Genomic DNA, 72,089 nt, shown 5'->3' with positions numbered 1-72,089 from the left:
TTAAAAAAAGAGAGAGAGAGAGAGAGAGAGAGAGAAACAGAGACAGAGAAAATTAAAACAAAACAGAAATAAGTACAACTTGAACCCTTCCTTCATCCTGTGCCGGAAACAGAAGAGGAAACAAGATCTGGCTCTTCCTGTATGGTCATGTTCTGCTGTTTTGTCTTGTTTTCACACTTGTTCTTCCCCTCTGCATGTGTATTCTCTGCTCAATCCACTGAATTAATTCGCACTCCTCAAAAACAAAACAAAACAAAAATGAGTGTTTACCTCAAGAGTTAGCTGGGAGGATTAAATGAGTGAATATATGTAAAGCTCTTAGGCCAGGTGCTTCATAAGAGCTCCACAAATGTCAACTATTAATTTGTGGGGGGGTTTTGTGTTAGTCTTATCCTTTGCTTTATTTGTTCCCTAGACTTGATCTTGCCTGTGCCCCCCGTGTCCTCATAATATTGACTCTTTATTCTGTCCTTCTGTATATATTTCATAGGCCGCTTTGAGTCTTTAACCATGTTACTCTTCCCTCAGGGAATTGGGATGATTGATTGTGGAACTGTAATTTTTATTAGTAATTTTCTCCAATATTTTTTATTGTGGTAAAATACCCACTGCATAAAATGTACTTAACCGGGGCGCCTGGGTGGCTCCGTGGGTTAAGCCGCTGCCTTCGGCTCGGGTCATGATCTCAGGGTCCTGGGATTGAGTCCCGCATCGGGCTCTCTGCTCGCCTGCTTCCCTCTCTCTCTCTGCCTGCCTCTCCATCTACTTGTGATTTCTCTCTGTCAAATAAATACATAAAATCTTTAAAGAAAAAAAAAAAAAGAAAAAAAATATACTTAACCACTTTCCAGTGGGCGTGAGAACATTCATCTCGCTGTGCAACCACCACTACCGCCCCTCTCTAGAAGGCTCTCATCTATAAAACTGAAACTCCATGCCTGATAAACAGTAACTCTTCCTTCTCTCCTCCTCCATGCCCCTGGCAACCACCATTCTACTTTCTGTCTCTGATTTTGAGTATGCTAAGTTCCTCAAGTACATAGAATCGTGCACTATTTGTCTTTTGTGACTGGCTTATCTCACCGGTTTACGTCCTCATACTTCAGTCCTGCGGTAGAAAATGTCAGCATTTTCTTACGTTCTGAGGTTGGTTAGAATTCCACTATACATACAACAACATTTCCTTCATCTGCTTTTCTGTCCATGGACCCTTGGAGGGCTTCCACATTTTAGCTGTTGTGAATAATGCTGCTGCAAACGTGGGTGTGCAGATGCATATGGTAATTCTGTTTTCAATTTTGGGGGGGAACTACCATACTGTTTTCTACAGCGACTCTACTGTTTTACTTTCCCACCAACAGTGAACAAGAGATCCAATTTCTCCACATCCTCACCAACACTTGTTATTTTCTGTTTTTTCTTTCTCTTACAGTAGCCATCTCAATGGCTATGAGATGGTATCTCATTGTAGTTCTGATTTGCTTTTCCCTAATGACGAGTCATGTGGAGCACCTTTTCCTGTGCTTTCTGGCCATTCGTGTGTCTTCTTTGGAGAAATATCTATTTACTCCTTGACTCATCTTTGAATTGGGTTGTTTATTTATTTTTTTTGTTGCTGCCTTTTAGGAGTTCTCTATATATTGATTGTTAATCCCTTATTAGATACATGACTTACAAACATTTTCTCTCACTCTGTGGGTCAACTTTTTCATCCGTTGATAGTATCTTTGATGCGCAAAACTTCTAAAATCTTACGAAGTCCAATCTGTCTTCTTTTTTCTCTTGTCGCCTTGGCTTTTTGTCTCATATCCAAAAAATCATTATCAAACTATTATTAGTATTTTTTAAAGATTTTATTTTTAAGTAACCTCTACACCCAACATGGAGCTGGAAGTCACAACCCTGAGATCAAGCGTCACATGCTCTACCAACTGAGCTATCCAGGTGCCTCTAATTTAGTAATTTTTGAAACACAAAAGTACAAATGTTATACATGTGGCTGGCATTAGGATACAGTTTTGTGCCCTGACATTTGGGACTGAATTTTAATATAATTTTAAAATGTGTTTCTGTGTACGTATTTTTTTTAAGAAAACTAAACCCAACTTTTGACTAAAATAGTTCATCTTGATCAAATTCAAAATCCCAACAAATACCACATCTGTTGGTTCAATAAACAAATTTAATCACAAAAGTCTCTAAGCAGGTGTACTAATTTTACTTTGTGTTAATGGATGTCAGAATTGGCTCAACATTAATCGTAGCAAAGTACTACCTCCTCTTGATGCTTTAGGTAAGATTTAGTTTTCATGGGGCCAAAGGACTAGTCCAGTTATTTTTTAAATATGAAAGGCTTCTACGCTGAATGGGAAGGTTGAGTTCATCATCTGAGAAGCCAAGTGCCATAGTAATGCTCCTTCAGAGAGTCAAGGCAGAATTTACTGAAAATAAAATTTTAAAAAATGGGCTTTGGAAAAGTGGGCCTGTTTTACAGTTCTGCATCTTTATTTTATTAGTGGCATAGCTGGTTCCAGCAGATATTCTAAAAATGTTCTCAGTATATTTAGCATACACAGAAATCTTATATCCATCTCTAATTTATTTAGTATAAGAACTGAGGTAGGGCATAAGCTTATTTCTTTCCCAGTGACCAGCCAATTATCTCAATACCAGTTATTGCATGAACAGTTTTCCCCACGGGTTCACCATGTTACCTTTATTTTACATTAAATTACTTTACGACTCTGAGTCTATCCCTGGACTTGATGTCTGCCTCACTGGTCTGTCGGCGTATTCCTGCAGCAGTTCTGATTTGATTACTGTCATTTCATAATACATTTTAAAATTTACATTTTCCATTACAGAAATTTGATTTAACATTTCTTAAGATTGGGATCCTTTGTGTACAACACTGGGAAGGGTTTAAAATGATGGAGATGGTTTGGAAGCACATTTTAAGCTTTTTATAGCACCAAGCTTCTCTTTAACAGGGTGGTTTTGTTCTTTTTTATCTAAGACAGTTGTGACTTGGTTGGGGGGGTGGTGAATGGGAAGAAATCACAAGTGTTCTGCCAGTGGATCATGTCTAAGTTGAACCAAAAACTCTTCATCATTTAGAGGAGATGGGCAACCATGCCCAGGGGTGGGGGTGGAACCTGCCATGGTTGTACACTTATTTGAATCTCCTCTTAATTGTACTCACAGCTCTGATTACTCAGAAACAAACAGAAAAGATCTCCCTATTCTATGGAATAAATTTTATTCTCTAGAAATATACATGAGTAGAAACAATACTGATGTTGCTTTTCTAAAAATAGGTCATCTATGTTACTGTTTTGTTTCTCTTTCCTCTCTTTTTCTTTTTCCTCCATCAGTTTTTAAGTCTTTTCATTGCTGCTAGTATCCTACCTAATTTATGCTTTCGTTTTTATGATCAATTTGTAGCTCTTTCACCTCAGTCAGTAAAAGGTAAATGACTTCCATGTCTGTCCATTTCCAACAGAGAAGAGGGAGAGGCAGAAATCATAGCATAGTTAATATGGGTTCTGAATGAAGGTACAGAGCCCAGAAAGAGGAAGAGATGGGAGGGAGGCAGGGATGGACAGACAGACGGTAGGAGGGAAGGGGGAAGGTATTTATGCCTTTCTGTTTAGTGGTTGCCATGAGGGGTGTCAAATCTTTCCAGGTGTCAGAGAATCTATGCTGCAGGAAGAAGATGAACTGTCCATCTGCCCTCTTCCTCCAGCTAGGAAAGGCCCCTGTGTCTTGCCTTGTAAGGACAGGATGACTTTCCAGTACACTGTGTGCTCCCAACTCTGATTCTAAGAAAGTGAAAAGTAGACCTGGCAAAGATGGAAACATCTCTGGGCTCCTGGAGTCAGAAGGTCTTCTCCTAAAAATGGTCAGGATGGACTGAGTGGCCCATGGGTACTTCCAGTGAGCCAGTCTTTGAGTAGGTGATGGTGACACCCCTTTCCTGTTTGGGAAACATGTTTCCATGTTGGTGCAACTGTTCTGCAGAGAAGAGGGTCTGACATCTGTGGGTGCCTGAAGGGAGTCAAACTGCAGTGCCAACACGCAGGTGTGGAAAAGCTGCCCCAGAGAGCCAGAAGAGCAGACCTAGAGTTTCTCCATCAGCTGGTAGTTCAGAGGCTACTTCCTACAGGAAGCCTCGTCCACCCCAATGTGGATCAGCTTCAGCAGGCACGTCTCTTCCATCACTCCTCTGTGTTTCATGTGGACAACTCGGTTTTTTCACCTCCAGAGCTTTGGAGACTAGTCTAGTCTCCATCCATTGCCAGGCCCAGAGGGGTCTCTTTCCTCCTAATTTTTGCTATGTCCATGTTGGCTGAGTACTAGCTGATTTTACCACTTTCAGTAAGAGAGGAGTAGTCAGCACGCAGTGTGAAATATAAAAGATCACAACAGTTAACAGTCTGTTGTTACCGCCATGCAGTCAAAAGACAAGATATATTCGAAAAAAAAACTGATAGAAGCTCTTTATTAGAATAGCCAATTAGACCTACAAGGTAATAGGAGACCAGAAGCTTGATGACAAGAAGTGAAGACTGGTGAATAAAAGGAAAATGGATAATTTAAAAGAAACACAATATCAGCTGTACTGAATATATTTTTTGCGAGAATAAGAAAGGAACCAGAGAATATTCAGGAGATATGCAATTGTTGAAAATCTTACTCAAACGTACTACTTCCAAAATGAATAGATAGAAATGGCAGCTTAAAAAACAGAATATAAGATCTGAGAAAATATAATCAAGCCCTTCTTTAAAGAGTGTCAACACTAAAGGAAGCTCTCTTGTCACACATGGGAAAAAAAAAAAAAAACTCCCTATATTGGGTTTTGGAGCATTTTCACGGAGTAAGATTTTGATTTTGAAGTTTCCCTGGATATGGTGCTATGAGTGCCACTGTTGACAGCAAGTTTTAAAAGAAAAAGAACACATTTATTCTACGAGATTCATGCAGGAGTAGACACACACAGCCTAGTGCTTGAGCTATACCCACACAGGGGCTTATATACTGCATGAAAAGGAATCAAGTTTTGCATAGTTGGGACCCACAGTCGGTGTCTGCAGCCTCTAATGCAGGGTTGGGCGGGCAGCACTCACTCACAAGGCCAGCAGCTCTCCATCCCACCTGGGCCACTGAAGATGTGGATCCTGCTCTGCAGCTCAGAGTTCCTCATTGTCCTGTTGGAACCATGAAGTTTGGGCCTGGGCCAAGCACACAATGTTCAAGAGGCACTGCAGCCTTCCCTAAGATGTCTCTTCTGAGAGAATGGACAGAGATGCCCAGCGCCTCATTACTCCTTTATCTGTGGGTACTAGGTAAGTCCAGAGACTCGTGTGCTGTTGGACCCAAAGGAACATGACTGCCACAGGGAAGAAAAGAGCTACCGTTGAGCTGAGATCAGCAGTGTTTAAAGACTTGAAGTGTTTAAAGGCTAGAAGCCACGAGAACAGCCGTCCCGGAGGATGCTTGAGCAAAGACTGCCCCGCTGTTGGTGCAGCCCTATATCCCTCTGCTGAATCCCCTGTTGTTATTCTGACTCGTTTCACTCGGTTTGGGATTCCTGCCGCAATTACAGTACCCTGCTCCTGGATTGTTGGTAAGATCAAGAGAGAACGCACGTAAAGCGCCATATACTAAACCCGGCATGTCATAAGCACCCAGGAAAGAGCGAAAAATCATGGAGCATTCTGCAGCAAGTAGAAGCAATAGGTTAGAAACCCACAGAGCAAAAAGGATAAATCTTAAAAACCTAGTTGAGGGAAGAAAGAAAGAGAAAGCTCTACAACGCAATACTGGTCTGTAGATTGATCATACAGGTCATGCGGTTTGCAAGAATATACACAAATAAGTAATACGCGTGCATTAGAACAATTACCCATGGGGGGCCCAGGGTGGCAGGGGAGCAGACAGAGAGAGAGCGAGAATGAGGAAGAAACACAAGCAAGCAGAACAGAGACTGGAAAACAGAACAATGCAAGTGTGCCAGGAACTGAGGAGTGTAATTAACGCAACTTCCTGCATCGGAGCTTAAAAATAAAAAGATAATAATAGTTATTATTAATACTCCTAGATCTTCCACATCCTTTCAACTGTAAAATGCTGGAATATCCTTCAGATGGCACCTTTCTTGAACTTGCTCAGGCAGGGGAGCGTTTTTCCCTCCGGCTTTCTGGGTGATTTAACACATCAGGGAACAAGTATATAAAAAGGCATGGTGCTCTCCCGTGTCGCCATTCTGGACTTCAGAGCGAAATTGCAAAGTCGGCTCTACACATGTGATTTCATCTATGAAATTAGGGCAAGGTGGGAAACTGACACAGAAAAAAAAAACGTGATTTATTTTGTTACTAACCCTCACAAGTAGAGGGTCAGATGGCTCTTTTTGCCCATTAGTTTAAGGCCAGCTCAATGTAACGTGGCTATTATCACATCCCTTCAAGAGCCCCGCTCTGGTCCAAAGTCTGCAGGAGCTGTGAGCATTCCCCACCTGCACGGACAGGGACACAGTGAGTAATTGTGGCATCTTGGTGGTGCAAACTCTCGCACTTAGCTTGATCAGTGCTGACACAGCAGAAAACAATGGATCGAAAAATGTTCGGATTACAAAGGTAACAGAAAGGAGTTGGAAAACGACTACTGGCCCAGCCTGAGAGGCTTGGCGGAGCCTTGCGCAGAACGGTATTTTTCCACTGACAGCTGAAAATGAGCCTGGCTTCAGGGGAGCTTTTTCCCTTCCTTCCTCAAGGCTACCTGCAATTCTAATGATCACTTCTCTTGGGAAGGCAAGAAAATGGATTTGGGGGTTGAGGTTTGGTGTTGCTCTCATCATCGGTTAGAGGACGGAAAATGTGCTTCCCCCACCAAGTGTTCTGCTTGTCACAATACTCTTCCTGACACGGCTGCATATGGTCTAGTGGGAGTAGTAAGGGAAGCACAGACATAGCAGCTCCCAAAGGAATCGTGTCCTACTGCAGCCAACAGTGCTGGCCACTCTCTCCTTTGATAAGACATCTCACCTCTGGCGCTTCGCTGACAAAGTCCTATCCTTGCTCTCCATTTGCCTCTCTCCATCTCCATCTGACCCTCTCTTTAATGGCTCATCCTGTTCAGCTCTCTGCTCCCACCGGCCGCATTAGAGATATTCGTGTGTGTGCGTGTGTGCGTGTGTATGTGTGTGTGTGTGTTGTCAGTCTCTGTGTACATTCATGTCAGAATCTGGAAATGGACATCGAATTTGAAACCAAAGCAGCACTTTGTCCCCTTGCCCTGGTTTTGGTCACAATATTTAATTTGACTTGGATTATAAATAAAATTCAAGGGAGGTTATGAAGTTTTGTGCTCATCAAAGGGGAGGTGAATTTTATTTAAGAGTCGAAGAAACCTATCTCTGTATGTAATTGTAAGGTTTAACCCCCAGCCAGTGAGGAGTTCACTGCTTCTGCTGTTGGTGGGTCTCAGTTTTCCTCACTCTTTCTGATTTCACCAGCTCTGACAGCTTGCACTTGGACTCCCATGTGGACCAGTCCTAATTCTCGAGGCCAGATGTGTGTGCACGCTCTGCCATTGTCTTCTGTGGGTCTCAGCATCACATTGAAGAGCTTGGGCTCTGGGGTCAGGCTGCCTGGGTTCAAATCCCAGCTCTTCACTAATCAGTTGGTGTGACCTTAGGTCAACTACTTAGTTTCTGGGACTCAGTGTCATCATCTGGAAGCTTGGGATGACAGTACTGAACTCACAGGGTTTCTGTGAAACTTCAATGGGAGTACTACACAGCCAGGCAAGGAGGAACCACTCAATAAGGACTCTGTTGGGGCACCTGGGTGGCTCAGTGGGTTAAAGCCTCTGCCTTCAGCTCAGGTCATGATCCCGGGGTCCTGGGATCGAGCCCCGCATCAGGCTCTCTGCTGAGCGGAGAGCCTGCTTCCTCCTCTCTCTCTGCCTGCCTCTCCGCCTACTTGTGATCTCTGTCAAGTAAATAAATAAAATCTTAAAAAAAAAAAAAATAAGGACTCTGTTGCACACATCCCACAAATCTTGCACATAATTTTAAGGGGTTTTCAAGATTACGAACAAACTCAAGTTCCTCAGGTCCAACAACTTCCTCTCTGCTTTGGTCTTAATAGTTCCGTCAGCAGCGCCGATCAGTCCCCCCTTAAAGAACCGTACCCCTCCTTTCTCAGGATTCCAGCGTTCCTGGGTTTTCCTCCTATTGCATTGGACTGACTTGGAATGACAAAGGACTCAGAAGCTGCTGAGCCTATCTGTGTGCTCCCGAGAACGATGACCTGACCCTATCCCATGGTTTTAAACACCTCTCATACACAAGAATCTCGGCTCTTCAGCCATCTCTCCCTTGAGACTCACCTGACTGCCAACTGGTGAATATCTAACACTTCTCAAGCCAGCATGTGCACAGCAGTCTTACTCTCCTCGGCATTTTCACACCTGTCCCCCCTCCAGGCCCCTCACATTGCCAAGAGTCCAGTCATGAGGTGTGTGTGTGGGTTGGGCCGAGGTGTGCAAAGGAAAGATGAGCAGTGCGCACATCCCCAGATCCTGCTGGCAAGTGCCGGAGTGAGGAGGAAGGCCTCAGGGAGCCAGGTGCCAAAGTACAATGCACATGACACAGGCAAGGTTAAGAGAGAAAGGCAGACGACATCAAGGGCTGTTAAGGACAAAACAACAGGGAATGTCCTGGGGTCCCCAAAGAACATGTGTTTGGCTATCTACGATTGAGCGCGTTTATGAGAAAGAAGTCTCTTTTCCTAAGAAAGGTTTTAAGAAAGTCAAGTGACAGGGAAGGTGGCCCAAAGGGGAAAGTCATCACAGATCCTTGAAATCAAATGTCACCTCCCAGTTCTCTAAATCTTCATGGTACTACGTAGATACATAAATCTCCCTTTTGAGTTTTTTTTTTAGTAGTTCCTAGAACCAACATGGGGCTCAAACTCATGACCCAGAGATTAAAAGTCCTGTGCCCTTCCAACTGAGCCAGCCAGGCCCCCCCCAAGATGTTTTAAAAGTATAAGATATTTCAAACATGCAGTTAATTGTTATAGACTAATGTTATAGGGATCTTTCTTCCTATACCTGGCTTTAATGTATGTTCCTTTTTAATGGTACCTGCTATGTGGTCCCACGCTTTTATTATTTCACTTTATTTCCTTGTATTACAGGAAGTGTCTTGAGGGCAGGGGTCACTCTCCCTTTGTATCTTGGAAACAACTTAGACAGTGACTTTCACACATTAGGTCCCCCCACATATTTGCTGAATTGACTTGTGTTCTTGAAAGACCCCAGAAACCTTCAGGAAAAAGGAATGTGTGCTAAGCAGCATACACCATTCCTACAGATTTGAGGCTCTGCAGCTATTTTAAGGTATATGAATTCAGAAGGAATTACTGTAAGTGAAAATAGGACAGTGGCTGCATCTCGTGGCATGTAACAGTGAAAATATATTTCATTTGCTGACATCCTTGCCTAATGTTTCTGATTCTGGAATCAAAGCCATAGGCAACCCAAATCCCAGCTCTCCCAGTAGGCAGTCAATTTCTGTGCCCTCCTCGATACTAAGCACATCTGATTTATTAAGAAAGATGGTTAGCCAATAACAATAATTTACTGTCAGCTCTAGCGGGTTTATTAGACAATGTTTACACCCTTTGTTGAGTCCCAGTTGCTTTGTCTTCTGCCCTAACGTGCCTCTTAACCCGCTACAAATCCAGAAAAGTGGTATATTGCCTGATGTATTAGGATTCCTACCATGTTACTCCTTGACACAGAGCTACGTCAATGACTCATCAGAACCCGCAGAATTCCCAGAAGAATGTGCTGTATATCATAGTAAACAAGACCTTTAATGGGAGTTTCAAGCTTCCCAGGTAGGGTGACAATGGTATTGGGATCGTCCTGGATGGACGAGTAGATCCAACTGTTGTAGATCAAGTGATGTTTTTAATCACTTAGCGTTCCCTTCTCACTCCCTGGGTTTAGATGATAAGTTATATGGTCGCCCTATTGATCCCCGTACCTCAACTTTTCACGTCACCTGACTGCCTTACGTGGCTGGACTTCCCTTTTTCTAATTTGTGCAGTGTCCTGACATATGGGTAACAGAACACTCTCTGCGTGGCGAAAGGGAACCACACTAGAAATCACAAACAAGGCTCCATTTCTGGCAAGCTTTACCAACATAACACCAACTAAAATAAATCCGTTCACCCAGATGTTACCATCCCAAGTTGTGATGAAAACACCACTGCCTTTCCCCGGGGAAAGAGTAAGCCACCACAAACAGTAGGAACTAAAACTTCAAAAATGTAGTATAAATGTTCACCACTGAAAGGACAGGATTCCGCTGGCTGAATTTAAGTCAAAACCAGCTTAAATTTTTAAAACCACAAAATCTACGGGGGCTTTTTATTAGACACAGAATTTCTCCCTCTTTTATTTCATCTGCATCAGCTCCAAAACAGAAAAATAATACAGCATTAGAATAACATGGAGTTATAACTATATTTTCAGCCCGGCAATTTCAGTCCAATTTCCAGCAGTAACGTTCATTAGAATCAAACATTTCCTAGATGGTTTAAAAACACAATGAAAATCTGGCACTTTGGGAGCTTATGTGAATACAGCTTTAACTTCTTATTTTCGGAGAAAAATGAGATTTAACATTAAAAAACTAAAGCAATATCCCCAAAGCTTCTTAAAAAAAAAAAAAAAAAAAAGGAAACTCAACTTGCTGTACACATTAAATAATTCAAATCGGTGATCCTTTGAAGCCCTTAGCAATGCATGAACCAATGGGGGCAAGCAATCTAATACTTCGTGCATTTAGGGGACTGCATTAGAAAGACTTTAAGTCTGTTTCTGCTTTTATAAATGCAAATGTATGCAGAGCAGACAGATTGGGATCTGTACAATTTAGCAATGATCAAAACTTGTAATTTTTGAAAATGGGACAGATGTCCAGACTAGTTTTATTAAGATGCTTCTTATTGAGGAAGAAACCAAACAAACAGTCCGATTCTACCTCCTCCTTAAAAAGGAAACACATAAACAATGCTACCACCAATTAGGATAAGTTACATATCATCTTGTTTCTTTCATAGACTCCTAAAGTTGAGAGGCAGCTTAGGGTAGTAGAATAAATATCTCTAGAATGTTATCACTGCATTACTCATCCTTCTGTCCCTAAGACACAGAAATGGGAGGGGGGAGATATTTCCTCATTCAAGGACCAGCAATAGACTCAAGGTTAACGTAGAGGTCAGCTAGATCTCTGGTTCTGTGTATCATGCTCTCCTTGAACTACAGACAAGAGAGCGACCTAGATGAAAAGCGAGCAGTAAATATGTGCCGCATCAATGTCCCTCACTTTATTCACTCAAAACCTGCTGAGTGCCCGTCATCTTCCCATCCTTGGAACACCATAGCTCCCAAGGTTTATCTGATGATGATGAGGGCCTACAACGTACCAGGCAGTGGGGAAATAGAGGTGAAAACATAGTTATTTGCCCTCAAAGGGCCCATAGTTCTGGTGGGAAAAACAGTTATTAAAACAGGGTGCTAAGCTACTGAGTATTTACCCTAAAGATACATAGTGATCCAAAGGGGCACGTGCACCCCAATGTTTATGGCAGCGATGTCCACAATAGCCAAACTATGGAAAGAGCCTAGATGTTCATCCACAGTTGAATGGATCAAGAAGATATGATACACACAGACACACAGATACACGCATACAAATGGAATATTATGCAGCCATCAAAAAGAAAACTAAATCTTACCATCTGCAATAACGTAGATAGAACGAGAAGGTATTATGCTAAACAAAATAAGTCAATCAGAGAGGGACAATTGTCATATGATCTCACTGATTTGAGGAATATTGAGAAACAAGACAGAGGATCAAAGAGGAAGGGAGGGAAAAATGAAACAAGATGAAACCAGAGAGGGAGACAAACCTTAAGAGACTCTTGGTCTCAGGAAACAAACTGAGGGCTGCTGGCGTGGAGGGGGTTGGGAGGGATGGGGGATGGACATGAGGGAGGGTATGTGCTATGGTGACCGCTGTGAATTGTTTTTTGTTTTTTTTTAAGATTTTATTTATTTATTTGACAAACAGAGATCATAAGTAGGCAGAGGCAGGCAGAGAGAGAGGAAGGGAAGCAGGCTCCCGGCCGAGCAGAGAGCCCGATGCGGGTCTCAATCCCAGGACCCCAGGATTATGACCTGGGCCGAAGGTAGAGGCTTTAACCCACTGAGCCACCCAGGCGCCCCATGCTATGAATTGTTTAAGACAGATGAATCACAGGACCTGTACTCCTGAAAGAAATAATATATTATATGTTAATAAAAAATAAAAATAAATAAAATGGGGTATAAGTATGGTAATTAACGTATACATGAAGTACCATGACAACTAAGACAAGGATGGATTCGCTCTGACGGGGCCATCAAAAAAGACTTCATTATTAAAAACTTTGAGTCTTAAAAATTGCTGGGTGGGGGTGCCTGGGTGGCTCAGTGGGTTAAACCGCTGCCTTTGGCTCAGGTCATGATCTCAGAGTCCCGCATCAGGCTCTCTGCTCAGCAGGGAGCCTGCTTCCTCCTCTCTCTCTCTCTCTGCCTGCCTCTCTGCCTACTTGTGATCTCTCTCTGTCAAATAAATAAATAAATAAATAATCTTTAAAAATAGAATTGCTGGGTGGACACAGGAAATAGCCACCTTCTGGGCAGAGATCAAGTACAAAGGAACAAAGAGGCAACTGGGAGAGGAGAGGCATTGAGCTCGTGTGCGTTGGATCAGACCACCACTGAAGAATGTCTACATGCCAGGCAAGGTGTGAGCACCAGGGAAATAGTAAAAACTAAGATGGTCCTGATCATACTTTATCCTGTAGGTGCTATAAAGAGTTTAAACAGAGCAGTGACACAATCAGCTATATTTCAGAATAGCTACTCTGGTTGGAAGGTGGAGAATAAAGGCTTAAGAAGGGACTGGAGGCGAGGAAGCCCAGGTATGGCGACTGCAATAGCCGTGGTAAGAGATGATAAGGGCCAGGGATACGCCAGTGACCCTAGGCTGGAGAAAGGACGTCTGGTCATGGGATGGACTCGACTAAGCAAGTCCACCGTTCAGCCTCTGCGTTTTCAGACAGCCCCGGTGGCTACAGGGTCCATCTTTACCCTGAGCTGGAATCAGAGTCATTCCAATTGCCATGTGCTGGCCTAGTTGTGCACTCTGGAAAAATTCAGACATGACAGGTCCTCAAATAGTGGGTCTGTGTTCATGCTTGATTGCTACCAGTGAAATTCAGATAAAATATTTATATTCCTCTACAAACAAAAGAGCAGACTGAGGGCATACATTCCAAAAGCTTGTTAAGTCCCCTGCCTGGAGAAGCTAAGGGAGAGAAGATGGTTTTTTAAAATCTATTTTTTTTTTTTTTACACACTTCAGCTTCATAGATGATTGCTAGATTTTAAAATCTTTCACTTTACTAATTACCCCTCTTCTTATCTTTCAAACTCAACAAACAAAAGGGAAAAGTGTTTCTTCATTGAAGAGAACAAGATTTGGCCATTCCAAGGCACCCAGACGTCTGGTCAATGGCTAGTATTTTCCATGAACTAGGGACCGGAGAGGTCAGTTATTAATAGTTTGACAAACCTACTCTCTGTTCTTGCACCTTAGAAATCCTACCTTTTGAAGCTACCACTAGAGGCCTACAGACCAAATAATTTTCTTGAATTTCTATCTAAAGCTGTAGAGTCCTTCAGCCCAGTTCCATCTCCAATGCCAGACCAAGATGGTGAACAGAGACATATACCCCTACACTGCAGGTCTTGGTCAACCAGAAGTCTGTCTATGACGCAGGAAGGCTTTTCTATTCAGGGAGGCCAGGGATTAATATACTACTGAGTTTTGTTCAGGAAAATATAACTTAAATTTTTTTTATTATGGAAGTTTTCAAACATACAAAAAAGCAAAGAAAAAAGTAAAATGAAAGTAAAATGAACTCACATGTTGCTTTCTTTCACATTCAACATATCAGCACTTGAACCCACTTGCTTCCTTCTCCTCTTTTTCTTCCATCTTTTCTTCTCCCTCCCTCTCTTCTTTCCTCCCTCTTTTCCTTGCTGTAGTATTTTTAAGCAAATATCTTACATCATGCGATTCTACACTTATATTTCAGAGTAATTCTAAAAAGCGACATGTTCTTGTACAACCACAATACTATTATTTTTTTCTTTTTTTAAGATTTTATTTATTTATTTGACAGACAGAGGTCAGAAGTAGGCAAAGAGAGAGAGAGAGGGGAGGAAGCAGGCTCTCCGCAGAGTGGACAGCCCGATGCGGGGCTCAATCCCAGGACCCTGAGATCATGACCTGAGCCGAAGGCAGAGGCTTTAACCCACTGAGCCATCCAGGCGCCCCACAATACTATTATTAAACCTGACCAAATGAATAATAATCCTCTCACATCATCTAATTCCCAGTTTCCAGGAAAGTTTTAGAAGTCATAAGGCTAGAGATGTCTATGCCACAGATTGCCTTCATCGATTATCAAGCAATTTTTCTTTATACTCAGCTTAAATGTTCATCCTATTACTGCATATTATACTCATGTATCACGCTAAATAATTAATCTTCCTTTTTAATGTTTACACATTTCAGATATTTGCATACATTTAGCTTGTTTTTCCTTAGTCTTTGCTTAGCTGAGCTATACATATTTAATTCTTTTAATCTTTCCTTATTAATCAATGCCATCAGCCTCTTAATCATTTTGGAGCTTTGCTTTGAACTTCGTCCAGCTGGTTTCCATGAGCCTGGTAATGAGTAGCCCAGAACCAGATGCAGCATTCCAAGAGCAGTGTCGCCCAAATCAAACGGCTCCCCGTTTCTTCTGTGAATGCTCAATCCCAAGCCGCAAGAGCCTTATTTTCTGTCCTATTATAACAGAAACAAATGTCTTGTTTTCTGCTTTTATGCCCAGTTATTTTTTGGCATTGCAGCACGTGTTTCATTCCTCCCACGAAACATCTGTGCTTCAGATCACTTTTCTCCAGATGTAATACAAACAGTATTTGGGAAGCAGAAGAGGACAGAGACACAGCTCTGCCAAGCTGGCTGGCTATGCGACCCTCCGTGAGTCACGTCATCCTCACGCCACTGAAAGCTCTTCACCTAAATGACAAGTGAAGACTGATCCCTCCGACATCACGGGATTGCTGGAGGGTCAAATAAGATGATAGGAATGCAAAAGGTTTACTAACCTGCGACATGTGTGTTTGTGTTTGTGGGTGTGTAAATATAGAGATTTAATACACCTTAGTACACTTAATATACAAAAGGCAAGCATCGGCGTTCTCTAAAGGCTTCTACTTACATCAGTAGCCTAGTGCACCATTTAATTATCTGTACTGTCAGGAGTTCTTTGTTTTAGCTCAAGTCTTCCTACCAAAACAGTATCTTATATAGCATTGTTTGAAATGTATTCTATGAATTCATAAACTATGAGAATTTCAGGTTTATTCTTCTCCTACATATAAACCAGATATATGGCATTTGCTTCTGTTTACTAAGTTCTAAGTCATGCTAAATGCTTTACTTAAATACTTACTAATTTAGACTTCAGAATTCTATGAAGTAGATGCTATTAATATCCCCACTTGACACTTGACAGATGAGGAAACTGGGGCTCAGAAAAGCTAATTAACTTGCCTAAAGTTAATTGTGGGTGAAAAGCAGTAGAGCTTGGATAAACCTACAGCCACGAGCATGATTTAATATTTAATATTTCACATGATTGCTGCGAATCCTCAACTATAGATGAAATTCCGTAAACCTACTATGCGGCAGACACTGGAGAGAAGCGAGAAGGCATGGCTCCTTCCATGAGGTTGTTTGCTCACAACAGATTAAAAAGGAACAAGGCATAATGGTTGTTGTTAGCACAGGCAATTACACCAGTTACCCAACACCCAAGAAAATACTACTCTTATACCAAATTTCAGATTCATTCCCTTTAGATAAACTATCTGATGGCTATTGCTAATCATTTTGCCCTCCAATTTTCTGGCCCTCAACTCTCTAATAAATAAATTGAATAATGTCAATTTTCCTTTAAACTGTTCACTCAAACATCCCTTATCTGATGATACTCTGGCTTGGAGATCTTTATTATCTCAGCCCTGGATGAGTGCACCAGACTCAGTTCTAGCTGGGCTCTCTGCCTCCTGTTTCAACCTCTTCAGTTCCTGCCACACATCACTGCCAGATTAATCTCCTTAAAATAAAGCTTCCATATAAACCAGTCCCTCCCCTGAAGCTTTATTCATTTCTGGCTTTTAAGGTTCCAAACGACGTAATGCCAACCACAGAGTCATTTTTCCTTTCCTCACTGCATACGCCTTGTACACTGCCCTCTTTGCTGGAACTACTCTACTGCCCTGAACTCCTCCCCTTAACTCTTTGAAAATTATCTCTTCTTCAAGGTTCCCGTCTTCTTGCACCTATCCTGATCACTAGACATCCTCTGTTCTCGCTCCTCTGTTCTTATTAGGAGCTTAACAGATGTTTGCAGAATTATTTATTGCTCCATTAAACATCACTAGCAATTTTTGGGAATACTATTCATTGATACTCATGTATTGTTTTGAACCATATTTTTTTATATGTAGTCAGTAAGCAAAGTAATTAAGTGAAACTTCTTAAAGGCCTGGATTATGTCTTCAAGACTTCTGTATGCTATACATTGTTTCCCCAGGCAAAGGTACTCATATCTGACAAGTAACATATTTATCTATTTTAATATTTTATTTATTTATTTGACAGACAGAGATCACAAGTAGGCAGAGAGAGCGAGGAGGAAGCAGGCTTCCCGCTGAGCAGAGAGTGCGATGTGGGGCTTGATCCCAGGACCAATATGGGATCATGACCTGAGCCAAAGGCAGAGGCTTTAACCCACTGAGCCACCCAGGTGCCCTGACAAGTAACATATTTAAATTATATAAGGCAGAACACCTATTCATCACCTTTAATTTTTTTTTAAATTTATTTTGACAGAGAGAGATCACAAGTAGGCAGAAAGAGAGGGGAAGCAGGCTCCCCACTGAGCAGAGAGCCTGATGTGGGGCTCGATCCCAGGACCCTGAGACCATGACCTGAGCTGAAGGTAGAGGCTTTAACCCACTGAGCCATCCAGGCACCCCATCATCTTTAATTTTTAAAAATATTTTATTTATTTATTTGAGAGAGAGGATGAGAGAGAGCACACAAGCAAGGAGAGGAGGTAAGGGAAGAGAAGAAGTCGACACTCTATTGAGCAGGGAGCCTGACACGAGGCTCGATCCCAGGACCCCAGGATCATGACCTGAGCTGAAGGCAGACTCCTAACTGACTGAGCCACCAAGACGTCTCTATTTGCCATCTTTGGATCATATGGGCAATTCCATGAGCCAAAAGATTATTAATGACAAGATATCTGGCCTCTAAGTTACTAAGGCATTAATTTGGAGTTAGAAAGCTGGAGAAAATATAAAAGCATCACTTAAGGTTCTGCTTGCACTTAAGATACAGCAAGCTTCAAAGGGGTGTCAGTCCCATCCTAATAGCGAGAAAAAGCTGGATAACTTTTTGAGCCTAACAGAGAAGTAAATGAATTCAAGTGGGAGACAAGCTCCTCTGACAAGCAATGGGAAACTGAATTGTTTCACTCCTGGCACAGTACAGAAGAGGCAGTCATCAGAAAAGCAGGTTAAGATGAAAACAAATGAAACTGTAATAAATTCTTAAAGGCCAAGAGTGATAGCTTAGGAATTTGGAGAGTCTCAGACACAAAGGAAGGCACTTCTTAGTTTTACCATGGGTCTCCATCTATAAGCAAGACTTGGGCTGGGCAGGAGACCTGAAAGAGACCCTGTGGGTGGCACAAAGTAATGAAACCCACCCCCTACATGACCCCTTCCCTCACGTGAAGCAAAAGCCATAAATTTTGCAGGGAGAGACGAGGCCCAGGCAAAGATACATTTGCCTTTGGCGGCAGAGCAGAAACAAAAGCTGCCTGCCACTGTGGGAAGGGGCAAAAATGAACTTGGTTCAGGATGCTGTGCTGATCCTAAGCAGAGATCTGTGACCCTTGGTGAAGGGGCAGAATTGTTGAAAAACTCCACCCCCCAAAGTCCAGGAGCACAAGGCCCAAGATTGTGAGGCTGGTGTGAGAGAACCAAGAAACACTTCCTTGAAGTAACAGCAATTTCCCTCTGAGAGAGGTGAAAAAGCATGGGTCAGATTCCTTCTGTGGCACAGGTAGAAAGGAATTGTTGAAATGTGAGCATGCAGGGGAAAACAGAAAAACCCTTCCACAATCCATGTGACCACTAAACAAAGCAGCAGCAGCAATTAGAAGGCTGGTGTGTGGATAGTCAGATTAACAACAAACCCAAACCTATCCTGACTACTGACTACAGTGCCCCAACACCCAATCTAATGGTTGAAGAGGAGATGTGTGTCCATTTCCAGATGTAAATACTATGTAGCTCAGTCTGTTTTATGCACAATATTTGGCATTCAATCAAGAAATATGAAACACACACACACAAGTAAGGAAAGACAATTGACAAAGTAATTAAGAGAACTAGACCAAGATATGGCCCAGATGTTAGAACTATCAGACAAAGACTTTAAAATAACTTTAATATGTTAATGGACCTAGTGGAAATGCACAACATGCATGAACAGATAGGGAATTTCAGTAGAAGGATAAAAACCAGAAAAAAAATCATTAAATGAAAATGCTAGAATTAAAAACATATCAGTGATGAAGAATTTCTTCAACAGGTGTATCACCACACCGCACTAACAAAAGAATTGGTGAAACTGAAATATAACTGTATTGGCACACATATTATGGCATACAAATATAAATACTGGCACACAGGTATCAGATGCCTGAAAGAGCAGGGCATCCAATACCTGTGTGCCAATATCAAATGGTTGAATATAATAGTAATTTGAGTCCCAGGAGAAAAAAGAAAGCATGGAGTAGAATAAATATCTGAAAAGATAATGGCTGAGAATTTTCCAGAACTGACGAAAGAAAACAAACTGAAAATGTAAGAAATTCAGAGTCCCAAAGAGTAAATACAAAGAAAACCACACATAGACATATCAGAGTCAAACTGCTAAACACCAAAAATAAAACCTTGTAGGCAGACAGAGAAACTACGCAAGTCAGAAGATAATTAAATGACATCATTAAAGTGCTGACTGAAAAAAAATAAAAGGTTAACCAGCCCAGATTTATATGCCCAGCAAAAATAGCTTTCAAAAATGTAGGTGAAATAAACATTGTTCAGTCAAAAGCTGAGAGAATTTACTGCTGTCATATCTGTGTTAAAAGAGATATTAGGAGCATCTGGGTGGCTCAGTCAGTTAAGTGTCCGACTCTTGATATTAGTTCAGGTCATGATCTCAGGGTCCTGAGATCGAACCCTGCACTGGGCTCCACACTCAGTGGGGAATCTGCTTGGGATTCTTTCTCCTGCTCCCTTTGCCCCACCCCCTGCTCACATGCTCTTTCTCTCAATAAATAAAGTCTTCAAAAAAAATAAAAGATATTAAAGGAAGTTACTCAGGAGGAAGAAGTATGATAGCAGTAAAAATTTGGTTCTACATAAGAAAAATGAAGAACATTAGGATATAGAGAAATAGGAAAGATTTTTTTTTAATCTCTTAAAGATGGCTGTAAGTCTAAAGCAGGGGTCAGTAAGCTACAGCATCAGGGTAAATGTTATTTTATTGGAACATAACCACACCCGTGCATTTATATGTATTGTCTATGGTTGCTTTCACGCTACAGTGGCAAAAGTGAGTAGCTGTAAGAGGAACCATATACCTGCCAACTCTGAAATATTTATAATCGCATTTTTTGCAGAAAAATTTGCTGAACCACAGTTTAAAGTAATAAAGTAAAAGCAAAAAACAACAAAAATAAAAGCCCAATATATTATAGGGTTTATGTCATATGTTTAAGTAAGATGTATGAAAAAGGCACAAAAGATAGGAGATAGGAAATGGAAAGTTGTATTGCAAAGTTTCTACATATGAGGTGGTATAATGAAGATAATTTGTGATAAACTGAAGATGTATCTCACAAATCCTCCAGCAAACACTAAGACATTTTTAAAAGGGGTAGAATAAGCAAAAAATGAGACAGAATGAAATATAATGGAATACAAAAAAAAAAAATTCAAAGCTGAAAGCTTATCAAATGCCCATCATTCAGTAGAATCAATAAAGGGTGGTCTATTCACCTAATGGAATACTGAACAATAATGAGAATGAGTAACTTACAACCATAGGCAACAAGATGGCAGAATCTCCTAACTGTAATCTTGAGCAAAAGAAGTCAGACATCAAAGAGTATATATTACACGCTGTTTATATAAATCATGAAAGCAAATTAATAAGCTATGTTCGAAATGATTACCTTGGTGGTAGGGTGAGGGTCAGTGGCAGTGACTGAAAGAAAACTTTGGAGGGCTTTTGGCGGACTAGAAACATCCTGTTTCTTGATTTGGTTGCTGGTTACACATGTGTCTGCTTTTTGAAAATTCATCAGTCTATACATTTATGGTATATGCAGTTTACCATATAGATATTATCAGTTAAAGTAAAAAAACATATTGAAACTATATTTAAATATATATATATATATACATATATATATAAATAAACTAAAATCTGATGAAAGAACAAGATAACACACAAGAGGCATTTTGGGAAAAAGGTGATATTCTGGAACTTTTCTAAAAACACAATAATCATTAAAATGAATATATAGGTAAAGAGTAAACTAAAATGGCAGAAGGAATTCATTATCTGGAAAAAATTCCAGGAAATCCCCCAAGCTCTAGCACAGAGGGACAGAGATAGAAAATATAAGAGTAATTAGATACATAAAACAAAATGAGAAGATAAGACATAATCTAATCTGACAACTGGGTGGAAGAGATGCAGTATTCAAAGAGATGAAGAGTGAGAATTTGATGAACAACATGAAAATTCAGGTTACAAGGAATGAGTTTCTGAACATAATAAATACACATTTATTTTAGACTCAGTTCTTAGACAAGTCCATCCCTTTGTTTCAAAGATAAGAAAATGGAAGCCCCAAAAGATTGAAGTGATTTTCCTGGATTAAAAAGCTGATTAATAACAGATAAAGAAGTGATCTTAATATATTTTAAGAGTCATAGATAAGAAGGTATAGTTATTTCTGACTTTAACTTTCCTGCTGGTATCACCATTTACAACAGCAATCCGAAATATTCCTGTTCATAGAATTTAACTCAAACTGAAAATACAAAGGCATTACTGATTCAAACACCACATAATAAGTATTTAATGAATGATACTTAATAATTAGGCCAGACCAGGGCTGCCCACATATAGTATAAAGAAATGGTTTTAAGACAAGTCTTCTACAGATTTGACTACAAGGCCATCACAATGATTTCAATACATAAACTATCTATTATAGCCTCATATTTAAATTTTTCAACATTTTAGAGTGCTTTTTGAATTACATTTTCTCTATTATATACATAATGACAGAAGGTAAATTACTTTCTTCCTTTGAAATAGAACAACTCACTATCGAAATGAACCTCTAAGTGCCACTGTAAGTCTGATACAAATTTCAAACTGGTCAGGAGTATAAAATGTACTGAAGACCTGATATAAAGCACTCTTTATTTTATTTTACAAAATTAATCATTTCTGATGATGGATTAATAGCTTGTATTAATTCAAGTATTTAAGAAGAAAAGATTTAGTCAGTATAGGAAAATGTGAGTTTAGCCCTTATTCAAATTTTATCACTTTGAATTAGCAGAGAGTAAAATCTGTATTATTCTAAAGTTCAAAAACTTTAAAATCATAAGTAAAATAATCCTAGGACCACCTTCTAAGACAAAAGTTTTCAGAAATAAAAAAATCTAAAGTGTAAAAATTAAGTACTTTGGTATATTCTAGGCTGAAACATTTTCAGGAAGTCCTTTTACTTAAAAGCAAAACAACTTTATCATATCACTAAACTTTAGGCCTAGAACTACATAATGAAAAAAACAAAACAGTTGGTACGTAAATGCTAGACTTTCAGAAGAAAATGAATTTATTGATGAGTCTTGAACCTTTCAGAGCATCTTGATCAGTTTCAGCTGTTTATGACAATTAAGAATATTTTAAAGTTAAAAAATTTTAACTATTCATATCATAAATCTGACAACTATATAAGGGGAATAGTTACTAAAATTAATTAGCAAATATAGCAAAAATGAAAAATGAAATGAAAATTAAAAAGACAACAGGCCATGAAAATACTTCTACCGAGTATTTACTACATAAATAACCCATACAAATGTATAAAGAAACCATGAAGACATTTATTTCTAAAATGAAGAGAGCATACGAAAAAGTAACAAAAAAGCAAATAAGAGCAATTTTTTATACTTACTAAATTAGCAACAATATATATAAAACCCCTATCCAAAGCTGTAAACTTTTAATCAACTGATAAACTCAAATGGTGCCACTGTAAAATGTTGTAACTCACTGGGAAAGTAATAAGGCAAACATATTAAGAGCCATAAAACTGTTCTTATTATTCCACTTAATAATCCCATTCCCAGGAATTGATCCTAATAAAATTGAAAGTAAGTGTTCAGCAATAAGGAAATGGCTTAAATAAATTCAATACGAAGTAATATGATTAATAAAAACTAAATACAAATAGAGTCTGATGATCATGAAATGAAAAAATAGTCCATTAGAAAATCTAGGTGTCAAGACGGTGATCACATCAACAAAAAACCAGGGAAACAGGAATACAAAATTAAAGCTCTCAGGTCACTGCATCAGGATGGTGAGGACCCGTGGGTCATTTTTCCATTTGGCAAAACTTCCTTCAGTATTTTCAATATTAAAAAAAAAAAGATAAAATCTCTACTCTTCACTAGTAAATGACATGTCAGTTTTTAAGTCGAGAAAGAGGACACAAACCCCCATCGTTCTCTAAAACCGGAATTGTCCTCTATTTGACCTTAGTGGGCACTGCAGAAAGAAATTCTGGAAGCCACGCCGTTCCAGCAGGCCGGAGGCCAACACCGCCACCTGCAGTTGATACGGACGGCAGGGCACAAGATGTGAATAAGTAAAACTGTAAACTTTCAACTTATAACCCTTGAGTGTTTGGTATCTTATGTTACTGTATCAGGAGAGCAAACTCTTTTCCTTATAGTTTTGTGTGTTGTACATACTTAGAATTAGTTTTAATATTTTCATTTGAAATACATTGCTGCGGGGTACCTGGGTGGCTCAGTCAGTGAAGTGTCTGACTCTCGACCTCAGCTCAGGTCTTGACCTCAGGGTTGTGAGTTCAAGCCCCGTATTGGAGCCTATCCCGCTCCCAGCATGGAGCCTACTTTAAAAAAATAAATAAATAAAATACCAATTGCCAATATGATGAAAATGCTCTGCTGAAGCATATAACTTTTTATATTGAATTTATATTAGACTAACTACAAATAAAATCACATTAGTTTACATGTTTAAATTTTTAAGTTAGCAGTTGAGACACCTTTAAAAAGAAAAGCCTTCCATAAAAACCTAGAAACTCCTATTTATGAAATTTCCAACTATTCTTCCTTTAGAAACTATATTTATCTGAATCAGTGAAGCAGGATTTGGACAGCTCTAAAGACTGGCCACATAATATATTGCTTTCCCATAATAAAAATATAAAGCACTCATTATATATGAAATTTGCATTTTTATAACATGACTATGTTTTCAAAATTATGTTAAAAACGGACCTGGAACTTTCAGTAAGCTATTTGAAGGAAAGTGTCTGAGAGACGCCTAGGTGGCTCAGTTGGTTGAGCATCTACCTTCGGATCAGGTCATGGTCCCAGGGTCCTGGGATGGAGCCCCGCATCACATCGGGGATGAACAGGGAGACTGCTTCTCCCTCTGTCTCCCCCGTCCTGTGCTTGAGCTTTCTCTCTCCCTCTCATTTCTTTTTAAATGATCTTTAAAAAGAAAATGAGAATAGCTGCTTTTAAAATATTTAGAGCAGAAGAGAGTAAATGGAAATTCAGAGCAGCTACCTCAATATCTACAAATGTAATTTGAAACAGCAAACTAAAAAAAAAAAAAAAAGAAAGAAAGAAAGTAAAGAAAAACCAAAAACCAGTGTCATGGGGATTAATGCCCCGTATAGGTGTAAATACTAAAAAATAGAGAAAAGAAATTCTAAACTGAAGACACATTCTTTAGCTTACTTTTAAAAAATTATGCTACTTAATAACTTGGTACAGGGTGGTTTACTATCTTGATGAAATCATCAGGAAAGATCACACAAATCCAAAATATAAGCCACAGGGCTGTCCTTTGCACTCATAGTAGAGGTGAATCTAATTAAATCTTTAGTCTCCTATTTATATTTACATTCTGTTAGTGGTAGCAGCAATAATCTAGTTACAAATATTTATTATAAAAGTTTATTAGTTTCTGAGATCTAAACAAACATACCTATTACCAGGGTAGTACAGCCTTATCAAATAAATGTTCTCAATAACTGTAAACTTCAAAACATGAGTTAAATAATGGCCTTTTCAAACATAAGGAATTCAATACAACAGAACCACTAGAAAGCCAAAATAAAGTCAAAGTAACACTAATTTACATTCACTTTTGTGACACCAAAGAAACACGTAGCTTGAGTTTCCTTTTTCTTTGATTAGAGTATGTGCTCAACTTTTTCCGGGAAAAGACTTTGAAGAAAGATCAAAATCAGAAGATCTGATTTTCCTGAATCCAATCTAACAACATAATAACATCCTAAAAGAACACTTCGTAGTAAAGCAAAGAACCGAACGAACCGCAAGCTTATTTATAATGAGCAGATAAAGTGTACACGACAGAAACTGTAAATGATGGACGTTTCTCTTCACACACAAAAAAATCATGCGGGGGAGAGGGGGAGACATAGTTGTCTTTTGCACGTAGCTTGTCATTCTGCACACAGGATTCAAATGTCAATCAAGAAATGATGACAATCCCAAACCAATCTTAAGATGTCTTAATGACATCATCTTCTCCCTTTGTCTCACTCAGAGTTATATATTCACAGCTCAAAACTTGTTCATTAGAATCCTCAGGTTTTGATTTCTTAAGTGCCAGCTCTGCTGGGAGAAGTGATGAGCAATGTTCCAGAGACTGTGCAATGTCATCAATCGTCCATTTGTCTTCGGGAAGGGCATGCTCTTCTAGTGTAAATGGTCCCTGTTTGGTTCGGGTCAGCTCTAGGACATTGGCACAGGAAGAGAGTTCTACAGCAACAAAAGGGGAAAAGAAAATCCACAGGGGAAATGATTCAGTATTTCATAGTCATGATGAGGTTCAAATGACAGAAGATCTTGATTCAAACCTCTCCAAACCATCCCACATGTAAAACTGTAATAATCTAATCTAAGAACCAAGAGCTTTGAGATTAACAAATGATAAAGTAGCAAAATAATATTTATTAACTCACCTTAGCACTGCTTTACAGTCTACGAGGAACTGGCACATACTTTTCTTATTTAGCCATGAAGCAAGCCCATGAGGTAACCATTACTCTCATCTGCAGATGACGTCATCTGGCCTGTCCAGTGCCACAGCTGCCAGCAAAGGGCAGAGCTGGAATTGCAGCCTTCTAGCTGTTTGCAAGACAGTGGCTTCCAGTTTTATTTATTTATTTTTTTTTTACTTCTATCAATGAAAGTACCTTTTAGAAGGATAAATCTTTTCATCTTATCCCTTTGCGTTAAAATATATCTGAAATAATGTTGGTTCTTACACTGATTATTCCCATCTTCATTTCCTGCTCCTCGCTTTCTCTTTCTCTTCTACTACAAGCATTTCATGGCAGCTGGTGAGGCTGATAATTGTATGCCATAAACCTTCAATGCTTCTGAAGCTGAAGGCAGCAAGAGTACAGTTCCCTAAGGCCAGCACTCAGATATGAAAAATAGAAAATTCCCTCTTCCCATCAAAAAAGAATATTACTCTCTAAATGATAATTCATAATTCATCTTTATGCTTACCTTTGCCAATGTCACTGACCAAGCTTCTGATATAAAAACCTCCTCCACATTCAACATCTGGAATGTTAACAGTGACATGGTAAATTGCTAACCTCCTATGAAATCCACTTTACATAGAAATGATGCCCTAAACAAATGTAAAAATGCACTATGCAAACAATCGAGTGATAAAATATTTATGTGCTGAAACATAAATTATTCATCCAATAGCATATGTGTTTGTGAGATTGAAAAGTCAGAGTGTAGAGAAAGCAAACAGCAGAAACTCATGAACACATTTGAAATGAACTGGCAAGTCACACCAACGTTAATACTACAGCCTTGTTCATTTAATAGGTTTTAAATAGTTTAGAAATCTCAGCTTTGCTATTATGAGCTGTACATATAAAAAATATTTTCAGATTTGTATACCTTGTTCACTTAATTGGTTTTAAACAGTTGGACATCTCAGCTTTGCTATCAAGAGCTGTAGATTTTTATGATATTTTCAGATTTACACGCTCAACAAATACATCAAACCAAATCCCTTATCAGGGACAGTAATTATGTTTGGGAAAATACACTACATTGAGAGCTCATTCGATTTAAATGTTCTCTTGGAAATATTCCTAAAGAAATCATAAAATAACTAAAATTACACAATGTTCCAGAATGAATGCATATCTAAACATCTTCACACAGAATATTACACATTTACTGGTTAAGAGCAAGACTCTGGATTATTTTTATTCATCCACAAGATATCCTGAATTTCCACAGAAAAGAACTATACTGCTTATAGTCTTATCATACAAAAAAAGCTACTTGAGGAAATTAACCAGAACTCACTACCTGAGATTTTAATTCATTTTTTCCCCCATCAGCTCAAGGCTGGGGGCCATGGATGAGATAAAAAATGACCACTGGGATCAAAGCAGGTATATAAACATTCTTGCACTGTATTTGACTTTGGTGAAAAGATAGCTCTTTTGGGCCTACCATAACCTCCAAGTGAAAAAATAGGTATTTACAACTTAAATGCAATCAGAAAAATTCAAATTTTTCTTCCTTTCAGAGATAATATCTACTGTGCCAACACAGCTGCTGCATTTTCATGGAATGAAATATTTTTTAGTATATTTTTCTCATTATTTGTTAAACATTTTAGAGTCAGGACACTAAAGGAAAGAAGTGACTTAATTTTTTGACTGTACAAAGACCACATTCTATAGGAACTTTATATACATTAAGTAGAATGTCAAAGCAATGGAAGTTAGGGGAAAAAATGTTTTAGGAAATTATTTCTAAAGGGAATTCTATTTAGTAGGCATTGTGAAATTAAGAGCAGGATCAATTTAAGGAAGCCTAATTTAGAAAAACTACAGCTTTTAATTCTTCACAGTTCATATCCATGCTCATGACCTGAGCTACTACTTTCTGCAACTAGGAGATAAAATTTCCAAACCACAGAAACAAACTTTTTGGTTTTTAAATTTATTTCAATATAGATTTGTAGATAAATTCAAATTAATAACCTGAATTAAAGTTTACTGCATGTCCAAGAATACATTTTTGCCTTACCCATTATTTCCATATTGTCAGGATCCTTAGCAGTAACTTGCAGGTAAAATAGAAAGGGAAGAAATAATCACTCCGCTCCTAGAATGTCTTGTCCAAAAACTGAAAATGCTTTGTTTTATAAGGGCAATTTAAATTTTAAAACTGAATGTAAACTACGAGGTACTAGCCAAAATGGGGGAACAAGCACCCATAAGATAATAAAACATAAAATATAAAATTTTGAAAGCATATACCCCGTTAGAGATCAAAGGTATGTTACTTCCAACTTCAGAAGACAGTATGATATATAAAAAACTCAGCCTATTTAGAAAAGTATTTCTAAACTTCCATGTAGCTATCAATTTTTTCATTAAATAGAAAGGTATTAATAAATCCTAACCTTACTTAAATTTGAATTTTAAAAATCTCCAATATCCTAGGATTAAATTAAATTAAATTACCCAAAAGTGGCCAAATGCAGAATAAAGGTACACGTTAACGACAAATGATTTCAAATTTCCCACCTTACCTAATGTGAAAAATGGTGGCTGGAATTTTTGAAGGGAGAGACTGTATACGGTAACAGGCCTGGCGGGTTTTGCTTCTACTACTTCGCCTCTCTTCATTAAGGTTGAAAGTCTCTGTCCATCTTTCTTTAATGCAGAATAGCTTGCAAGATAAGAGAGGAAGAGAGGGAGTGAAGGAGAGAGAAAAGATTAAGATAGAATGACAGAGAATAACTCCACATTAGAGCATGGAAAGAGAGGAGGACCAGAAGTCCTTAAATTGAATCTTTCTAGGACATGAACTATTTTTTTCTTCTAATCTACTCCATGATGGCACCAGAGATGGAGTTCCTAAATAGCTTTAAAGCTAAAGCTCGGTCTGCTCCCAATGAACAGTACTGTCAATTTTACACTTTAACCTTCTCTCTGGAGATGGTCTGTTCCTGTGTTCACTGGTCCTGGTTCTGGGTTAAGGGCACAAGGACTCTGGTCACAGTAGTCTCTACTGTATTTTCTTTAAACAACTTCCATTATAATAATATTCATTTTCACATAAAATTTAATAAAGTATTTCTAAAATGCAAATCTACTTAATAGATCTTAAGTTTTGTGTGATAAGATTTTATTAGATCACAAAATACTTGGAATAATCACCAGAGAAAAAATTTCTAAAACTGCTCTTATAAATAGATATAAACGTGCATGTTAACAATAATGATCAAAAAAGTAACATTTATTCATAGCTTGCAAAATTTTTAAAACCTTCATTTGAGGCAAAATTATGAAGACACATTTCCCTATAGATATTTTAGCGTTCTTGATAAAAAATCAAGATATTAAAGACAAAACATAAATACTAAACTCTAGGGTTGCTTGGGTGGGTCAGTCAGTTAAGTATTCAGCTCAGGTCTTGATCTCAGGGTCGTGAAGTTCAAGCCCCACATTGGGCTCCATGCTGGGCACAGAGCCTACTATATTAATTAATCAATTAATTAATATATATATAAATAAAATATTAAATTCTAAAAGAACTGTCAGTCACCTCCAGACATATGATTCAGCCATTTTTTTTAAATAAAAAGCAATTTGCTTGAAATGGTAATGTGCACAAAAAATATGGTTAAGTGGTACTCAATATTCTTATACATTTATTTTTTTTTAAAGATTTATTTATTTATTTGACAGGGATCTCAAGTAGGTGGAGAGGCAGGCAAAGAGAGAGAGAGAGAGAGGAAGAAGCAGGCTCCCTGATGAGCAGAGAGCCTGATGCGAGGCTCAATCTCAGGACCCTGGGATCGTGACCTGAGCCAAAAGCAGAGGCTTAACCCACTGAGCCACCCCTGTGACCCTATTCTTATACTTTTAATATATTATTACTCTCATCTGTTTCATCTGTTGCAGAGATTTGTGAAGCAGATTCTGCCTAAAAGAATGGTCCCCACCCCTGAAAAAAAGGACTAACTGGACTATGAACCACAGTTCTGACACCAGTACTCCCCTGGACTCGCCCCTTCACGGCCACTCCGGGAAAACCGGCATCTCTGCACTCCAGAACTGCCTTGAGGTATACAGATGGAGTCAGAAAGATCGATAAACTCTGGAATAGCATTGATGTCAGGCTGTGGCAACATCCAGAGACAGAGGAAACCACATGCCACTACCTCAGAGAGTGCAGGCAGCTCTGTAACTTGTCTAAATCAGGCTCACCTTTACAGACTCACCTTTACTTGATCATATGTTATGTCAGATTAAAAGGTGCCTCATAATAAATAAAAGGAAGCCTCCCTTTTTTCCTCACTAAAGTGATATTAAACACTGAAAAATAAACATTAAACATTTATCCAAATTCAATAACTGAACTTACAGGGGAGGTACTTGCATTATATTCCCAGTAAATTTCTGTAGAATGCCTTCAATATCTTCTTGTGTTATTTTATCTGCCAAAAATGAATAAAAAAATGGAATACTATAACAACCACAGAAATATACATGCTGTTTTCACAGCACTGAAAGTTCTGAATATTCAATTAAAAATTGAATTTGTATGCCAAATTCTACCTTTTTGAGATGAATAAAATACATATAAATGAGATAAAAGGAGAAAGTCTTGTATTGTGTAATAGTAAGACTAAATTTCTTTCGCTTCAATTTTTTCTCCAAGTCTTCTCCAGTCACCTTGTTACATTTAGTTGGTTCTTACTATGGCCTTTAGAAGACCTGAGAAAATGTTGCATTAGCTATAGAAACAATACTGCCATATTAAAAAATGAGATCGGAAATTAAGTAGAGAAATACAGGTAAGTCCTTTTTATTTTTCTTAAATTGAAGTATAATTCAGATGTACAACGTGGTGATCTAAAAAATATACATTACCTAGTGCCCATCATGGTAAGTGGTGATGGGCAAAATAGGTGATTGGGATTAAGAGGTACACACTGCCAGTTGTAAAATAAGTAAATTATGAGAATGAAAAGTACAGCATAGAGAATATAGCCAATAATATTGTGGTAACTTTGTATGGTGACAGACGGTAAGCAGTGAATATCTGTTTTCCACCTGAAATTAATATAATACTGAATGTCAGCTATACTTCAATTAAAAAATAAATCAATTAGGGGCGCCTGGGTGGCTCAGTGGGTTAAAGCCTCTGCCTTCGGCTTGGGTCATGATCCTAGGGTCCCACGTTGGGACTCTCTGCTGGGCGGGGAGTCTGCTTCCTACTCTCTCTCTGCCTGCCTCTCTGCCTACTTGTGATCTCTGTCTGTCAAATAAATAAATAGTAATTAAAAATCTTTTTAAAAAATCAATTAAACTTTTTAGTTAAAAGAAATTTTTTTTAAAGGAGTTGTGCCTGGCTAGCTCAGTTGGTGGAGCGTGTGACTCTTGATCTTGGGGTTGAATTCAAGGCCACCCTGGGTGTAGGGATTACTTAAAAATAACATCTTATATAAGTTGCTTACGTTTCTCCAGGCATCAAATATGATAAACAACTTAATGCAGTATTAAAAAAGATTATTAAGTATTAACCACATTAAAAATTTCACCGGCTAGATTTTAAAACTGCTCTGTGGTATGGCATAAGACTGACACATTCACATTCGATTCTGTCCCCAAGTAAAGTTGTATTTACTTGTCTCCTTCTGTCCCTTCACTGCTTAGAATTTCTCTGTTCTTTTAAACAAACACTCCCAGGAGTTTGATTTTAAAAATAAGCCAGTGCAAAAAAAGAATGTACATAGCAAAGATATGATTACTAAGCATTTTTAAAACAATGATTTTAGAAAATCTGAATGGAGACATAAAGCTTTCAGTTTCTGTTAGTCACATCTTCAGCTTCTATTTAATACTCTTTCCAACAGACTGTTATTAACTATATTAATTATAAAATACCATCACTATAATATTAAAGTACAGTTCTATGATTTTAACAAGTGAAAACTATAACACACTGAAATTCAGTATTTGGGATTTTCATACATATAGATGACTATGTACATATTTCATACTCAATAATTATAGAAATATTCTATAACTTGTTTAGGTTATAGTCAATGGAAAAAAATTATACTTTTTTAAAAAGATTTTATTTATTTATTTGAGACAGCACTAGTTGGGAGGAAGATCAGAGGGCAAGGGAAAGGCAGACTAGCCACTGAGCAGAGAGCCCTGACATGGAGCTCTATCCCAGGACCCTGAGATCATAATCTGAGGGCAGATGCATAACAGACTGAGCCACCCAGGTGCCCCTATAGAGCTTCTTTCTCACTTTGTAGGAAATTTATTCAAACTTTTTTAGTCTAATACATACATGCTACATTTTATTTTATTAAAAAATATTTTCAAAAATAATGTGCTTTGAGTTATCATTGTAAAACCAGAATAGAGATTAAAAGTCAGCATGGAATATTGGATTCTGATTTCAATATCAACACAAGAATCTTTACCTCAGGGTGACCTGGATCCTCAAGTTAAACATAAACAAAAGACTAAAATCTACTAGACTCAAACAGAGAAGATCTACAGAACTCAAAGAGAATTTCTCCAACATCTAGTGGTCTACAAAGACAGATCTCAGATGGGTGTTCTCTTCATACTGTTTTTCAAACAGATGTAGCTCATGATATGATGAGTTTTTTCCATGAGAAATTTTCACTCTACTGCAACATTATAACAATTACTGGTGGCACCTTAGTGATGCAAAACTTCCAATTCCGACAGCCAATGCTACCTCCCAGGGGACCACTGCTAAAGATATGTCATTGCTGAGAACACTGCAAAACTTCGTAACTTAGCAATACATTTTCAAAACAAGACCAAAAGCTTTCTACTTCTGCTAGGCTGGTCTCTTTACTAACATTCCTGCCAACGTATACTCCTTTTCCTGCTTGGGTGGCTCTCCTTTACTGACACTCCCCAACACAAGATGATAAGATGTGCTCTTTGTCATTTTACTTCTGCCAAGATCTTTCTCCGACTTAACATCTCGGGCATTTCTGCTTTGTGCTGTTCATTCTGTAATTATTCATATACAATGTTTTTTTATTAAAGATTTTGTTTATTTATTTGTCAGAGAGAGAGAGAGCAGCTGGCAGAGGGAGAAGCAGGCTCCCTGCTGAGCAGGGAGCTTGAAGTGGGACCCTGGGATCGTGACCTGAGCAGAAGACAGATGCTTAACAAACTGAGCCACCCAGGTGTCTCAATCATACTCAATTTTTAATTATTACCTACTATATGTATGCAGGTATTATCTTGCCAATGAAACTCTAAGCTCCTTAAAAGCAAAGGCAGTTCTTCTTATGTAATGTACACAATTATGGCGGCACTCAAGACATTGCTGCTGAATTAGCTGAGCAGTGACAGAATGTCAAAGTCAAAGGGCAAGGCCAATCATTCATCTGATGTTTGAATCACCATACAGAAAGCCTATGTAGCAAGTTGTTTTGCAATAAAAGTGAACATGATACAGTAGAATAAAACATGATTATCTTTTAACATATGATTGTTATATTCACTATATGAGTATGTATGAAACATGCTGGCTATCTCTAAAACTGGTATTAGTACAATCCAAGTAATAATTAATAATAAGAATAAAGACTCAAGGCACACCTGGGTGAGCTCAATCGGTTAAGCGCCCACGACTCAGGTCGTGATCTCACAGTTGTGAGATCAAGCTCCATATTGTGCCCTATCCTATGCTCAGTGAGGAGCCTGTCGAGATTCTCTCTCACTGTGGCCCTCCCCACACTTGTGTTTTCTCTCTCTCTCAATAAATAAATAATCTTAAAAAAAATACAGATTTTACCTACAAAGAATTTAAAAGAAATGGAGAATAAAATCTCTAAAGTGATTATATCCAATAACAATCAAAAAAATTATATTTGATAAAAGAAGATGGGTATGATAAAAATGCCATAGGACTTGGGTAAGTATTCTTTTCTTAGGAACTAATAATTCATCAGTGTGCCAGTAGTCATTTGAAATTAATTTTAAAAAGTCATTCTCATAAAATTAATATATGTAAGATCACGCCACACATTATTATTTGCTTAAAATGTGTTGACTCTACTTATATCATGATAGCTGGTACTTAAATGAACTATGCAGTTAAAAGCAATATTCAACCATGGTAGAGTTAAATGGTACCGGACAAGCATTACCACTATAAGCAACTACTTAACTGGAAAAAATAGATAACACACAACTGTTTTCGAACATTAGACAACAGACAGCAAAGACTATAATCCCTAAGAGAAGGGAAAGAAACAGGCAAGGCCCTTCTGAGGTTCACTTGCTTTCACCTGGAGCACGGAGGGGAGTAAGAGAACTGTGATCTGGCTCGAGTAGGGAGACAGACAGACATGCGCAGTGGGGGAGAAAAGAGGGTGTGGACCCCCCCAGTCTCCACCCAGAGACCAGCCTATCTGCCTTAGAGCAACCCTTTTTGCTACATTCCTGGAGTATACTTCCCCTTTGCTAAATAAAACCTTTGCTGCTTTCATTCTCTCTCAAGTCTCTCAACAGAATTCTTCCCTTCAAGAAGACAAAAACCGAGATATTTAGCAATCTCACTGAATAAAAATCAAGAGTTTGGGGAAGAAGCAGCAGCTGGAACTTGAGAGAACCACACAGAGAAAGAGATGTCTACAGGGGTCCACTAGATACTGACTACATTCCAAGCTGCACATAATACAGTGAGTTGCCACAAAATTAACCAAAGAACCACTATCACAGCTCTTACAAGGTGGGCTCTTACAACCATCCAGAATGAAGAAACTTGGCTGAATACCCAGGGCATTTGACTGAGACCTCAGAGAAGTCAAGTCTGAGAAGTAGGGCTCATGCAGACCCGGAAAAATGTCTACTTTAGATGTCCCCCTAACAAGGAATCTACACAAAAGTGACTCAAATTAGTGAGTCTAGCAAAGCTGAAAGACATATGACCAATATTGAAAAGTTAACTCCTTTTCTCTACACTAGCAATAAATTATTAGAAACTGAAATTTTTAAAATTCAACTTATGATAGCATCAAAAAATATGAAGGACTTAGGGTTTCCACATACAAAAGACGTGAAAGATCTACATACTGAAAACTACAAAAATAGGTTTGATGTTATTTCAAAATAAAAAGAACGGTCATAAAGAAATAGTATAAACAACTTTATACTAATAAGTTTGAAAATTTAGATGAACCAATTCCTAGGATAAAAATTACCTAAAATGACACAAGAAATAAAAAAATTGTTTGATATTTAATAAAGAAGGCCAATCCTTCCTAACAAAGAAAACTCAAGATGTCTACCAGTAAATTCTACCAAGTATTAGAAAAAGAAATACTGCCAATCTACACAAATTCTAGATATTAAAAAAAGAGATGAGAATACTCCCCATCCCATTTTTTTTTTATATCCCATTTTATGAAGTCAGCATAACTTTGATATCAAAACCAGTCAAGGACATTAATAGGAAGAAAAATAGAGGGTAATCTTCACTCAGAGACAAAGATGCAAAAATCCTACATTAAATATTGACAAACTAAATCCAATAATTTATATAAAGGATAACATATCGTGATCAATTTGGGCTTATTCTAGAAATGTAAAGTTAGTTTAATATTTGAATAAAGAGAAAAATCAACAGATACAGAAAAAGTATTTGATAAAATTCAATGTCTACTCATGATTTTTTAAAAAATACAACAGTTGGGAGTGCCCCGCTGGCTTAGTCAGCAGAGAACGCAACTTTTGATCTCAGGGTTTTGAGTTCAGGCCACACGTTGCGGGTAAAGCTTATTTATTTATTTATTTATTTATTTATTTTTAAGATTTTATTTATTTATTTGACAGACAGAGATCACAAGTAGGCAGAGAGGCAGGCAGAGAGAGAGCGAGATAGGAGGAAGCAGGCTCTCTGCTCAGCAGAGAGCCCGATGTGGGGCTCGATCCCAGGACCCTGGGATCATGACCTGAGCGGAAGGCAGAGGCTTTAACCCACTGAGCCACCCAGGCGCCCCGGGGGTTAAAGCTTATTTAAAACAAAGTAAGTAACAAAAAAGCAGCAAATTAGGTACAGAAAGCAACTTCCTTACTCTGACAAGAAAGCTATAAAAAAACCAATAGAGAAAATCTTTAAAAAAAAAAAAAACCAGAAAGACTTGCTCTTTCAGATACCAAGATCTATTCTAAAACTATAGCAATTAAGATAGTTTGGTGTTTGGTGTTACCATAAGAAGAGAGAGAACAGTGTGACAAAATAAATTCCAAACAAACCCGTATCTATAAGGTGCTTGATTCGTGACCAAGGAGACAATGCAACAGGGAAAAGTGCTGGGTCATACAGGATACCCATATAGGACGGGGCTAGAAAAAAGGGTGGATTGCAGAAGCACCAAAACTTCTAGAATACAGGAAAATATCTTCATACTTTTGGGGTAGGAAATTATTTTTAAGATTTTTATTTATTTATTTGACACACAGAGAGAGATCACAAGTAGGCAGAGAAGCAGGCAGAGAGAGAAGGGGAAGCAGGCTCCCCACTGAGCACAGAGCCCAATGTGGGGCTCAATCCCAGGACCCTAAGATCATGACCTGAGCCAAAGGCAGAGGCTTTAACCCACTGAGCTACCCAGGCACCCCAGGCGCCCCATATTTTTTAACTAGACACCAAAACAACTGGACTGATTACATAGGAAAAGACTTGATAAAGTGGACTAAATTAAAACTAAAAACTTCTGTTTTCCAAGACACAGTTAAGAGAGGTAAAAGATAGGGGTGGTTGAGTGGCTCAGTGGGTTAAGGAGAGGTAAAAGATAAGCCACAGAGTAGGAGAAAATATCCATAAGACATATAACAAAAGAGCATATACCCAGAGTATACAAAGATCTTGTACAAATCATTATTTTTAAAAAGGCAACTCAATACAGAAAGAAAAAAATAAAAGAAGAGGCAAGAGACCTGGACAATACAGAAAAGAATATGACTAAGAAGCCAAAGCACTGATGAGAAAGTGCTGAATCTCATTAGTAATCAAATGAGAATCACAATGAAATACCACTACACACATCAGAACGGCCAACATTATTAACACTGTTAATACGATGTGTTGTCCAGGCAAGGGAAAGTCATTTACTGGTGGTAAAAACGCAGTTATACAATTACTTTGAAAACCTGACAATTCCCAGTACAGCAGGATTATCCTGTGACCCAGCAATTCCACCTGGGGGCATATCCAAGAGAAATGAGTACATGTGTCTACCAAAAACAGGTACAAAACACACATAGCAGCTTTATTCATAAAGCCTCAAACCAGGGTCAGCCCAAATGTGTATCGACAGAAGAATGTTATAGATGGAATGGGGCCTGAAAGACGTCTCTAGGAATTTTCTATTTGATGACTAGACTGGGAGCTGCAGGGAGCTTTGCTTTGTGATAGTTCACTGAGCTGCAAATTTAAGCTTCATTCACTTGTCTTTATTTGTGTAACATTTCATAAAAAAAAGGTTTAAACACAAACAAAAGGCACCATAAGATGACTGATGCTGAGGTACACAGCAGCCCTACTAGAGTGTGTGCCCTATTTGTTTAAATCACAATCCGAGACCCAATCCAACTCATCAGCTTCCTCTGAGAAGTGTGGGCAGCCAAAGCACAGTCCAAGAGGAGCCTCTCCCATTAGACAGATCAGCTACATCCACTAGAGAAGACCCTGCTAAATCCTATCTTGGGATCAAGGAGTTGCAGGGTTTAGACCAGAGGATTAGCACGAGATACCACTTTCCTTCCACATTTCTGGCCTCCCAATAAAAAAGCCACAAAAGAGATAGAAAAACCTATTCTTATCGCAGACGCAGTCCGGCCTTCCCAGAAGCTTGGCCCACATCTGAGACAGCCTGGGACGCCACCTCGGCCCTCGTGTCCTGAGCTCAGCGAAGGGCAGATGAGCACAACAAAGCCAAGTGCCCTCAGAGACACCAACAACTGTGCCTGAGACTTAACACCCAGACGTGGGTGAGGAAAGAGCCGCAGAAGGTAGGAAGAATATTTGCCTTTTGTGTGACTTAGCTGCAGTCATCTCTGCCATGCTTATCTACTGCCTGCTTATTTAATCATGCTCTATGCTTTATTCTATACGCCACACATGGTCCTGGACACCAAGAAGACAGTGAGGACCGAAAGAGACATGGTCTCAGCCGCACAGCTTAGGGATTAACATGCAAATGTGTATTTATAAATGGTGAAAAGCTATTTAGGGATAAAGGAAGGTTCCATGAAAGAGAATAAAAGGAAGCGTCTTATTACTATGGTTTGAGTTTTCAGTCTACTGAGTCAGACTTGTCTTCTTACTCTTCTAAGCTTTCAGGTATCTGAAACAATGGTTAAAAACAGTATTTGTCCAGAGAGAACAAAAATGACTGAAAAGCAGCCATTTGCCACTTACTGCATCCTGCCTTAGTTGCCTTCCCCCTATGTCAGTTGTCCTCAACGGGTCAATTAAGAACTGCTTTTTTTTTCATCGTTACAGTGATGGGGCGGGGTGGCAGCATCAGCAGCATCTCATAGCTGAGGGCCAGGAATGCTGGATGTCCTACAATATGCAGATGGGACAGCACGATCCAGTGTTCTGCGCACCACGTAACTTCTGGATGTCTGCCAGATACTTATGTGGGTGAAAGCCTGTTTATAATCACCTGAGGCTAGAATCTAAGTCTGTTTTGCACTTAAATACGAAGTATATTTTGTACTGTTTTTCATATACTGAATTTTCCATTACTGAGTCATCAATACAACATACCTATATCAGTCTGCCTTTATACTTATGGCATTCATATTTGTGTCAACATCTGACTAGTTCATTCCAATTCTTAGTGCAGTAATAGCTGTGCATTTACATGGCAACATACCTAGCTTATTATAAATTACTTTTATTTCTTCTTTATATTCTGTTAATTGTATTATATTGACTTCTTTCCTAACATGTAGGTAGGGGAGAGTATCTCTGAATTTTAGTTCAAGAGAGTAAGGAAGGCATTATAAAGTATTGGTTACAGTCTCAGTACTGAGTCTCAGAGGGTTGAGAACATGGGTCCTAGATTTTCATTAAACAGAAGCTCCTTAAGGACACAGGTTAGGTCTCATACTTATTTATTTTCCCCTTGGTACCTGCTTTGGCAGATTAAATCGATGACAGACATTTGTTAACTTACTTAAACCACACAGAAAACTCATGTCAATAAGCAAAATTCTCTGAGCTTTCATTTTCTGGGACTATAAATACTATTCGAAAAACTATAGGGAAGTTTCCCTTTCCAGTCTGAAGAAAGTTACTTGGTTTCTCCATGACTTATTTCAACATACAGTGAGATGATTTTTAACAACGTAATTTTCCTTTAAAGTAAGGAAGGAAGGTTACAAATTGCACAATACAAAATAGAGTTTTTTAAAATTCCAAAATGCTTAAGGGCAGGCAGGAAGGGAATGTTTCAGTACAGCTGACTCTTCAACAACACAGGAGTTAAGGGGCATGGAACCCCCATGAAGTAAAAAATCCATATGTAACTTTTGACTCCCCCCAAATTTAACTACTAATAGCCTGTTGCTGACTGAATGCCTTCCCAACAACATACACAGCAGACTAACGCATGTTTTGTATATTACATAGATTATATACAATATTCTTAGCATAAAGTCAGCTAGATAAAGATGTTACTAAGAAAATTATAAGGAAGGGGCACTTGGGAGGCTCAGTCAGTTAAGCAACTGACTCTTGATTTCACCTCAGGTCATGATCTCAGAGTCATGAGATCGAGCCCTGTGTGGGGCTCCACACCCAGCATGGAGTCTACATGAGATTCTCTTTCTCCTTCTGCTCCTCCCCTCTGTTCACAAGCACTCTCTCTCTAAATAAAATCTTTAAAAAAAAAAAAAAGGAAAACACATTTACAGTACTGTACTGCATTTAAGACTCCCCATGTATAAGTGGACCCACACAAGACAAACTTGTCCTGTTCAAGGGTCGACTGCATTTTCATCACCTAGGTCTTCTTCAAGTATCCCCTACTCAATGAAATGCATCATCATGTAACCAACTTTAAAACCTAGAAACCTAGATCATGTTTGACAATGCCCTTACCACCCATCCCATCGAGAAGTCTTACCAATTTTACTTCCTCACCATTCTTCTGATTATGTAGGTACTGGCATATACTTTAGTATACTCTGGAAATCTCAGACATCCTCTTATTGTCCTATGCCTCTTTAATCCCTTAAAAGCTTCCTGCTGAAAATTATGGTTGGGTTTCTATTAAGTGAGGATCTGCTATTATTTCCTAATAACAATAATTTCAAAGATAATTCAACCTCTATTTCTTTTTAACTCAACATAAATCGGTGATTTATCTTTTGATTATATTGTTTGATTAATCAAGTAAGATACTAACTTACATATAAATGTTAACAAGACAAGTGAAGCAAACAAGGCCAAGAAGAAGGTTGGTATGTAATATATATTAAGGATGCTCAACACAAAAGCAGGAAAGCCAGATGCTGGACTGGCTAAATTAAAAAGAGGTAACATTAAACACAGGCAAAAACAAACAAACAACAACAACCAGAAAGCCTACAAATAATTCACAATTGACGACATAATAACATAGGTGAGCCAACAGAATGGCAACCACTGTATTTGGAAGAGCCTCACACCCTAAGAGTTGCTAGGAAACCATTTAACTTACCTATCCTCACTCAAAGTAGTAAAAGGAATGGCAGGGAAATGAAGGTGGGCCCCAGTGAGTTCTGTTTTACTTCTAGAGAAACAGCTTTCCCTCTGTCATATTTTTTAATATACTCCAAAAGCAGAGGAAATGATTAGTTGTAAAGTACTAAACCTGGTATGTTTCAAAAGCTAAGAAATAGTTGTAAAAAAGTAAGTCAATAAACAATGACAAGACACTGGTAAAACCCCTAATTCTTAGCTATAAATGTTTGTTTGGCGAGAGAATTATCTAGAAGAACTCTGAAAACGTTAAAAAAAAAAACCTGATTATAGGAAAAGAGGCAATTATGATAAATCTTTATGAACAAACTCATATGAAATAAGCAAAAATGTGATCAACAACTTTCAATCCTATTAACCCAAGGAAATGTACTAATAACTGTAATAATCACTGGTAATATCCAGTAAGACATTTATTTTAAAAGTCTGAATTCACAGAAACTTTCTCTAAATCTTAAAAAAGCTGATCACATTAGATGAACATCATACCATAAGGTTTTTCTTCTGTTACTTTCCCAGTAGAATCTAGTGTGTCGGTAGCTTTCCCCAGTTCTCCAATGGCAATATACCTCTAGAGGAAGAGAAGCAAGGGAGAAAAATACATCATAAGGTAAAGAAAAATTGTTATGTATGTCTTAAAGTTTTATACAGAATTTCACCAATACTACCAACTTGACACTAAATTAAAAGCAAAAATAAATTTTTTTTTTTTGATATGTGGGAAGCACTTGTATAAATTGAGGAGCATTCACAAACTTCCCACACCAGCCAACATGACAAGGAAAAGCCTTATTTTATTGACAATTATGGCTTATAAACACAGTTATTACAAACGTATTTCTAAAACCAGTTTTATACTAGGCAGTTTTGATTCTGAAGGAAAAATTTCCAAATATACTTATGAGTGGAGCGAATGGTACAATAAATCCCTACATGGCCATCACAAGACTCAACAATTTTACCATGCATATAATTAAAATTAATTTAAAAATAAAATAAGTTTACTACTTCTCATATGAAATACTAAAACCAAGCTCAGGGACGCCTGGGTGGCTCAGTTGGTTGGGCAGCTGCCTTCGGCTCGGGTCATGATCCCGGCGTCCTGGGATCGAGTCCCGCATCGGGCTCCTTGCTCCGCGGGGAGCCTGCTTCTCCCTCTGACTCTGCCTTCCACTCTGTCTGCCTGTGCTCGATCTCGCTCGCTTTCTCTCTGACAAATAAATAAATAAAATCTTTAAAAAAAAAAAAAATAAAATAAAAAAAAATAAAACCAAGCTCAGTAACTTGATTAGATATATAAACAAAAGCTAAATATGTAGAAAATGGGCCAAACTAGTACAGCAAGGGCAGTATACTTAATATTACATGAGTTTTCTTAATGAAGAGAAATAGCTACTTCTCGAGCTCTCTGAAAGGAAAAAAATCACTTCTAAGAACTGATCATTTATTCATACGTGAAGAATTACAGCATTCATAGTTAACTGAGGCCTATTTACTTCTCCCCTCAGGGCACACTTGTATTACATATTCTTTTTTTTTTTTTTTTTTTTAAGATTTATTTATTTGAGAGAGAGAGCACACAAGTGGGGAGATGGCCAAGGGAGAGAAGCATACTCCCCAGTGCTGAGTGTGGAGCTTGATGTGGGGGCTCAGTCTTAGGACTCTGAGATCACAACCTGAGCTTAAATCAAGAGTCTGACGCTTAACTGACTAAGCAGGTGCCGTGTATTACATATTCTTTATACTGCCCTCTTTGGGTCAAATTCAAGTTTTACTTGGAACATTTCATGAAACAGTGAGAAAAATGCAAGGAATATAATCCCCACTGAAAATAATCTGTAGTTATGTGGGCAATTTGTTAAAGAGGAAGCTCAAAATACTTTGCAGAAACTTAAGTTTATTAATGACAAGCTCATTAGGCTATTGAAGGAACCAGAGACAAAAATGAGAAAAATATTAAAACTTCAAATTCCCATAAACAAGCATTTTATACCAGCTTACATGCCCATTGATGAAATCATCTTCTATTATATAGCTCAAAATAGCTTGTTTATGATTTTTCATTAGAAAGAGAGAGAGAGAGAAAGAACAAGCAGGAGGAGGAACAAAGGGAGAGAGACTCTCCAGCAGGTTCCGTGCTGGGCGCAGAGCCCAACATGGGGCTTGATCCCACGACCCTGAAATCATGACCTCAGCCAAAATCAATAGTCGCACACTCAAGCAACTAAGCAACCCAGACAGCCCTCAAAATAATTTTTCTAAACAATGAACTACAGGAGGTAATGTTCCAATGTATTTGAATTAACTTTTAAAAATTTCATTAGTATTGTCAGAGAAGACATATACCATATGATTTCACTCATACCTGGAATTTAAGAAAAAACAAAGGAACAAAGGAAAAAAGAGACAAACCAAGAAACAGACCTTTCATTAGAGAGAACAAATGGAAGGTAACCAGAAGGGAGGTGGCTGGGGGTATGGGGGAAACAGGTGGTGGGGTTAAAAGAGTGCACTTGTTGTGATGAGCACTGAGTAATGTACAGAATTGCTGAATCTCTATACTGTACACCCCAAACATATAACACTGTATGTGAACCATACTGGAATTAAAATTTTAAAAGTCCCCCAAAAAACTCCATTAGTATTGATAAAAATTAGTTTCTTGTAACTAAACATTCAGTCTCATCTCTTAATTGATGAGATGCTCCATTCCTGCTTCCATATTTTGGAACAATTAACCTGGATTAAGCATAATCATGGAGAAAAGTACATATAGCAGGGTGAATGGGAAGAGCGTGGACTCAAACGTTTGAATCCTGACTGCATCACATGAGTAAAGTAGGTCAAGGAAGTCTTTCCTCCTGGAGCCTTATTGTCCTTAAGACGGAGATGATAATAGTACCTTGGGAGGGCAGAGCTGAGAACAATACCTGGCCATGGTGAGCACCACTGAACAACACTATTATCATCATTATTATTTAAAAAAAAAAAAAAAGAAGAAGAAGAAGAAGATGATGATGAAGATACAGAATGATTTACAATAACAGTGGTAGAGTACCTCATCTAGCTACAGTGACTTCCCATAAGAAACAGTAAAGCAAGAATATGCTCTAATTTCTGCCTTAATTATCTATCTTATTGCATGAGAAAAACCCTGCAATCATGTATACTATGCCTTGAAAATGCTGAAAATGTCTGCGCTATTCTATGCAACAAGTTTTAACCAGGAACCTTTTAATCTTGGAACATGCTTTCAAGTATGCAATATTCATTCTCCTCTTCTTGTCTCCAGACTCCAGGGGTTCTTGCATAAGCTACTTCCCTAGCCTTGAGCTTTTTCTCTTTTCTAAGACTCAAATCCTACCTCCTGTTCATCTTTCAAAGCCACCCTATTAATTCTTCTCAACTTCCAATCACCTACCTGGGAACAAAGCTAAGAGTAAACGCTCAATACCTAGAAGAAAGGCCTATATCACACCCACATCATGTATTCATTCATTCATTCATTCATTCATTCATTCATTCGTATGTGCTTTCATTCAGTCATGTTTCTTAAGGGCTGTGAATGTACAAATTAATTTCCTAGGAGCTTGTGAGAAATACAAAGATATATATTGATCCTTATCTTCTCCAATTACAAACTGTTAGCTTGGATTTTGCATTGCTGTTCTATTGTGTTTCTTACTAAATGGAAACATGGTAGCCACTTAATTAAAAATTTGTTGACAGAATTATATACATGTTGGATAAGTTCTTATCTGTGAAATTCTTCACATTTCACCATAGTTTGGGACATCCAGATTGTATCTGCCAAGTTTCAAATCCTTCCAGGTTCTGTGCTTACACTTAATCTGGCTACATGCTGCATTTTTTAAAAAGGGAAATAAAATACCTAAATCAGCAATTCTCAAACATTATGATTTAAACCCCTATATACACTTGAAAGTTATTTAGAAACCCTGGCACAACTTTTTTTCATGTGAGTTCTATCTGTTGATACTTACTGTGTTAGAAATTAAAACAAAAATGTTTAAAACACTGATATACATGTACACAACATGTAAAACTCCACAACATGCTCATCAGATTGTGAAGCTATGAAAATAGTTTTGACTTTAACAGACCCCTGAAAATGCCTCAGAGAAGTCCCTGGACCAAACTTTGTCAACTGCAGAGCTAAATCATAGCTGTTTTCTAGCTCTCCCTTGTTTGGCACCTACTGATAATAATCTTTTAGTTCTAGTCAATGGTCCACAAGCTACTTAGAAAAATTCAGTCAGACAGGCAAGCCCTCAAGAGAAACAAAACCTCACCACCAAGAAGAAAAAAGACATGGGAATGTGTATACACACATCACCATTTCATCCTATGGGGTCAAAAGTATTTCTATTTACTGCCCTAAATTCTACAGAGACAGGATGCATAACCTGATAATTCTAAATTCTGTTAAGGTATTCGTTTCAACATAAATTGACTGCAACAAAATGAATGGAAGTCCTAAGAATTCTGAAAGAAGTTTCCACTGAACTGTGTGCTCTATGGGATTCATGGTTTCTACTAGTAGTACCCTACTTTCTACTTTATTCATCTTCAAGTTCCCAGAACCCCATAGCAAGATATTAGCTAGACAGATTTAAGAGCAAATTGGCTTCTGTACTCTTCAGAAGAAAGGAAAATGTTTTTATATTACAGAAATATACATAATCATTTCCCTCTCAAGTAGGCAATTGCTTTTTCTGAGGTTTGATGTGAAAGCTTGTGATTCAAAATTTCACAAACAAAGGAATATTATTTATGATGAGGAAGAACTTTTTTTTAAAAACCTACCAAACCAAGAACATGTAACTTCAAATGTCTTCATTAAAAAAGGAATAATAGCTCTTTATAGATCGTAAGTGTAAGCCCTTCAAATTTTCAATATAGTACTTATGAAATGTATGCATGTTAACAGAGTGTAAGACAAGGTATAAATTGGACTAGCTTCTGAAGAAAATGAAAGAAATGCACAAGTCCTGGAGAGCTGGCTTATATTCCACAGGAGCAACATTCAAGTCACACTTCAGAACAGCCATTGACTGGTTCACCTCAAAACGCTACTGTACACTTGGGGGGAGGTTACTGTCTTTTGAACACATCCAGGGTGGAAAAGTTTGGATACCTCAATGATAATATTTGTTCAACTGCTGAAGGGATACAAAGCTGCTTTCTGAAGAAATGCTGGGTTTGTCTATAGGTACCACTTCAGTTTATCTCCACAGAGATAGGGGAGTAGCCTTACATCTGGAAAATGCTAGTCTTTATATGGCATGAGTGATTTCATAATAGGACATCAACCCTTCCATCTGTTCATGTGGTTTCTAAAGTGCATATAAGTAACTGACTTTAATCAGCAATATAGGACGCTAATAAAGGTAGTACTACAAAATCTCATCACAGTCTGTTACTTCTAAGTATATCTGCTTAGTGATTGGCTCAAAGAAAGTATAATTTAGGGAAGCTGGTAGAGGGACATTGCAACCACTGGTGCCTTCTACGTATTTAGAACAAGTTAGGCCAAAGGGATACATTAGCCTAACGTATCTCAGAATTATCTTACCTAAGTTACATTTTATATAGATACACTTCTTTATCTGTGGTTTTGAGAACCACTGTCTGTCATGCAATATCCCTCACAGTTAGAAATTTCTTTCTCACTTTAATGCCCAGAGAAACTGTTTCTCCCTAAAGAACAGGCAGGGGATACTTCCTGTTTCTGATGAGCGCCATGTTTTGCCTAGGTTACCAGAAATCATAGATATGAAAAAGAATGAAATTAACTGTACTCAAGATTTCCAACAGAACTTGCTTAGATGACATAAATGTCAGTGTTTATGGAACATGTAGTTAAAGAGATCCAATAGGCCTTGAACCCTGGAGAGAGATCTGGGGATACATGAAATACTTGGGAATAGTAATATTACTGATCCTTGTATACCATGGATTCGAACTGCATGGGTCCACTTATATGTAATTTTTATAGTCAGTACTATAAACGCATTTTTTCTTCTTCATGCTTTCCTTAATACCACTTTCTTTTCTCGAGCTTGTTAAGAATACAGTATAAAATTCAAATAACTTATGAAGTATGTGTTAATAATTAATATATCAGTAATGTTTATGATAAATAGCAGGTGACTAGTAAGTTAAATTTTTAGGGAGTCAAAATTATATGGTGTTTTATGACTGTGTAGGGGGTTAGTACCCTTTTCCCCTGTGTTTTTCAAGGGTCAACTCTTAATAGTATTTATTGATCTACTTTTTATACACACTATAAATGTAACCAAAAAGAGCATGCAATGAAAAAAAAAATGGCTCAAGAAAAACATGATCATTGGCAAAGCAAAGAGTACTATAAGAAAGGAGAGGAAGAAGTGAAGAACACAGAGCAGGACCCTTACATCGTACACTGATCTGAATTGGAAGAAATGCAAGAGAGGAGTTGGGTGGTTGAAATGGTCTCTGGTCTTCAAAGAATGGAACCAAATCATCTGATGGCATAAAGAGTTTATTGAAAAGGTCAGCACTCTACCAATTAACTGACAGTGACTATATGAAGTGGCATTATGTTGAAATGAATTCCAAGGATGTTTCTTGGTTCAGCAGTAAAGAGTGTTAGGCCATGTTCAATTAGCAATGTCTGTAATCAGGACTGGATGGTGAGGGAGGGAAGCACTGTGATAAGGCTGTAATCTGAACACTGCATATCTGCCATCCAAGAACAAATAATGCTACTCTTGAGGTAACTCTACCCTACACATACTATAAGATGAATTTTTCTAGTAGCAATGTGATGTAAATAAAATTCGTCCATAAAAGCAGGAAGTGGAGAAAGAGTAAACATAGGTCCAGTGGTAGGTCTGGTAGGTCCATGCCTAGTTTGGAGGCTGTAGGAACCAATTTTTTTTAAGGAAGTAGAAGCAAAAATATCAAGAGTACATTGTACATAGGGTTAAGGCTGTTTAATGAAATTTTTGCTTTTTGTTTTTTTTAAGACTTTATTTATTTGAGAGAGAGAGAGAGAGACCAACCACATGCATGAACTGGGAGGAGGGGCAGAGGATGAAGGCGAAGCAGGCTCCCCAAGACAAAGGCTTAACCAACTGTATCATTCAGGTGCCCCTGAAATTTTTGTTTTTTTATATGTGTATGTGTATATGGGATCACAATGTAAAATGAATTTCTTATATTATGGGTCTTGGCCAGAAAATTTTTGGAGACAATCTATAAGATTCCTTCCAGGGCTAAACACAAAATCTAATTTTAAAAAATTCATTAAAATTTTTCAACTACTTTTGGTAAAAATGTAGTATCCCACATGCTAAAATTTAAATGACTTAATTTTTTTAAACAGATACATAATCTAAAATTAAAAGTGTAAGAAAAACAAATAGCTAACAAGATAAAAATGCCTATTTTTGAAATGCGAAGCATCCAAGAACTAGGTTTCTGTAATAAGATGCACCTGGGATTTTCTATTTAGGATACAGTCATCTGAGGATCAGTGATTTCACTGTATGACATTCAGCTTCCCAAGCTGAATACCAAAATGGTTCGTGATAAATAAAGCTTAAACCACAGCCAATGATGTATTTACATTTCCGGTCATATTTCTGGAAATATGCCTGGAATTTATATGTAAAACCTTTCAATAGCGTGTTGTATTTGTGGTTTGGGAAGGAGGGGAGAGGTGAATAATGAATATTCCAATGAATGCAACATCTTTTATCTTGGAGTAAAAGAACAAATCCTTAATGCAAACGTATCTTTTTGTTATTATTATAAAAGTAATTGTTCATTGTAAAGATTTTAGAAAATACTAAATAATGTGAAAAAAGAAAATAAAAATCATCCATAATTCTTCATCAATGGAACCACTGTCTGTACTTTGGAAGAAGAAATATTAAAAAGAAACAAATATTAAGCAAATGGCAAAACCCTGTATCAGAGACAAATTCTAAATGCCATGTGTAAGTATTTAAGCACAATGTAAATTTAGCAAAACACGTCAAACTCTGGCATTCTAACACAATTCTTGTATTCTGTGATTTTTCAACACCAACATTTTAAAGATTATGCAGTAAGACACAATGAAATTTTTCCATTTATCTAAAGTATTAAGGTCCTTTCCAACTGAAAGATACAGGTTTCTATTCCAGTTGATAACTAAAATGGGACGTCAAAAACAGTATGTTCTTGAGGGCTTTTTATTTTAAGAAAAACTTACTTAGACCACTGCCACTCAAAGTGTGCTCCATGAGCCAGCACCCGCAATGAGATAAGCTCAGAAAAATGAGACTATTTAGAAACTTATTTAGCAATCTGATGTTGTCATAGCATTTAAATTATATTTTACAAAAGTCCTTAATCTGCAATAAGAGGAAATTCTTTTTAATGGTCTTTGATCATACACATACACACACACGTATTTTAAAAAACAATTTAGACAAGTTCATTTTACCAACTATTCATACCCCACTTAGAGGAAGGGTTTCAAAACAAATAAAAAGTTAGTTCAGGAACTTGCTGAAATTCTCTACCTAGCGGCTTATCAATCTTCCCTGCATAGGCATTTTCGCTGGTCCCTCGCTGCAACTATTAGAACCACCACTTCACTCCCAATTAGAATTCAGCTATGCCTGTCTCCTTTAGAGCCACAAGAGACCCTAGAGGGGATCAAATCATTCTTCCGAAGGAAAAACCGAGAGGTCCAGAGAGGTTAACCCCTTTGACACACTAACCTCTGTTTCAATGCTTCTTCTACCTGCTGTTTTGCAAGAGGGTTCTCACTCACTGCCTAAAGCTATCCAAAGATTTACAGCTCTCCCTGCCCCGGCATAAACCTTCCTCTCTCTCCCTAAGTGCCTCAAAAAGTGCTTTTTGATTCAGCCAAGGTTACCCTTACAGATGAATGATGCAACTTATCACCCTAAAGAAGCCTCACTTGTATTGGTAAACATTTTATAACCAGTGAACAGAGCAGGTCTTTTGCTGTAAAAGTGTATGGGTTACAAAATGGTATTGTTTCTTCTTTTTTTTTTTAATGGTATTGTTTCTATAAAAATTCCAAGGTTTAAAAAAAATCTGCCCATAGAATTTATGATCTGTAAGTTCTCTTTCATCTAAGAAATATATTAAAAAAATATATAATTTTTAAAATGATAAGCACTCCAGAGTTTTTGCTTCTATAAATCAATTTGCTGAAGCATTTCCAATTTATAGTCTCAATATTTTCAATCTCAGCTATCATGACAAACACAATTAATACTCAGGAATAACCCCTGTAAATGCAATGTACATAATTTTTAATTGATTAAAATCCAAAACATAGGTCATTAAGAAAAACATTCAAGAGGAAAAAAAAAAAAAGGATTCCAATTTTCTTACCTTGGACCCTGACAACATACTGGTCAACATTTTTGTTCCCCTTCCAATTCCAACCACTATAAATCAAAGAAAGAAATATTATAACACTCTATTCTGAAAACTAGATTTTTGAAATAACTATATATTTGGGTCATAATTCCCTGGCACATGTAACATAAAGTTGGAAAGAACATATATTTAGCCTTACTAGAGGGTTCCTATTATTCCAATCAGTTGAACTTGTCATGCAATTTAGAAATTCTGAAGAGAGGATGTAAGGGTATGTAAAGGGTAAGGATGTAAAATAAAACTTTTTTTTTCCTCTCAAAGTATTAAACATGACAGAAACCTCAATCCAGACAATTACATAATGAAAAGTTTAGAACAATCTCAGAGGACTCATTGGAATTTTATATGTGGATCAGTGAAAAACACATGATATGCTTTAACCACAGTATAAAGTCTTCTGATAGAGTTCATTATCAAACCAAGCAAAAGCCATTATCATAAGTAATGAACCATTTAAAAATGATTAGTGTCCATCAGTATACAATCAAGAAAACAGAAACGTAACAGATCAACCAAACACAAAGAATACAAAGTAAAATGCGAGCCTGAACAATGTATGTTCACATACATCATGTGTTAAGTACAATAATGCCCCACCTATCTCTTCAATTTCGAACATTATTTATCCTTATGAACACATTTCACCAGGAGAGAAGGATAGAGTTTACAATTATTTCTCCACTTAACAGAAAGCAAATTTTTATAAGAATTTAAAATCATAAGTATAAGTATTTCTCATCAATGGATATAATTTTGTAAAAGAACATAGTATAAACACCACGATTCAGAATTACAAGAAAAAGCAAAAAGAAATGATTGACCAGCTAAAAGAATTATCATGAATATTTATAGCAGATATCATTCCTTGAGTTTACCAAGTATCAAATTCCACTCAAAATGCTTTCCATTCATTAGTTCATTTAACCCTTATAACAACCCTAAAGAATAATACAATTATCCCTATTTTATAGGTGAGGAAACTGAGACAGACAGAGACTAAGAACTTTGCCCAACATCTAACAACTAATATATGGTGGCCAAAATTCAGACCAGACTAACGGAAGACCCCCTCCCTTCCTTTTTATCCTTCTGCCACCTTACTTATGGAGGCTTTCTTCCCAATGCCATAAGCCTAAATTACCTAAACCACTACCAGCCTGACTGCTCTACAATCTATCCCTTTCTCTTCCAGTTCACACCATTTTATAACCATTTCTGATTACCTGTACTGCACACTACCAGCCCCCAAGCAATCCTCAATGGGATCCCAATACCTAGAGTACCAACTCTCTAGTGTTCAAAATCCATCCTTTGAAACCCAGGTCAAATCTCAACCCCAACATAAAATCATCCCAAACCCTCCCTGAGCTTCTATGATAAGAGTCATATTAGCTCAAAGACTAAGATAAAAGCAATTGTCTGCCTTTAGTGTCCTATGTGAAGCATCATACTCTTCCAATGGTAGCTGCTACTGTGCAGGAAAAAGCTCTATATAGTAATAACAAACATCCAATGCAGTTTTTTCCACTCAAGAATCCCCAGTCAATATTTCTGGAGCAGCTACTAAGCACACAGTCCCAAGAACAGTATTTTTAATGGAACAGAACATTTCCTGACTTTGAAAGAGTTTATAACCTCATGGGGAAAAAAAAAATACAGATAAGGGAAACTGCAAGCAAAAAAAAAAAAAGGTGCATGAATTAATGAGTGAACAATGCTAAATAGCAATAAGACAGTATGTGAGGAAGAGTCCAAACGAACACAGAATAAATGCTGTAGGACGTCAAAGAAGGCAGTACTCTAAACCACTCAAGAGGCCAGATAATGCTTCATTCAAGCATTTCAAACACAGCTTGAGATACGCCTTAAAAGATGTTCAGAATTTGAACATACAGAAAGGAGAGAAGCATGTTCTAAAAAAGGAACACACCGCACAAATTCTGATACAAGAATAAGCACAGTGGGTTTATCAACCAGAGTGCAGGTGTCTTAGAACAGGCTGACGTGTTTGACTTTATCGTGGTTGAAACGCTGATTTCTCTGCTAGGTCAGTGATCCAACATGACAGAATTTGAAACAAGAAGGCATTTTAAAGTTATCCAGCTTAACCTTCTCATTTTATATCCAAGAAAACCAAGGCCCGCTGAAGTTAGCTGATCAGTGAAAGCAGAGTTCTAGGAAGACAACTGCAAAAGCGGTACGCAGAAAGATTATCTGGAGTTGAGGCCCAGCCAACCAGTGGCTGTTCATTCAAAGGACAGTTTACTGGACAGAATTTTTACTCAGCTTTTTCTCATTCAATCATTCCACATTTTATTCAGTTCTTATACAGGCACAGAAATAAATAAGACCTGGTTTCAGCCCTTCTGTGAGTTAAGGTTAGACTAGAATGAAGCTTTACATTAGCAATATAAAAGCACAAGTGGGCAGGCTATCCATGTAGGAGAGAGCATTTCAGCCAAATCTGGAAAGCTCAGTAGTTTTTCTAATACTAAAGAAGACAAAACAGTTTGAAAAGTGGGAATAACTGGGAAAATGAATGAATAACAGGGTTTGCCAAGCACTGTCTCACAGTGACTACTCTCTTTCTCCATCTCCCAAATTTTCTGTGCTCAAATGTCTCTCTGCAAAAAAAAAAAAACCACTATCTCCAAACCTATCCAAATGTTCACAAATCATATAGACTTTTTTAAATGATGAGAGCCCCTTCAGAACAGTCAAGAGTATGACACATATAATTCCAAAGCTTTTGCAAATGAAAGTTTCTATTGTCATTTACCTAATTCTCTAACACCCTTGCAACCATCTTAAAAGAACTGCATCTTTCCACTTCTAGAAATCTATCTTAATAATCCAAAACCAAAAGGAGTTTTATTCATAAAGATGTTCCTCACATAATCTGTCCTACTAATAAAATTTTGCTAAGATGAATGATCACATATAGGGAAATGGTTAAATAATTGTTTTGGTTTTTTTCAAATTTTATTTATTTTGACAGAGAGAGATCAGAACTAGGCAGAGAGGCAGGCAGAGAGAGAGAGGGGGGAACAGGCTCCCTGGGCAGAGATCCTAACTGCCCATACTGAGACAGAGGAGGAGCTGGAACCACATCCTTACCAACCCGGGGACTTGGTTTGGATGCGCAGCCGCCAAGTGGAAAACTTGTTCGCTGGAAGGGACCCTACATCGTGATCCTGACCACTCCCACCACTCTCAAGGTCGACGGGATTACTCCCTGGGTCCACTACACCCACATCCGTCCAGCTGACCCACACGCCGTTCTCAAGAACTTTGTTCCAGAATGAAAGAGCCAGCTGGCCAAGGACAATCCCTAAAGCTGAGACTGTGCCGCTCTCACGTGCCCCACTAATGTTACTTATACTACGCCCTCTTCTTACACCAGTGTGGGGGAATAAAAAGTAACCCTCATTAACCTCCTTCTCCTCCTTACCTTCGGGCCCTACGTTATCAATAGATTAGTATCTTTTGTCAAAGACAGAGACAGTACAGGTCAGCTCATGGTACTCAGACAGCAATACCAACCACCGGACCTTGTGGCTGAGAACAGCCGGGACCCATCACTGGGTCCTTCCTTAGGTTCCTGTGAGAGGGGGAAATGTGGAGGCCGAGAAAAATTAAGGCCATCCCACCTCAGGTTCAGCCTTAGCATAAGGACAGCCATCTCAGACCCCTATGCCCAAGGGCTGAACTTTCCCCTACTTTACTTTAGTTCTAAGGACCCCCACCCTGCTTTAGTTGCAGAGACCCCCACCCTGCTTTAGTAACAGGAACCCATAAATACCCCTGCCTTAACTAAGCTCAGGGTCCAAGTCCTTACTCCACTGTGTCGGGTATACTTGGACCCAAGCTCAAGCTTGTTAAATAAATCCTCGTGTGACTGCATCCATGTTGGCTCCTTGGTCGTCTCTCAGACGCGAAAACTCACAGGCAGAAAGAGAAGGGGAAGCAGGCCCCCCGCTGAGCAGAGAGTCTGATGCGGGGCCTGATCCCAGGACCTTGAGACCATGACCTGAGCTAAAGGCAGAGGCTTTAACCCACTGAGCCACCCAGGCACCCCTAAATAATTGTTTTTGATTGATACGACAGAATATTATGTTGCCCTTAAAAATAATGTTTACTTCCTTCTTAGAACTGCTTTTCCTGCACCCTATAAACTTTGGTACGTTTTATTTCTGTTTTCACTTATTTCAAGATATTTTTTGATTTCCCTTTGACCCACTGGTTATTCAAAGTGTGTTAACTTGTACATATTTGTGAGTTTTTTAGCTTTCCTACTGTAATTGATTTCTTAGTTTCATACTACTGTGGTTGGAGAATATACTTGGCACGATTTCAATACTTTAAATATACACAATTATACTTGTCAATTATTCTTCAATAAAGTTAAAAAAAGAAAAATCTTTACTGAGAGTTAACATAAATGATGTTAAGTTAAATTTTAAAAAAGGATACAAATGTATGTACAATAAAAAAGCTCAACTTAAAAATTTTGCATAGATATAAAGCTAGGAGAAAATAAAGCAAAAATGTCGGTGACTATTGCTGAACGTGGAAAACAATTTTTACCTCTATTGTTTTTTTATATTTTCTAATATTTTTAAGTAATTTTATAAACTCTGAAGTTAAAAAAAATTGTAATTTTTTTTAAAGGAGTTTACTTATTTGTCACAGAGAGAGCACAAGCAGGGCGAGTGGCAGGCAAAAAGAGAAGCAGGCTCCCTACTGAGCAAGGACTGGTTCCCAGGACCCTGGGATCACGACCTTGACTGAAGGCAGACTTTTAACCTACTGAGCCAACCAGGCACCCCCCAAAATAATAATTTTCAAAGTGATAGAAACTGAGATTCCATTTCAGGTGATTTATAATAAATGGATGTATTAGTTTCCTATTGCTGCTGTAACAAATTACCAACTTAGTAGTTTAACAAACTCATTATCCTACAGTTCTGGAGATCAGAAGTCTGAAATGAGTTTTACTAAGCTGAAAATCAGGGGATATCTACGTGGCTGCAGTCTTTTCTGAAGGCCCTGTGGAAGAATCTCTCTAGAGCCTTTCTATAGGAGGTTCCTTGCCTTTTCTAATACCGAGGGCTTGGGGGCCGACATTCCTTGGCTCAGTGACTCACTTCCTCATTAAAAGCCAGTAATCACATCACTCCAACCACTGTGTCCACATCTCTCTCTTCTGGCTCCTCTTCCACTTTTAATGACCCTTGTGATTACACTGGGTCCACCTGCATATTCCAAGATAATCTCTTTAGCAGCTCATTAGCAACCTCAATTTCCCCTTGTGTTAGAACTTAACATAGATTGTGATAGAACATTCTTAGATTCTGGAGGTTATGACATAGGCATATTTAAGGGGTCATTATTCTACTTACCACAAGATTTTTAAGAATCTTGCAAGTCCTCTTTATAGAATTATATGTCATATATATTATATATAATATAGGTTAATAGAATTATAAACCCAAATTTCAGATATCTTACATTATAAACTAAATTCTTAAATCTGTACCATTAATATTACAAAGGAAAAAAAAGCCCAGCAAAAACAGTCTACATGTTGAAAGTAAAAGTATATTTTTTCACACAGGTCCAGTTTTATGGGGGAAAAAAAAAAGACCTTTATAAAGCACTTGACAGAGTATAGCATATATCCATAGGTTATAGATATTTCATAAGATATTTCAATAAATCTACTGAAAATTATGGTAGATGTTACTTACCCCTTTCAAGAGATTAAACAAATGGAGATTTAGAGAGTTTACAGATTTTTCCCAGACTATGTTTACTTAGTAAGTAAAGCAGCTAGTTCACAAACTCATGATGATTAGAACCAGTGCTTATTCCACCACATAACAAAAATCAAGTTCTAAGTCTCCAGATGACTAATTTAAACAATGAATACCCTTTATTCTGTGATTTAATGCCTACTTTTTTTTTTTTTTACTTTATTCCTCATTGGGAAATACAGGTATTAGAATAAAATTAATCAATTTGATACATGCATGGATTATATCATCATAAAAGTTCCTGGATGATCAAATATAAACTAAGCCTCCAAATAGGAAATTATTTCCAATATAATTTCTTCCATTCATACAAATCTTGGCCAAATGCCAGCCTTTCATAATATTAAAATGGAAATTTCAACAAGATCCCTTAGCTTTAGGGTGAAAAATAAACTTATTTTTTCACTGCCTTGAATATCACTATTTTATGCATACAAAGTAGTAAAAACCACCAGAAACTAATACAATTGGTCTATTCATAAATAAACAGCAGACTTTATCCTGTCTCTTCTCATATTTTAGGGCTGTGCCTTGGAAAACAGTAGAACAGAATGGTTACAGTGAATAGCCTTCTACTCAAGGAGTGTTGAACTGATAAAAACCATGAAGCCACTTTTAGGACCAGCTGCAAAGAACAGTGACTGCTGGGTGACCCTGCAATGGGCGGAGCAGGAGAACAGGAGGCCCAATATCTGCCATGCCAGGTTAGGGCAGAAGCTTTGGAACGGAGCAGATCAGGCTCAGAATCCTGACTCTGCCACAAACTATGACAAAGCACTTTCTCTCAGGGTCTTCATTTCTTCTTCTGTAAAATGAGGAATCATAACACCTATCTTACGAGGACTAAAGTATACGACTTATGTATGCCCCAAGCTGAAGACTTCACACGTAGTTCACTGCTCATTAAATGATTAATGATTATCATTAGTTAGGCAAGAAACAGTAACTTTAAGTGGACAGAATTTGCCTATTCAAGTTCTCTAACTCAGGAAAATGGATTCGCTTGTGTTTTTTTTAATCTATTTACGCCCTCAGTAAAGATATTTTTCCAAATGAATTAAATAAAAACTGTAATTTTTTTAAAAGATTTTATTTATTTATTTGTCAGAGAGAGAGCGAGAGCGAGCACAGGCAGACAGAGTGGAAGGCAGAGTCAGAGGGAGAAGCAGGCTCCCTGCAGAGCAAGGAGCCCGATGTGGGACTCGATCCCAGGATGCTGGGATCATGACCCGAGCCGAAGGCAGCTGCTTAACCAACTGAGCCACACAGGCGTCCCAAAACTGTAATTTTTTAAAATGCAAAATTATATATTGTTTCTAGCTTTCTTAAAAAATGGAATTTTCTTCACCAAAAACTTTATCCGTTTCTTCTAAATAAGCATTCATTTCCTTTGGATAGCTTAGATCAGGTTTGTTGTTTGTACCTAATTTTTTGGCTCCAATAAAATGGACTGAACACTGTAGCACAGTATTTTATAAACTGTGAATCACAACCCACTAGTACATCATGAAATCAATTTAGTGGATTATCAACATTTAAAAGGAAAATGAAATAGAATAAAATACAAAACACCAGACCATGTAAAAAAGTAGGTATTGTCTTACTGAACTCTGTTTCTAAGATGTGGAGACAGGAATCCCAACATATGTATTTCTGTGACGATGGATAGACTTATACCAAAAGTTCGTAAACATAGTCTAGCCTGTGGACACACAGTTTAGCAGTCGGTAAACTTTAGAACCTCTACTAGAGGCATTAAAAAAAAAAAGAGTAAAAAGGGAAAAGGATAAGTGATTTTTCTCCTGTCAATCAATTCCACCAATCTGCCTCCATAAGCAATAATGTTCACTATATCTCCAACAGAAAGTGTGACTTCCTCTCAGGAACCATAAGCCCCACGTTCTCAAAAGAGCTGATCCTCAGAGATGAAATCTGAGATAAGTGTTAAAAAAAAAAAAAAAGCCAAATACTTTGTCAGAATCCCCAACAGGACACTCCACACTGGAAGACGCATGTATGGCTAAGACTCACTACAGTGACATAGTACCATTACATCATAGGATTAAAAAGGGAAAAAGACACTGGAGAAATCCACACACAGGTTTCCTTATTCTCTCTTCCTCCTGTGACAGAGGACCCTTGAGCTTGCTCCTTTCTCCAACATATAAAAAGCACGTGCAATGTTCCTACTCGGGAAAGCCTATTAGAAACTCAGAACCCAAAGTTCTTAATTGGGGAGAATGAGGACAGTTGCCCAGACACACCTGCACAAGTGGTAGGACAAAACTCCAGACTCCTAAAAGGAAAGCAGGGTGTTCGGCACACACCACATTGTTCACACCAACAGCTGAGGCACACAGCAAGCCACCCTTATTGAATAAGAAAGGTGGGAACACTCTCAAAATCCAAGTTCCCAGATGCCTGCCAAGGGAAAGACTTGCAAGCAAGCCTTTCTAAACATAGCAATTTCAGGCCCACTAAGTTAACGCTTTGATTCACAGATACAAATCCTGTCTTACAGTCCCATCCACACACAAAAGTGGCTATTTCTAATAGCTTTGTATAGCTTGTACCTTTTAAGGGCTTCTTTAGAAGATGGCATTATAAATCCAGTAGATCTGAAATACTCCAAAGACTTAAAATGGCATGGCTTTATCTGTTCTCAATCTGTATTTCTTTCTATAATAAGTGGTAGTTACATCAAACTTCCATTCGTATCTCTTACCCAGAACTCCTCGGGCTGCACTGTCTAGCGTGCCTCCATGTCCAATTTTCAAAGTTTGCTTTTTCCTTTTGGTCCATTCTGGAGAAGGCATTCCAGCTTCTGTGAGAGCAATTGAATGAGAAATGTCAATTAGAAAACGAAGTAAGAGCTCCATAAATATGGGGGAAAGAGGGATGGAGTATTCAAAACAAAAAGGATTGTACAAACTTAACAGATTAAGATGATAACACTATTAGCAAAGAACAGATTTAAAGATGTACAGATACTCCCTAAATTATGAAGAAATAGTATTACAAAATTAGTTGTGTAGAAACTAGAATTCACTTTCTAGAAATATTTTTTAATGTGAGCAAATATCCAGGCTAACCCTGAAAAACATAATAATAAATTCCCAGTAGTGGGCTCTTAAATGATGAAATGAAGTCAGTTTTTATATAGGCAGGTAGTTCTAGAAGTTCTTGATTTCATGTCTAATTCTCTCGTTTCCAGGCATTCTTTGCTGGTACCCCCAACTACCTAATGTCAGGAATACTTTTCAAAGGGCTACTTCTAAGAACACTATGTTCCCAAATTATCTATTTTTGTTGCCCTTCTCTCCAAATCAAAACCCTCAATTCCTTCAAGAAGCTAATCATAGCAAAAGGTTATGTGGGCCCAAACCTGCTAGAGTTCATACAGGAATTCAGTAAAGTGGCAGTCTATAAAATCAGTGCACAGAAATCATTTGCATTTCTATATACCAACAAGAAGATAGAAGAAAGAGAAACGAAGGAGTCGATCCCATTTATAATTGCACCCAAAGCCATAAGATACCTAGGAATAAACCTAACCAAAGAGATAATCTGTATTCAGAAAACTACAAAGTATTCATGAAAGAAATTGAGGAAGACACAAAGAAATGGAAAAACGTTCCATGCTCATGGATTGGAAGAACAAATATTGTGTAAATGTCTATGCTACCTAGAGCAATCTACAAATTTAATGCAATCCCTATCAAAATACCATCAACTTTTTCACAGAAATGGAACAAATAATCCTAAAATTTGTATGGAACCAGAAAAGACCCCGAATAGTCAGAGGAATGTTGAAAAAGAAAAGCAAAGCTGGAGGCATCACAATTCCAGACTTCAAACACTACTACAAAGCTGTCATCATCAAGACAGTATGGTACTGGCACAAAAACAGACACATAGATAGATCAATGGAATGGAATAGAGAGCCCAGAAATAGACCCTCAACTCTATGGTCAACCAATCTTCGACAAAGCAGGAAGGAATGTCCAATGGAAAAAAGACAGCCTCTTCAACAAATGGTGCTGGGAAAATTGGACAGCTACATGAAAAAAAATGAAATTGGACCATTTCCTTACAACACACATGAGAACAGACTCAAAATGGATGAAGGACCTCAATGTGAGAAAGGAATCCATCAAAATCCTTGAGGAGAACAGAGGCAGCAACCTCTTTGAGCTCAGCCTCAGCAACATCTTCCTAGGAACATCGCCAAAGGCAAGGGAAGCAAGGGCAAAAATGAACTACTGGGACTTCATCAAGGTCAAAAGCTTTTGCACAGCAAAAGAAAGTTAACAAAACCAAAAGACAACTCACAGAATGGGAGAAGATATTTGCAAACGACATATCAGATAAAGGGCTAGTATCCAAAATCTATAAAGAGCTTAGCAAACTCAACACCCACAGAACAAATAATCCAATCAAGAAATGGGCAAAGGACATGAACAGACATTTCTGCAACGAAGACATCCAGATGGCCAACAGACACATGAAAAAATGCTCCACATCACTACGCATCAGGGAAATACAAATCAAAACCACAATGAGATACCACCTCACACCTGTCAGAATGGCTAAAATTAACAAGTCAGGAAATGACAGATGCTGGCAAGGATGCGGAGAAAGGGGAACGCTCCTACACTGTTGGTGGGAATGCAAGCTAGTACAACCACTCTGGAAAACAACATGGAGGTTCCTCAAAAAGCTCAAAATAGATCTACCCTATGACTCAGCGATTGCACTACTGGGTATACACCCTAAAGATACAAACATGGTGCTCCGAAGGGGCACATGCACCCAAATGTTTATAGCAGCAATGTCCACAATAGCCAAACTATGGAAAGAACCTAAATGTCCATCAACAGATGAATGGATAAAGAAGATGTGGTTGTATATATATATATACAATGGAATACTACACAGCCATCAAAAGAAATGAAATCTTGCCATTTGTGACGATGTGGATAGAACTAGAGGGTATTGTGCTTAGCGAAATAAGTCAATCGGAGAAAGACAACTATCATATGATCTCCCTGATATGAGGAAGTGGAGATGCAACGTGGAAGTTTGGGGGGTAGGAAAAGAAAAAAATGAAAGATGGGATCGGGAGGGAGACAAACCATAAAAGACTCAATTTCACAAAACAGGCTGAGGGTTGCTGGGGGAAGGGTGGTAGTGTTATGACATTGGGGAGGGTATGTGCTATGGTGAGTGCTGTGAAATGTGTAAACCTGGTGATTCACAGACCTGTACCCCTGGGTAGAAAATACATTATATGCTTATAAAAAAATTTAAAAATTTTTTAAAAATAGCTTTTGCACAGCAAAGGAAACAGTCAACAAAACCAAAATAAAACCGAAAGAATGGGAAAAGGCATTTGCAAATGACATATCAGACAAGGGGCTAGTATCTAAAATCTCTAAAGAACTGATCAAACTCCACACCCAAAGAACAAATAATCCAATCAAGAAACGGGCAGAAGACATGAACAGACATTTCTGCAAAGACATCCAAACAGCTAACAGGCACATGAAAAAGTGCTCAACATCACATGGCATCAGGGAAATACAAATCAATACCACAGTGAGATATCAACTCACACCAGTCAGGATGGCTAAAATTAACAAGTCAGGAAATGACAGACAGATGTTGGCAAGGATGTGGAGAAAGACAAGCCCTCCTACACAGTTGGTGGGAACGCAAGCTGGTGCAGCCACTCTGAAAAACAGCATGGAGGTTCCTCAAAAGTTGAAAATAGAGCTACCGTATGACCTAGCATTTGCACTACTGGGTATTTACCCCAAAGATACAAATGTAGTGATCCGAAGGGCACATGCACCCCAATGTTTATAGCAGCAATGTCCACAATAGCCAAACTATGGAAAGAGCCTAGATGTCCATCAACAAATGAATGGATAAAGAAGATGTGGTATATATATACCTACACACACACACACACACACACACACACACACACACACAGGAATATTATGTAGCCATCAAAAATGAAATCTTGCCATCTGCAATGACATGAATAGAACTAGAGGGTTTATGCTAAGCGAAATAAGTCAATCAGAGAAAGACAATTATCATATGATCTCACTGATGTGTGGAGTTTGAGAAACAAGGCAGAGGATCATAGGGGAAGAGAGGAAAAAATGAAACAATATGAAACCAGAGAGGGAAACAAACCATAAGAGACTCTTAATCTCCGGAAACAAACTGAGGGTTGCTAGAGTGGAGGCAGAGGAATGGGTTGGCTGGGTGATGGACACTGGGGAGAGTATGTGCTATGGTGAGCACTGTGAATTGTGTAAGACCGATGAATCATAGACCTGTACCCCTGAAACAAATAATAAATTATATGGTAATTTTAAAAAGGTGGGGGGGTTGGTTATGTGGGAAGTAGGTACCAGTTAAATTATCTCAAACTCTGAAGCATTTAGATTTAAAAAAAGAAAATGTCAACCTGGGCCATCTCATCTTCCTATTACAAAGATAAATTGAAATAATGTTATCTGAAAGTGCTTTGGAAACTACGTGGCACTCTGACAATAAGTTATTATTATTACTATCATTATTATTGTTACATATATATATCAATATAGACCAAACATTGGCTACTGAACTTCAAATGAAAAAGGAAAGAACAGCTGTATTGATCTACATCTCCCAAACCCATCAAACTTCCCTTATAACCACTGACATGATGAAGATAAAAAATAGAGCAATAGAAACGAAAAGAGAGGACAGAGAAAAGAGAAGGAAAGCAGAGCAATAATGGAGAAGCCAGAATAGATGTCCAAAATGATGTGCTGGGTTGCCTGGCCTGACTGCATAATTACAGAACACCATCTGTCTGGAACACAGTCCTCACAGCACTCTCTGATTACATCACTGGGCGTGGAAGAGCCTGCTTTAACACCAACCCATAAGAACAGGCTCAAGCTTCAAACCTTTCACCTTTCACTTTATGTAATTCATTACGGGCCTCTCACCTATAAATTTATAGGAAACTTCCGGAGAACTCTCTGTATTTTTCAACCTGACACTCCTTAGACTATGAAGGCCCACAAACCTGTTTCTTTCCTTTGTGTCCAAATTTACTCTTTCAAGTTCGAAGACACACCCGTCTACTATATTGGAATTTGGTTCATCCTATTGGTAACATTGATGGAAGAATATCTCTTAAGGTCTTTTTTAGCTATAAAATTCTGATGTTTTGGGCCTTGAAGGATTCAGATAGAAGACAAAGAGCAAGGATTTCAGTATAACATGGATCAATACAGGGAATGGCCAGAAGTGTTAATAGAGGCTATGGCCATTAACGGTGGCCTGAATCAGTGGATGTCAAACCTGGCCAGCAACAGAACGTGCTGCCTTGAAATTCGTATCTTTTAGAACCCTCCCAGGTAGCCTGGTCTAGCTAACACAAATATAGAATTAGACCAATCAAAGCAATACAGAAATGGAGTAATGAGAATATCTACATCTGAGCAAGGGGCTTCTAGAAGATCGCCTAGCAACAGCCTTGAAACAATGTTTTAACCAAGTTTCAACAAGAAACTTCAGCTCTTGGACTCTTGGAGGCAGATTAACCAGAAGGCCAGGATATGGCTTTGATTCCATCAGAAACCTGTCTGAGAGGAAGAATGGTAATCATTACCTTGTGAATCAAAAAAAACCATAGTTCAGCTAATAAATCAGGCCCAATGAAAGAAATTGTGTATAGGAACAACTACACACAAACGACACCACATTGCTTGTTCTTAATGCAAGTCCTTCCTTCAACATCGTATATGACCCATTCTTACAGGTAACAAAGTATAAGGGAAGTATAAAAACAGAATGAGTAGATATAACACTGGGATTAAACATCTAAAGAGTGTACGTGTTAAACATTAATGCCATTAAACATTTGAATCCATATTGTGTCAATTTTAATTAACAAATTCCCGCCAGAATAATTTGTTTTTGCATTTAAAAAAAGTATAATGAAGTTTGCCAAGACACACTAAACAATGTTAAAAAGAAAGTTCCTGGGGCGCCTGGGTGGCTCAGTGGGCTAAAGCCTCTGCCTTTGGCTCAGGTCATGATCTCAGGGTCTTGGGATCGAGCCCCACATCAGGCTCTCTGCTCAGCAGGGAGCCTGCTTCCTCCTCTCTCTCTGCCTGCCTCTCTGCCTACTTCTGATCTCTGTCTGTTAAATAAATAAATAAAATCTTAAAAAAAAAAAAAAAAAGGAAAGAAAGTTCCTGCAGCGCCTGGGTGGCTCAGTCAGTTAAGCAACTAACTCCTGATTTGGACTCAGGTCATGATCTCAGGGTTATATAATCAAGCCCCCCCCTTTGGGCTCCATGCTCCATGGAGTAGTCTGCTTGAGAGTCTCTCCCTCTCCTTCTGCCTCTTCGCCCTGCCTGTGCACTCTCTCTCCCTCTAAACTAAATAAATCTTCAAAAGAAGAAGGTGGAGGGGGAGGAGAAAAGTTCCTGTACTGTATTTTTAATAGAAAGACAGGCCAGGGTCAAATTCAGGAGAGCCCTGAATACACAGCTAAATAGTTTTATCCTCAAAGTCTGCAGAAATGTCTATGCTCTGAGCTCAGTTAAGAGAAAAGACAGGATTTTTCATCTTTCCTTCTCTATAAACTACATCTGGCTTATTGTAGGTGTCCAATAAATCTAAGGTTCCTTGATGTCACTGTCGGAAATAATCTACTGGTCGGATGAACTGAGATATCCTCCAAGGCTCTTCTAATATGCTCCCCGTGTACATGAAGAAACAAAAAAGAATGCTCTTCAATTATACTTAGTGTTCCTCAAAATGTCGTGCAAAGGCCACTTACACCAGAACCACCTGGATGAATAGTTTAAAAATGGGTTCCTAGGGACGCCTGGGTGGCTCAGTTGGTTAAGCAGCTGCCTTCGGCTCAGGTCATGATCCCAGCATCCTGGGATCGAGTCCCACGTCGGGCTCCTTGCTCAGCAGGGAGCCTGCTTCTCCCTCTGCCTCTGCCTGCCACTCTGTCTGCCTATGCTCACTCTCTCCCCCCCTCTCTCTCTGATAAATAAATAAAATCTTAAAAAAAAAAAAAAAAAAGATTTTTAAAAATGGTTTCCTAAAAAAGACCTCAGAACCTCAAAATCACAATCTCTGGGAGGGCAGAGATCCGGAATCTGTATTTGTACAAGGGACTCTAAATAATTCCTATGCTCACTCTGTGAAAACCACGGCATTCCAGTCTTGGTTAATTAAGTAATATCTGCATCTCCAAACTATCTTTAAGACTTCAACGTTGGGGGTAGAGAGCCAGTGCGTCCTTTAGGAGGGGTTTATCAACGGGAACCAAACAAAAGTCTCCTGGGCGATCAAATTACAGAATATTAGTCTGTCTGCCCAAGGGAAGGGGTTTATTCGTGTTAAGTGTGGGGGTTTTGTGTTTTGTTCTTCCCTGGAGACGATAACTGTCAACTAGGCTACAGGAGTTCACGTCAGGGCAAGTCCAAGCCCGAGATGCCCCAGATTTCTGTCCAGAGCTAATTCAGTGGTCATCCTCCCTTTCCCCTCCTCTGACTTCTCGAGCCACGGGCGCGCAAAAAAGCCTATTGGCTCTCTGCGGCTTCCGCTCTCGCGGCGACCGCCTCAGCCTGGTCCCCACCCGGGCTGCAGTACCTGCTAGCAGCTTCTCCTTCAGCCGATTCAGCAGCTCGGCTGAAGTGGGCCCTTTGGGCTTGTGCACGGCGAACACGCCGCTCAGGGACAGCAGCTTAGTAGCCAAAGCGGCCTTGGAGACCCTGGCTTCGGATCCGGTTCTGGCAGCGGCTGCAACGGCCGCAGCTGCAGCCGTCGCTGGTGGGGTGGCGGCCGTTGCTGCGCCTGTTCCTGCCGTTTCAGGGACCAGGGCTCTGTCTGTTTCCAAAGACGACGACGATACCACCGCCGCCTCAGCAGCTGCCATACTTTTGTAGCCCAGACCTGTTTTGTGCCTGGAGTCGCACTCTAATGACGCAACAGGAGAGCGCCCGGCGTTCCTCCATCTTTCCCATACTTCGAAGTCGGGCTGGCGGTAGCAAGGGCGTTTGGGAGTTGTAGTTCATGGCCTTCTGCTGTAGGCTGAGATGGCTCTACCTTCTGGGGGCTCTGATAAATTAGTGTTTCTTCTGTAATCCTGTCTGCTTCTTAGGTCGGGATAGTTCTGTACCGCAGTTGTAATTTGGAATTCCAGTCCTAAACTGCTGAACCCAACCACGAAATCTGTGTATATATATGACGGGCAATCTCTTTACATCCCACCTGCCCACACACCCCCCCCTTTCCGGAACTAAGAGGATCCAGCTTCCAAAAATAGAAAATTTTAAATACCGATTTTGCTGAAGTTTTTGAAGAATCGTGGTGGTTCCTCGGTTCACTGCATCATTCGATTTATCGTGCCCTTGGATGCACGACTCAGAATTCCAGTACACCTAAATGTAGGCTCTTTAAATACAGGAAACTACCTGTTCACTGCTGTATCCCAGGGCCTCACACATAGTAGGCGCTTAACTAAATATTTCAGAATGAATGAATGGATACAAGTTCTTCAAATTCCCAAAAGAAACTTGTAGGCCAAGCCAATGTAAATCACTTAAGCGTATTTTGAATTCATTCCTGTCCACCCCACGCCCTACGACCCCCACTATAATTCTTAATAAGTTTAAGATTTTTAATACTTAAAAAAATTTTTTAATACTAACTCTTATGTGGATTGCATCCCTTAGTAAACCATTGCTTAGATAACAAAAAGCATTATTGCAATTCATAATAAACTTTACTTTTGATTTGAGACTTTCTCTGTGGAAGTTATTTATGCCCCCATCAACACTCGGGAACATTGTTCTGATCCTGGCACAAGGCATAGTGGAGAAAAAGTCTTCATTTTACTTCGCTTCAGATATATTAAATGATGTTATGAGTGAGATAGGTAAAGTTTGTCTTCATTGTTTCCCCAAGTTTCCTTACAGCCAAGCTTTCTCCTCATCATCCTCTTGCACTTTAAAACCTGCTGGCTGTACTGCTGATGGCTTTCTGCTGCTCAAAATTATGAATTATGGAACTTGCCCCATTCATTCAACAAATACATGATGTTTCAAATGAGCAATGTTTCAAATATAGAATTTATTTCTATATTTTCATCCTTCCCCATTTCAGTCAGATTGCCAGATTCTTGTTAAATCTTTAGGGTACACAACAATGTAAATGTACTTAATGCCACAAAAACATACACTTAAAAATGGTTAAAATGGAAAATTTTATGTTATGTATATTATAGCATAATAAGAAAGACCAAAAAAAAATCTTTGGGGAGTTTTTGCAAGGTGGGAAGCTGAATTACAAGTGGAAGTCACGAACTCTTATGGTCTATTCTAAAAGTCTAAGCTAAATGAAAATATTGTGTATGGGAGTGTGTGGGAGGCCAGAAGAGAATAGAATTATTTTGAGAATAAAGAGAGAAAGTGAATGATTTGCAGGTCCCATGGTTACCTGAGTGGATACTGGAGCCTGCTTCAAGATTTTTCATTTTCCAGGAAGGTGACACAACTTCAGAAGGGAGGAGTGCACCCTGTGAAGGAGAGTATCCTTTAGCCTCAGTACAGATTTCTGTGCTCTCCTCTTGGTGAGAAGCAGAGTGCCAGGGACTTTAAGAGAAAGTTTAAAGCAGGGTTGAACAATAGCAACTTGGAGATCAGAGAGCCTTTCCTCAGGGATCTAGACATCAGTAAGCTTCCCTAATTATTTTGTGACTCCAGGATGGAGGGAGCAGTGGGAAAACAAAAATAGTGGTGAAATATAATGCTTCCAATTTGAGTTTTCCACAGTGCCACTGCAGAGTCAGAGTTAATTCAATTAAAAGAAAAACAGAAGAGCCCTGGGTATCTTACGGAAGTGAAAAATCACTAAATCCTACACCTGCCACCGATTTTACCATATACATCAACTAACTGGATATAAATAAAAATTTGAAAAAGCTCCAGAAAAATGGATATTTCTTGCACATTTTATTTCTGGAATGCTAGGGAACAGCAAAATTAATTCTACTGTGCTACCAAATCTGTACTCTTGGCATCAGAAGCACCGAGCTCCAATTTTCTGAGGTAACCAACATCTCCCACATAGAGCAAGCCTTGAATTTACAAGTTATCTTACTTAATATGTGTATGAGTTAGGATTCTTTGGTTGGGAGTGACAGAAACTGATCCAGTTTAAAATGGAAGAAGGATTTTTATAAAAGGATTTATCAGACATACACTGGAATGATATGCAGAACCTGAGAAGTTCTCTTTCAGGCTCTCTCTCTCCATCCACATTCTCTTTTTCTGCTACTCTCTTGCGTCTTCGTGCTTCTCTTTTGCTTCTAACAGGCTTTTTTTTCCCCTACTCCTCATTCCACAGTTTAAACCCTCCTGTTTTGATCTAACTCCAAAAATATCCTGGATGAAGTCCGTCTTGGCCACCTACGGAACATAGGGTTTCTCTCACTTTGTCCCTTCATCTTTTTTCACTTTCTTGCTTGATTTTTCTCCATAGCACGTTTTGTGTGACATACCAAATATTTACTTAGTTCATTTAATGTTTAATTTCTCCCCCATCAGAATGCAAGCTCCATAAGAAATTTCTTGTATATCTTATTCATGGCTATGTCTCCAGGGCCTGGAAGAGTGTCACGCATAGCCCCCAATAAATAGTTGTTGAATAACTGAATCAATAAACATGGCCACTCCAGCAGAAACCATGTAAATACAGGGCAATTAGTGACAGTTCCCAGAAATGCAGAGTGCTGAATACATAAAATAATGAGGTATCTTCCAAGTGCAGCCTCAATGCTTTTGTTTCCATTTCTGTGTGTGTACAGAACTGGTGCAAAGAGAGAATATGATCACTTCATGCTATATAAAAGAAACGTTAACTTTCTAGACCAGCTTCCGTGCTGCACCCTCAGCTACCCAGTCGCCTGCAGGATTGTTAATCAATGAGACCTAAAAATTGATAATCCTCTTGGGTTTGATGCCAAACCTGTCACAGTTTTCACAACGGAGGCATTCTTGGGGCACTTCTTTGATCCTTGCCATAGGCATATATGCCTGGGAAAACTGTTCTTTATAAAGTCTTCTCCAATTGTTGCTCATCTGTACAACTTCCTATAGACAGTAGAAGCACAGAAAATAGTGCTTGGGGCGCCTGGGTGGCTCAGTCGGTTAAGCTTCAGCCTTCAGCTCAGGTCATGATCTAAGGTCCTGGAATGCAGCCCTGGTCTGGACCCCCTGCTCAGAGGGGAGTCAGCTTCTCCTTCTCCCTCTGCCTCACACTCATGCATGTTCTCTCTCTCTCTCTCAAATAAATTAATTTAATTTAATTTAAAAAGAAAATAGTGCTTGATGTGAACATCTAAACCATATAATGTAAGACCCTCATTTTAAAACTGGAGCACAAAAGGGTGTTCCTGATAATGAAGAAGAAAATGCTGGAGATTCTCAAATCTCTACCATGACCTTGAGAAAGGCATATATATATTTTTTAAGTTCAGAGAACAGATGGGCATGTTTCATTACATGAAATTTGAGAGAGCTAAAAAACTCTCCCCCACCAAAAAAATCTTCTGCCCCTGCCATTTCAAATTATCCTAACAGAGAAGGAAATTATCCTCATAGGGAAGGTAATTAAAGAAGCCAGTGGTTACATAAGAACCTCTGCTGTGAACCAGGTTATTTAAAGGAAACATATCTGTGGTTTCTTGAGAGTTAGACTTCTTTAAAAGAGTTTTATTTTTCTAAGGTATAAATATTTTTAATGTTTTAATTTTGATCATAAGTTTAATAATTAAGGAAAAATAGTGGCAATAATGTAAAATTTTTAATTAAGCCAAAAAAACTTTAAAGGAGGCATAGATAATATCACAAACATATAGGAAGGAAAAGTTAAAGTCTAAAAGATTTGGGGATAGGAAAAAAAAAAGAAAAAATTCCAGAGACATTAAAAGAAAACAAAACTGAACTTTTAAAGATGACCAAGAAAGATCAGTTTACTGCTTGAGGCCAATCAGGTGAAAAAGCACAAGCAAAGCACCTATTTTGCCTGACTTCTCCATCAAGGAGATGATTTGGGGATGAAAATGGGCATAGCCACTGATAAGAGGAGAATGAGGTCCATTCTCCTGAGTTTGGAAAAAGACATTTCTGCACTAGGATCTCCTAATCCAGAAATGGTATCTTGGGACCAGGGGAGAGGGAAGATATGAGAACTTACAAAAGAGACTGCTTAAGAGAACTTTGTTGAAAAAATATATATGTTATGTGCTGGCACTTTACATTTTCCTGGAATTTCTATAGTAACTCTCAAGTAATGCTTGTAGAGAAAATAAAGTATAGGCTGGGTCCCAAAACTTCATGACAAGGTACCTACTATAATTATTATCATCCCCATTTACTGGTGAGAAAATGAAATTAAATGAGGTTAGAGCACTTGACCCAGGATATATTGCTAGCAAAGCATAAACAGATGTGTGGGGGCCCCTAAAACCAACCTCAGAATGGACTGTCTAGAGAATTCAAGAAAGCTATAATACTTATGGTCACCATTTATTACAGTGAAAGGATATGGATCCAAATCAACAAAAGTAAAAGGCATTTAGGATGGAGGCACCAAGAGAAACCAGGCACAAGCTTCTGGTTATCATCTCCTAGTGGGATTACAAGGACAGTACTTACTTCTCCAAGTCATAAAATGTGACAACATGTGTGAAGTGTTGTCGGTCAGAAAAGCTCTCCCTTGCCTTGGCATCCAAGGATTGGGTTGGTGATCTGTCACATAGGCATACAGGATGTGCATCACTGATCTTAGCCGTTCAGTCTCCAGCTTCCAGAAAACAAATTAACATGTGGTCCAGGACCTCAGGCATACAAGAACAGACATTTGCCCTAAGTCATCTTGTTCACATAAACTATATTGCCCACCTGATACAGTGTAACCCAAAACCTCAGGCATCCTAAAACATTCTTTTCAGGCAAGATATGATAAGGAGTGAGAGGTTCTCTCCTGGGAACCAGTCAACGACTAGTCTTTTCTTTGGAATGTGCATAATTAGCACAATTCATCTAATGCACATGTAACTAATCTAATGACTCTGAGGAATATGAGTGGCATACAAAGATGAGTCCGTTAAAGCCCAAAATGAGTAAGCAGCTTGTCAAAGTTACAACAACCAACAAGTAAAATCCAGTTTTGCCTGACTCCAAAGTCCATAAACTTAACCAGTATTCAGTATTCAGATGATAACCACCAACCAGATAGTAGAAGCTACAGAACTAAGTTGAATTGCAATTATTTTTACAGAGATGAACATTAAATTCTAGATCCTAAAAACCAATTTTTAGGGCCAAGTCCTAGAAAACATGGTTTAGAATCAACCTGAATGAACAAGTTTGGGGGATTTCAGTCTACATCGAGACTTACATGAGTACACTATAAAATTTACATGAATATAAAACAGCCATAGAAGACAGAATCTTGGAAGCAATAATGGAATCATTATGTCTAGAATGAGGAGGGTGTCATGGGTCCTGATAACACAGCCAACTCAACAATGAAGGCAATACTTCATACTCTAAATCTTTCCCTGTCTCAGAAATTTCTTATCCTCTCTCTTCTTAGTTCCATAACAAGGTGATCTCATAAACTATCCCTAAGAAGGTATGATTTTGAATCAAATCAAAGTACTACTTATGTAGGTCAAAACTTTTGAATATCAGCAATTTTAATCTAATATTAACACCTGATGATAGCAGAAGGTGTCATTCCTCCAGGGGTATTTGCAGTTCAATGGAGGAATCCAAGAGACAACAGTCCAGATTAGGAAAGGGAGATATTTGTGAACACGGAAACATTCTTGATGCTTGCCAATCATATTGTACCCAACCTACATTTTCCTGACAGTTTGTTCCATTAAGCTATACCAATACCTCTTTATGGCATTGTCAATTCATGTCCATTCAAATAAATTAATGTTCCCATCTCAGCTGACTCATTTGGCAGTAAAAGCTAGTTCACCTGCCAACGCATTAGCTGGCTCACAGAACCTCTCTATCAAAAAAGCACATTTTCACAGTAATACACAGAGAGAAGCCACAAGCCCCCTCTTCCCCCAATACAGCAGTTTAGATTAAACACATGTGAAGAATTTTAAGGGCAAAGAGGTGGAAGAGAGGGGAAATGATACAGAAAGACTGGAGATGATAGAAATAT

General features: G+C 38.4%; 1 protein-coding gene across 1 annotated transcript; it reads right to left on the bottom strand.

Annotated features, from left to right (window-relative positions):
• Window positions 1-22,474: 22,474 nt before the first annotated feature.
• Window positions 22,475-65,839, bottom strand: TRUB1 (TruB pseudouridine synthase family member 1). The gene is made up of 8 exons (XM_059398661.1): window positions 65,487-65,839; window positions 58,525-58,623; window positions 49,936-49,991; window positions 41,002-41,083; window positions 30,106-30,178; window positions 28,265-28,404; window positions 26,197-26,253; window positions 22,475-25,440 (listed from the first exon to the last, which is right to left on the bottom strand). The coding sequence occupies exons 1-8, from the start codon at window positions 65,770-65,772 to the stop codon at window positions 25,181-25,183; spliced, it is 1,053 nt and encodes a 350-aa protein (XP_059254644.1). The 5' UTR covers window positions 65,773-65,839; the 3' UTR covers window positions 22,475-25,180.
• Between the last annotated feature and the right edge of the window lie 6,250 nt (window positions 65,840-72,089).

The sequence above is a fragment of the Mustela nigripes genome, chromosome 4 (genome assembly GCF_022355385.1).
Source record: "Mustela nigripes isolate SB6536 chromosome 4, MUSNIG.SB6536, whole genome shotgun sequence".
In the NCBI taxonomy this organism is placed as follows: domain Eukaryota; kingdom Metazoa; phylum Chordata; class Mammalia; order Carnivora; family Mustelidae; genus Mustela; species Mustela nigripes.
Note: the sequence above shows the minus strand (reverse complement) of the source record. Positions and strands in the feature narration are given on the sequence as shown.

Coding starts and splice junctions, on each gene's coding strand:
- TRUB1 (XM_059398661.1), bottom strand. CDS start 65,772: ATGGCAGCTGCTGAGGCGGCGGTGGTATCGTCGTCGTCTTTGGAAACA. Junction 58,624..65,486: donor GAAGGAGAAGCTGCTAGCAG/GTACTGCAGCCC, acceptor TTGCTCTCACAG/AAGCTGGAATGCCTTCTCCA. Junction 26,254..28,264: donor GCCACCATTTTTCACATTAG/GTAAGGTGGGAA, acceptor TTAACATTCCAG/ATGTTGAATGTGGAGGAGGT.